The following is a 70433-nucleotide window of genomic DNA, read 5'->3' as shown; positions in this document are numbered from 1 at the left end:
GACGCCATTGTCGGAGGAGGGGCTAGGAAGCTGCGCACGCCGATTTAAGTAGCCGATCTCCGGCTAGACTAAGCCGAACTGGTCCCGACCAGGTTTGGTTGCGAGCATAAGTCACCATGGTGATACAGCGACGCTAAAAGAGATCGACTTTCGTGGTACAACTAACCCAGGCTTGGAGCTCAACATACCTCGCTAACCCTCTAAGCGAGCTTCGTGGTACAGGGCCCTGATCTAGACCAGAGCGGTCGTCTGTTGTTAGACTTCTGTGCGAGTCATGGATCGTCTTTAACAAACACCACGTTTCAACATAAGGATGCTTATTATGGGAGGCACTAGCTCAGGAGGTAGAGCGGGTTGGCTGGTAACCGCAAGGTTGCTAGTTCGATCCCCGGCTCCTCCTAGCGTGTGTCGAGGTGTCCCTGAGCAAGGCACCTAACCCTAACTGCTCCCGACGAGCTGGCTGTCGCCTTGCATGGCTGACTCCGCTGTCGGTGTATGAATGTGTGTATGAATGGGTGATTGTGTGGCAATATTGTAAAGCGCTTTGGGTGGCCACTGGTTACAGATAAAGCGCTATATAAATGCAGACCATTTACCATTTGCCATGCTCATAAGTGTACCTGGAACCAGAGTTCCCTAGGCCGAAGATCGATGATTGATTTCGTGATTGTGTCATCCGATCTGAGGACGCATGTTTTGGACACTCGGGTGAAGAGAGGGGCGGAACCGTCAACAGATCACAATCTGGTGGTGGGTTAGATCAGGGGTTGGGGGAAGACTCTGGATTGATTTTATCAATTTCCCAGGAAGGCCACTCCCTGCTCTGATACATATAAAACATGCAGAAGTCAACTGATAATCTTGCAGTGAATCAGACCGGTGGAGAAGCAGTAGGATCAGCAGTTTCCTGGGTATGTAAGGAAAAATTTGGCACAGGCAATAGAACTAGAAAAGATTGCAACTTCTTTAATTCTTCATCCATTTCTTTTTAGTAAACCCGCTCCAAAGAGGATTTCCAGATGGCACAAGGTCACAAAGTCAGGTTGATATACATTTTTAATTCCAATGCATTAAAGTATGTCACTGTTCGCCCTGTGTTTCTTTTTATTGAGTTACATGGCTTATTGTTTTAGACTTTTGAATCCATGTCATGTCTTTAGGATTAATAAAGTATATATTATCTTGCATCTGATCTAAAACAGGATCGGGCATTCGCTCAGTGAAGGGGAAAATATATACCGTTCTGGTAGAAAGCTTTCTGTTCAGAAATGGCTGGTGAAGAACAACATTCCTTGTTCTTTGGTGAGTGTGGTGCAGAACTGTCTTAAGTCTATACTGTCATGAGTGTAGTAACTCAGTGAGCCTGCTTTGTCCATGTAGAGTAAGGTACCCAACATCGCTATACTTGGCTCTGGAGGGGGAGAGCGAGCCATGGTAGGAATGCTGGGCTCCCTGTCCCAGATGGGGGAGCAGGGACTTCTGGACGCTGCCCTCTACATGAGTGGTGTCTCTGGATCAACATGGTAGGGCATGCCACCCGATACTACGGAAAACAAGGAGTTCTTCTTTTTTCTATTAACAGCAACAGCAAAAAATGGGGATTGGCTGATGAGGGAAAGAGGTTGAGGTTCTGGGGGGAAGATGGACAAGGAAGGTGTGGGGAATGAAGTGATTGCAGATAGCAGATGGAAGCAGGATCTGTATAGCAGGGGAAGAGTTTTGACCTCTGGTGGAGAATGGCAACTCAAGGACAGAGCCAGACTGTGACATTTCTGGGTAATGTACTTAATGCTGCACATTTTGAAAACGGCTTGTAATGGCTAATCACACTCACACCTGGTGGTATGATAGGTCCCCTTTAAACATGCTGTAGGCAAGCATGTTTATTATTATATTATTTTGGTAACTTGTCAGCTATAGTTAAATTCTCTGTGATTATATCTGTTCTGGTTAACTGCGCCTGCCTCTGTATGGGACCATTTCCATTTTGAGACTACTGCCGGCTCACTTGTGACCAATGAGGGCATCTCTTCTCTGGTATATTGCTCTCTTCATGTACTTCTCTGCTTTCTTTCTTTTACACTTTTGACTCTGACCTACAGCAGCTTTCAAATTAAGGTATTCTGCTTCCTAACAGGTGCATGGCTTCTCTTTATGAAAAGGCTAATTGGTCATCAGACATGAAGCAGATAAAGGTTGTTGTGGAGAGACTTGGGCACAGCAGTGTCAGCCTGAAGGACAGAGTTTGGAAACTGAAAAAATATCAACAAACAAATGACAATTTCTCACTGACAGATGTCTGGGCTGCACTGTTAGTGACTACGATTGTCAAGAAAGTAGGAAAACAATAATCAAAATATAATTCCAAAGTATATTTCTATAGCATACTTCTATCTTGGGAAATCCTTTATTTGGATCCATATTTCTCCTCAGATAGACGAATCGACCCTCTCCAACTACCAAACGTGCCATGACAAAGATCCATATCCCATCTATACAGTCATCGACCAGGATTGTAAATACGAACATCTGCTACGCGGTAACTATGAAATACCAGTGCGGTCAATACATTTCTATTTGGCAATTGGTTTTGAAAATATCCAGTAATGGAATTGAGACTATCACAAGGTTTCCAAATATCCGATACCAATACCCAATTATTAGTGTGGTTGCTACTGCAAGCACATCTACTGTTCTTCTTAAGTTTTCTTTATTCCGTTTGGATGTTATCTGTGCAGTTAACTGCTCCTGCATACTTTCAGCTACAGAAACCATTTAACTATCAAAACGTCCAGCTCTTTAACGACATGATGGCTATCTCAAGGCAACTCTTTCAACTTTTTAAACTGTTACCCTTTTTCGGCTTTTTTTCTTAAAATGTAAGTCAGTGGGTTGAAGTTGAAGGGCCCTATCTTGCATCCGGCGCAATTGACTTTCTGCAATGTGTCGCATGTGTCGTTGCTAGTTTGCAACTGGCGCAGAGCGTTCTTTCCCTCCACCGCCATGCGTCAGTAAATTAGGGAATAATCTTTCGCCCCAAGGGGCGGTTCGGCGAAAGGAGGAGGCGTTTTCTGGCGCAAACGTTCCCTGGTGCTATTTTGCAGTTTCAGAAAACAATTCTGCCACAAACCAGGAAATACCTGGTTTGAAGTCAGTGGCGCGTTGTTCAGATGCTATTTTAAGGGTGCATGCATAATGTTGCTTGTGCACCTCGCGCATACACTTTGCTTCTCTCATCTACCTAGCCACACATCCTTGGTAAATGATTTGGGAAAGAACAGCGGATACAGCGGTAATAAGTTGTACTTTTAAATCAATGCGTCTGCAAACACCATACAGCAAACACATATTTTCTTGACACAGACATCGTGTACAAGCCCATAACTTTTAGGATTGATGAGTATTTTATCGTTAGAAAACATTGTTTTACCGTGAGTGAGTGTTAAAAAGAATGAATGAATGCGGGCGCACGCGTGTGTATGTGTAAAATAATGAATGAATGCGGGTGCGCTTGTGTGTCTGTTTAAACACACGCAAACTAAACACACAACACATTATACAGTCCATGGCAATGTATATTAACAGGGGGACACATGCATATTAGGAACACAAGTCGATAACGATAATGCATACAATACTGATAAGAAACGATGTTTGTTAATGTATTGCGTATCATTAAATAGAATCACAGTTACCGCATATCATATGTGTGCTAAGTTTTCTTTGCCGAAATTGATTTGGGACGAAAAAAGAAAACGCTATTCCATGTGTGAATTAGGCCATATTATTTGGCCATAAACTGAGCCATTTGAAGTTTGAAATTCATGTGGTCATGCAGCCGTCTCATCGGAGACTGCAAACATGCCGTCAAAATATCAACTTGTCGCGACACAGACAGAGCGGCGAGAGCGCCAAGACGGCATGTTCATGCCCAAGGCAGCCCTTGCACACCTCATGGCCGTCATACGGCAAGATGTAACCCGTGTTACATGTCTTGTAGATGCGGATAGTCTTCGAGTCCATAATATCTATTTATTTACTTCAGTATGCTACAGGATCTTCTGCGGATGTGATTGAGGCCCACGCTGTTGGTGGGCGGGGATTACAATTGTTTCAGTGCTACGGCTCACGCCTAGGGAAAACCCAATATCGATAGCCTTAAAAGGCGAAGCCTGTACGACATAGAACCGCCCACAAAGCTACTTGCGTTTGGCGCTTCTCACAGCCTTCCGCCTTCTCTGACACTTCAACTATTTCAGACATCGTAATTAGGTCGATATTCAACGTTAACCTTCATTCAAACCATTTAACAAATCAACACGAATTTCGTGTTTTACTGTACAGAAACCTTCTTTGAGCTAACCCCCCATGAGGTGGGGTACACTCTAGCTGGAGCCTTTGTGGAAACCTCCAGTTTTGGAAGTATCTTCAACAAGGGCGTTCTGACAACGCCAAAACCTGAGATGGACATGACATATCTTCAAGGTATGTGAAGACAACAACTACAAACTGCCGTTGCTACCTTCAACTTCAGTGTCATTTTAACAGTCTGCCTTTTCCTAGGTCTTTGTGGAAGTGCTCTTGCTGACTCAGAGGTCATTCTGAAGACATTGAAGGAATGGCTTAAAGGTATGCCATAAAGTATATCACCTTATATCACCATAGCTAACATGCTGTTTTGTAACAAGCAATCAGTATGTACTAACATATGTTGTCCTTAGACATGACGACATTAAAGGACCACAATGGGGTTCAGCTTCTTTCTACTGTGGTAGACCTTCAGCTCTGCCAGTACAGCGGCTGTGACCCTGCTCCCCTGCTTCAGACCGCAAATGAACTGCTTGAAGGTGACATTTATATACAAATTAATAATAATTAACAATCATTGCTTCGCTGATATTGTTCATTTGAATTGGTTTTCTCACTGTTTCCTGTTGTACACAGGAAAGACGGGTTTGGATGGCTGTACGTTGAAACTCAACTTCAAAGGGAAGAACAGCATAGACCAAGACAAAGAGATTCACACAGTCACTTCAGCTTTATGCCACTCCTTTTTTGATTGGCACGAGGACTTGAAGGCTTCTGATTTCGAGGAAGTGGATGTCTTTGTGAAGACCCTTCACAAAGTAAATGAGAAGCTACCAGCTCACCCACTTGAAGGTAATCTATCCATTCATCAATCCATCCACCTATCTATCAATCCATCCATCCCTCCATCCATCAATTCATTTTTCTCTGTATGTGTCGCAGGTGCCAGCAATGCCTATAATGAAGAACTTTTGAAGAAGTTGAACGACAGTGTCAAAAGTAAGCATTAGCCTACTACTTTTTCTAATCCTAATTCTTTATCTATTGATTTATTCATTTGGTTATGATTTATTTATCAGGACCTATGCACCCGTATTAACTTCAGGCAAGTTTTCTTCTGTGTTCCCTGTGCAGAGATGCAAAATATACAAATTGGTCATGATGTACAAGCCCTATAGGCATTTAAAACTGGTATGATATGTGGAGTCTGATTTCTGTGTGGGATGAGTTCCACACACCTGACAAAATGATTATCTATCACCATTCCCAAATGTATTCTAGCTGTAAGCCTTCGCTGTCCTTACTCAGCCCTTTTGGGGGTGCTGAGGTTTTCCTAGTTCTCCACAGTATACAGTGCATCTGTTGATACCTATTGTTATTGAACGGTTTGGCTACTATCATTCCGTATTGATATCACCTACAGCCTATAAATAGCCTATAGACCGATAATGTTGTCAGGTTAGAATTTTCTGTACAGGGACATTTTATAATGAACTTTAAATTGTGCTAAAGAACATTGACGTAGGCATAATGGCCTCTAGGAGTAATGACTACACACTTGATTTGTTTTAATATGGCAGACCCTAGGATATGCGGTGCATAGGCTTGCAGTCCTAGTTATTCTTCTTCTCCCTCACTTTATCTAATTTATTTGTTTATATATTAATCAGGGACCATTCACAACACCACAGTTAGCTTCAGGCTAGATTTAGAGATCGGCAGAGATGCAAAAATATAAGTACAATACAAACACAATATGTCACGATATACAAGCTCTATAGTCGTGTTGGAGATGTGGAGTCTGATTTACGTGCTGGATAAATTCTATGTAGGGCTTTGATTGGAGTCCCTATAAAATGAGTCACCTCTCACTGACTCATGTCTCACTGATCAGACGCGTATTTAAGAGAGGATGGGCAATATCATTTTATCTTAAACATAGGAAATTAACAAATCATCAAAAATTAGCAGATTATATTTTTGTACAATACTGTGGTGATACTCTCCTCTTCTTATCAAGGGTTGTGTATTATAGTTTATGAAGGGTACACTTTAATATATATAATATTTGTATCATTAATACAATGTTGACCTTTCCCTAGGAGAGGAGCTGCAGAGCCATGATGGGCCAAGGTTAATTCTCCAGGCGTTAAAACTTTACAATAACATCATCAGAGAGGACGAGACTCATTTGGTGGATGATTTGAATGACCTTCTCAAAGGTACCTTCTGCAAGTGACTTCACCTTACAACTGACTCATATTTTTAAGTTCTTGACAATTACTGAACTAAGTACAATTAGTGAGCCACAGTGGTCTGAGTCTCACATTAGCATTTGGTCACAAGATCAATACATGTTTTAGTTGAATGATGAATAATAAATGAAAATCAAAAAATTTAATCATTTGTTGCATTATATGATTCTCATTATTTTATAAATACTGTAGGGAAGAAGATGGAGAGCGGTAGAGATTTGAGGATCAACAAAGATGAGTGGGTCAAAACAGATCTGAAGTCCAGGAAGCAATTGGCACTTGGACTCCAATTGGACATTTGCAAATCTTTCTTCAGCTGGTTTCCAGACTTGAAGAATGGTACAAATCTACTGTGTGCAGTATTTTTTGTTGTAAGCCTCATTCAAACAATTCCAATGAATTGTATTTAATAACCTCAATATTCAATTACTTTGATTTTCAAAGCTAGGTTTTACATCTCGGAATTTGTCGAATGGATGCTGAAGTCAATCTATGTTTGGGGAGCCAATTATAATTTCCTCCATCACATGAACGGTAGGCCTGTAGATTTTATGCTGTGGTCTCTGAAATCAATGCAGCGAACCGTATTTTCATTCCCTGTTGACAAAAGTTATTTCATGTATTTTAGACATGGCTTAACGTATTTCTTGATTTGACTTAAGCTTCAGATCTTGGCCAAAGGCTTCTGAAGAGGAAAACCACTCACTTTGAGGACGCCGGTTTGCTGGAGAATTCTCCCTACATGAGTGCACTGAGAGCTGAGCGAGAAATAGATCTGATCATCTCCTTTGACTTCAGTGCAGGAAATCCAATGGAGGTAAGAAGTCCATACCTGAGGAACATTCAAATCCCCGGTAAAGAAATAGCAGAGGAGATGGAGAAGATAAAACAAACTTGCTTGCTTAAATTCTCCACATGCAAAAAATTGTAACTGTGATTGCAACGTTTTGTAATATATAATCTGTGAACATCATAACATTAAGAACCGTCTGTTTTTTACCCGCTCAATGCAAGTAAATCAAACGGAGTGACCCACCAATTAGGCAATTCACTTTGACAGTGAGGAAGTGAAATATTTGTCTGTTCAAATATTAGTTGAACAGACAACCTCTTTATGTAAAGATAAGATCAGTGGATAACAAATATTTTGCTTGTAAGGTTTCAACCTAATGCATTTTTGGGGTTTTCTGTTGAAATATTAATGCAGAACATTGAAGAAGAAATAGTAACATATTAGTTTAATGCTGTAAAACATCCATATCAAAATCTTTGTTTCTTATAGATGAAATGGCTTGCTCTTATGTTAAGCTTTTTTTAAAAAAAAAAAATATTAATTGTCTATCTTTTAATTTCACAGACTTTGACGGAAACAGCTAAAGAGTGTAAGAAATTGGACATCTCCTTCCCAGCGATCAACTACACAAAAACGGACAAAGATTTTTACGTGTTCAAGGGGCTGAAGAAAGCCCCCACTGTGATCCACATACCCTTATTCAACGTTGCAAACTGTGGTAGGTTATAATACAGTAAACAGACACTAAACATATTGAACCCAGCGTGTACAATTCACCAAGTCAAATGTTGTGTGATGTGTTTAGGAAGCGAGTTGGAGGCTTACAGAGACAAGTATCACACATTCCAGGGAGCTTACAGCCCTGAGATGATTGAGGATCTGATGAAGAAGGCCGGTGAAAACGTATTAAACATCAAGGAGAAGCTGTTGAGAGAGATAGCGGGCATTGTCCAGCAGAAGTGACCAACTTCTGCATGAAAAAGCTCCAATGCTTTTGTTGTTTTCTCTAATTACTCAAATTGTTATTCTGGAAATTGAAATATTTTAAAATATGCCTTAACAATGTAATCAAGATAGCTACCTATTGAATAACGAAACAATCGTTATGTCTGTCTACAATCATAAACAATCGTAGAAAGACATTGAAAATTGAAATAAGAGAGTTGTGATGTGGTTTTCTTTGATCGGCCATTTTATATTCAGTACTTAAAATGTATTTTGTTTGTATCAATCACCAATAAAGACAATCTCAAACATTGATCACTATAACTGAATAAGAAAATATTGGGTTATTTTCATATTGTTTTTCATTGCCGTTTACTAACAGTAGTAACAATCATCTTCTTGGCATCAAGTATGAAACACTGAAACAAATGTTGTACCATAGTATGAACAAAATTGCCACATGTTCAACTTGCTCTTTAAATGATCATAAGCATAGCCATAGCCACATTTTCTTTGTACTGCACACAAATGTGTGTCCACCACTAAACCTCAAACCTCTACACCCCTGGCCCTCTAAAAGCTCTTGAAATAATGGAACATGGTATATAAATGTGCTGCTGTAGGTGGGTTAGATAGTGCCACTGCTATTACACAGAGGTTATCAGCCAAACATTATATTAACAAAGCAAATTGCATACGAGACGTGAACGTCGATAGCCCAATCGCAGGTCCGAACGCTCGCTGCAATACGTGATAAGTTGCATAAAGTTAACTTAAAGTGTAATTCCGGCGCAAATTGAACCCAGGATCTTTGTTTTGGCATGAAAACCCATCAAATAAGCCCTCCAGATACCTTTTTAATTGAAAATCGAGTATTATAGTTTGCCGGGCGCAATGTTTGGCGTCCATGTTGTTGGCTTGGGGCATTGAGTTTCACTTCTAAATCTGCATTTTTTAACCACTAATATTGTTAGAAAATAGCACCAAACCTCTACAGTAGCATGACTAGGGTCCCTACACATAAAACGTAGCACAAACAACTTCGTTTGCAAACCCAGAGTTTATTTAAAAAGACAGTTTAACAAGCATTACCGGTAGGTCCGTGTTTACAGTAAGTCCATACAAGTCGAATGCCGAATGCGCCAGAGTTCAGTTCAAGGAGGAAAGTTTTGGAATTTATAATTTATATAATTTATATTTATAAATAATGTCTGGTAGACCAGTGGCTTATTGTTCTGAATAAAGACATTGAGACGCCAATCAAGACGCTAATGCAGAAGGATTACCGTGTCTGCAGTGCTCATTTTGATAAGGATGACTTCATCATTCACAAAAAGAGCTGCTGACCCAAAGAACCCAAAAAGTGTTTCATTGAAGAGGAATGAAATCCCTCGAGTGCGGCAAGTGGCTACGGATAGACTTGAGGTAAAGTTCTTTGCTTATTTTTCGTGTTATATATGATTGTTAACAATTGGTGTGGGGGAGGATGCGTCACGAAACAAAGTTATAAGTCCTATAAGCCCTAACTTCATTTGAGGAAGTGAAAGATGATCTTGTGAGTTGTCCAGGTAGGCTAACCTCGATTTACTGTGTAAAAGGATTTGTGGTGGGAATTTCCGGACCACGTCAATCGTTATCTGTGTCAACCGGGTAGAATAAAGTCATCAGAACGTTTAACAATTGCGGTCATATAATTGTGAAAAAACAGTACGGTATTATAATTGTGAAAAAACGGTAAGACCATACAACAAACAATAAAACAAACGTTGCAAGGATAAGTCCATTATCAGCTACAACTGATAGATTACCATTTTATTAACCAAATGATAAGGAAGTATTAGGGGGCAATGCTGCCCTGGCAATATTCCTGGCTTTAGCCAATGCAATGGACTTCTCCTTGCAACGTTTGTTTTATTGTTTGTTGTATGGTTTTGTACCGTTTTTACACAAATATGACCGCAATTGTCGCTGTTAGTAACTTTTAATGTTGCATCGTCGAAGCAATCAGTAGAGAAATACAAAAATTCAAACGAAAACGCCTATTAATAAAAAATATACATTAATTAATTAATTAAAATATATATATCACTAGGGGGCACTATTTCAGTTTCACTCCATGTGAACTGAGTGACGTACCTCCATGTGGGCGGAGTGCCCGCCCCTCCATGTGGGCTCCGTCTGCGTGCTGCAGTCAGGGGTACTTGAGTGTGCCGTGGCCAAGGGGCTGTTCCGTGCTGGAATACGGATGCCGTGGTCACTCTAGCCAAACGTTCTAGACTATAGTATGCAAATGAGCTCGGGGACGGGGCCCCTGATTTAGCGATGCTCTTAGAACTCTACGAGTACCCCTGAAGCCCTCGTTAGCTACGAGTGTTTTCACGACGTTCGGTACGCAACAATGCTTTCGGGGAAACGGTGTGGAAACGGTCTGATGCACGTACAGCGCACTACCCGAACCACTTAGGCCTCGTTTCCACATGCGTATGTTTTTTCGTAGCCGTGCTTCCGTAAATTTACGGAAGGGGTCGCTAGTGTTTTACGTACGGACATGAATTTATTTACGCCAGCCAAAAAGATGGGGGAACGTATGATAATGGCCGTTTTTAGGAGACCGGTACTTTGGAACATGGGGATCGACATATACGGAGAAAAAAACAAAACCAACCAGGCTTGGAAAGAGATCGGCGAGGAGTTCGGCCTGCCATGTTTTGTGAAAAACATAAAAACTTTCATACGGTATCTCCGTAAAACGACGGCGAAAGTTATATTTTTGGAACGTATATTACGGACATACCGGACAGAAATTTTACGGAGGGGAGGAGTCTCGGAGGAAAAACGGACATTACGGAGAATCACATAGGAATGAATGGACTTTCGTTCGGAGACGGTTGGATCGCATACGATAATGTACGTATGTGGAAACGAGGCGTTAGGCTAACGATGCTTTCGGGAAACTGGGCCCAGGAGGACACAGATTCCCAGAGTCTCCAGCTCAGGGCCAGTCTAGTTTAGATACTCAATGCTCCTCTTGGATTGATTGAATTGTAGATACCGTTTAAGTTAGCTATAAATGCATCATGTATCACGATGATTTATATTCCTTATTTCTTACCAAAACTATGCCACTCATAACAATCATTTAATCCATACCCAATTAATTAATTAATTAATTATGCCTACGGTGCCGTGTTCCAATACCCGTATTGTCCGTACTTACTAGCCAAAATTTGAGTACGCAGTACATTCCAATTCAGATCCGGCGAAAATAAGTATACTTCAAGGACCCGGATGCCGTACTCAAAACGGGCTAATCGTGAAGTGTGGATCGAAGGGACTCTCTAAATCGACGCCACTTCGACCTGGGTGGGACTTTACGTCCTACGTCACTCGCTATGGGTGTGCATGTGTGCGCGTAGCCGTCACTCGCAATGGGTGTGCATGTGAGAAAGGTTTTGGCTTTTAGTGTCTATGGGTTGGTAATAACGGTTCTGATGATTTTTCTGATGGAAAAGTGGTCTTTTATTTCCATAATCTTTGTTCAGTGAACGCATAAACCCGTTTGTTAGTTAGCAGTTAAACAAAATGCGATCTCTTTGTTTACAGTTACCAACGACCAACGTTTAAAGACTGATGATTGGGGGTTCGATTCCCTAGTGATGCAAGGTTTTTTCTTTCATTTTGGACTGCACACACAACGCGAATGACGGATACTCGCACAATGTACACACATCACTGTCTTTACAATTTCTAGGCAACCGAAGTTTAAAGATTGTCAAGTGGTTAACTCTTGAATCGCATGTACTAAGACCTGATGGGTTAGTGGTCAGAGAACAACTAAGGCCTGTAGATTCCTTAATGAAGCTAGCTTTTTTCTTTCATATTGGACTGGATGTTTGTATGCCATTTAGCGTAACTTGTAGTTTATGATGAAGAAATGTTACTGGGGTTAAGGTTAGGGTAACGGTAAGGGTAAGACAAAGTGTTTTTGCAACACAATATTTCTTACAATAACAAAGTTCAAAGTTTTGATGACTCCAGTAGGAAACTTAAGATACCTAGAGAAATGCCTGAGTGCTCACAAAACGTCAACAAGTCAGCAGTGTGGTACAGGGTGATAAATTCTGATATACAGTACAAAAGCTGAAACTATTAGCCAGGAGTGGGAAAGATGCAGACGCAGACGTGGGAAGCAATAAGACACACCAACACACAGTTGCCTGTTACAAAGTGGTTCAGAGTTTAATATAAATAGTTAGGGTTATCTGGTATGGCGTTATCTGGTATGGCTATAGTCTAATGTTAGCTTAGTTCGTGTTGTTTCGTCATGTCATTTTTAGAAATATAGCCTATCACAGACTGTAGGAATGTCACCCACCCTCCATCGCGTACGACACTGACGCTCGTAGTCCTGTAGTGCAAGGGAGTTCGTGCACAGATCCCTGAGACAAACGGCTACGCGCACACATGCACACCCATAGCGAGTGACGTAGGACGTAAAGTCCCGCCCAGGTCGAAGTGGCGTCGATTTAGAGAGTCCTGTGGATCGAAGGACACTCCCCGTACTCAACGGCAGCCATCTTAGCTACGTAGCGGAAGAGGCGGAGCCAGGCTGAGCCAAAGTCGGCGCATTTTCCACATAGCCTGCATTAATAGACTCATTTTGTAGTTTTTATAGTTTCTATAGCTTTTTATAGCTGCTAGGCGTAAAGAGTTCACCGTTCAAAGCGGGATGTTTATTGCGGGGGAGGAGCCGCGGCGGCAGTCGTGATCGTAATTTCCGGTTAGTGCACCACGGAGTACTCGATTTGGAACCATAGACGCAGGGACGCGGGAAGTGGGGGTGCTTAGGGTGCTGCAGCACCCCCCTGGCGGTCCCTGGCGGTCCCTGGCTGTAACTGCAAGTGAGAACGTTTTCTGAACAAATCAATACTTCAAGCTTGTTACAAGTGCAATGTGTCACAGAAAATATGTATTTTCCGATTTTTTTTGGCACCAAAAGGCAAAACTTCGCGATCAAAACACCAGCCGGAAATCCAATTCCCTGCATTCCGTATGTGACCTGTCCATAGCTCAATATGGTAGGCCTACTATGCTGATTTTACATAAGCATGTTGGTGTTCAACATCTGTTGTAGTGCAAAACATTCTAAAACTGGTGTAAAATGTTGCTGGCCATATTAATAGACACGTTGAATGTTATCGTTTTGATTCTGGAATCCCGCACGTAAACTGGTTGGCAAAAAAAGAGCAAAGACGGACGGACGGTTCACTTGACGGAGAAATCGTCACCTTCCTCATATCAGACAACTCGTAAGTCTGGATGAAAATGAAGGCTTTCGTTTACTGTCACTTTCCTTTGTAAACCTTTAGAAATAACCTCCTGAATCCTTGTTATAACGCTGTGTATAATCCCGGACCGCAACAGCTTGTCGGCATGTTGTTAGTGTGTGCAATTCAGCACAGTATCAGCCGAGTTTACTCTAATTTCCACATTGTTTACTTGCTAACGTTTTCGAATAACAGTGGCTAGTTGGCAGAGTTAGTATTTTTACACAAAGTGTTTATCAGAGCGGAGCCCTAAATGTGACGTCACCCGTCATCTCGTCTCTGTAAACATTGGATGTTGCGCAGCATTTATTATGACGTCATTATATAGACTCTCTCTCAGCACCCCTCACTCGGACTGACTTCCCGCGTCCCTGCATAGACATCTTATATGATAGACGGAGCATCGAATGCTACCGCCTACTGCCGCTGACGAGACGCGGGGCCGCCATCTTGGAGTGGTCTTCCGCTCCACTCAGTGTAATCCGTTTGGCTGGAGCAATGAACTGTCAGCGCATTTAATCAATCATACCTCACTGAATACCACAGATTTTCATGCGGTTATTTGTCATACGTGTAGCTATGATAAAGGCCACATGGTTTGGCGTGTTTTATTATTCATTACCAATTATACCAATAGTACGGTAATGTTGAATCTTACTTGTGAAAAGTAATCCCCCCGATTCCTATTGTGGATGGTCCGCCGATTTGAGCAGGAACACGCTGAACAACAGCCCGGCATCCTGTTTCTGCTGCTGTTGCTGCTCCCGGTTGACCACTCCAAGATGGCGGCCGTATTTTTCGCGTCCCAGCAGCCAATGCTCCGTCTATGCTATAAGATGTCTATGTTTGGAACAGCACTCACATCTGAAAAATGAACGTAGTAGACAGTGCGGATAGTATACTTCCTTTAAGTATACTCATGGAAGTACGGATATTGGAACACGACATGCATATAATATGGAATGGAGCAGGCACGGAGCATGGGGGTGGCTTTCGTGAATGAAGCCCCGAATCTCACTTCAAAAGCCCCGGATCTTTTGTAAGGTTATAAATTGTCATTGCCATCTAGTGGAATGGACATGCCACAGCATGGATAATGCTTCGCTACAAAATCATGGGCCTATTGTTGGCTAAGCACAGTGGGCATACCGCTTAAAAAATATTAAAAAAAAATATATAACAGATAAATAAAGCCAACAAACAAATAAACAATCCATCTCTGCAATCCTACTTTGAATCTACTGAAAGTTAGCATTTTAGAAATTCAAAATCTTCTTACACCATCAAGAGCATATGCAGAGAACGCCTCCATCACCCTAACACAGTGCTGGAGGAGTGGGGGCGTGGCCTCCATCTCACCCACACGGTGCTGGAGGAGTGGGGGCGTGGCCTCCATCTCCCCAACATGGTGCTGGAGGAGTGGGGGCGTGGCCTCCATCACCCACACGGTGCTGGAGGAGTGGGGGCGTGGCCCATGGCCCTATTAAAGATTCTTTAATAGGCATTCTTTAATAGGGCCATGGCCTCCCTCCAGACGGAGGCTGTAGAAGCAGGACCAGGTGTTCCAGCTCGTCCCAACGGCTGCAGCATCAGAGTCCTTCACACGGGGGAGAAGGAAAAGACGACGAGTTCGAAAGAGCAACTTTTGCACTTCAGGTTCCCCTTATAAAAGGGTTTATTGGAAATAGTGTGATACTTCAAAACAGTGCTGTGTATGAAAATAACAAAATGAAGTAGTGCTGGGTGACTCCATCAAGACTTAATGATATAATTGTATATTATTTAATATACACTCACTCACTCACAATACCATTTTACTTTTACTCAACTTTACCAGGTCTTTTTAGTTTTTGTGAACATTTGGTCAGCAAGTTTTCCTATTATGTATCACCCCCTCCCCACGTAATGGGTAGACACAATCTAAGGAACACTTTTAGATATAATGTACGTCAGAGTGGGACGTTAACTTTCTACCAGTACCAGCCACCCAAATAAATGTTCAAATCCATCCTGCTCAATAATAAAATACTTTGAAATAATTTCCTTGAGATATTTGAAAAAAGAAAAACACGACCATCAAAAACCGCAATTTCCAAGTCGTCTCTCTGTTCCTGTCAGTGGCTCGAAAGTGGTTTATCAACCGGCGCGGCACCGCCCCCTAGTGTGCGGTCCTGGGATGGTAGCGGGCGCTGAGACAAAAACACTTGAATGGCCGTTAGTTAAAGTGTAATTCCGGCATAAAATTGAACCCAGGGTCTTTGTTTTGGCATGGAAACCAATCAAATAAGCCCTCCAGATACCTTTTTCGTTGAAAATCAGAGTTAGAGTTAGAGTTTGCCCGGCGCAATGTTTGGATTACATGTTATTGGCTTGGGGCAGTGAGTTTCGCTTCCAAATCGGCATTTTTGAACCCCTAATATTGCTAAAAATAGCACCAGGGTCCCTACACATAAAACGAGGCACCATCAACTTAGTTAAACCCGGAGCTTATTTAAAAATACTTTTTAAATAGAGCATTACCGGTAGGTCCGTGTTTACAGGAAATCCACACAAGACGATTAGGCTACTGAATGCGCCGGAGTTCAGTTCAAGGAGGAAGGTTTTGGAATTACTAATTTATATAATTTATTTTTATAAATAATATATAGCAAGTGTTCACACGGAAGGACTTGCATACGTAAGTTACAGTTAAAAATTATTTGGTCGCTACAATCAAGCATGGCTGTTTTTGACATGTTTTTGGCATTTTTGACAATGCGTTGAATTTGTCTGCTACGAAGATGCAAGCGCCACTTGGTATGCCATCATCCTTGTTGACGATGATGGGATCTTGATGTGATTATGACGAGTTCCGCCGGATCTTCTCAAGTCTCTATTTTATTACATAATTTCAACACAAAATTATCAGAAACAGTAATTATTAATCATAAAAACACATCGAAAAGCCAAATATTGTGCTATTGTCCCAAGCGACTTACCAAAAAGTGGGGCATAACAAAAACATAACCACATTTTGAGCATTCAGAGAGGGTGCGCTTTATAAACATGTGCTTTATAAATACATTTGACTTGATGAGCATTTTACACTGCTGTGTGTGTGCGTGTGTGTGTGTGTGTGTGTGTGTGTGTGTGTGTGTGTGTGTGTGTGTGTGTGTGTGTGTGTGTGTGTGTGTGTGTGTGTGTGTGCGTGTGTGTGCCCTGACCAGCGTTAGTGTGTCTTGAGTTCATATTTCTTATGATCTTCCTCCACTAGCGTCCTGATATCAGACACCAACACACACACGCACACACCCACACACACACACACACACACTCAACCACACATACATACACCACCTACGCACTCAACACACATTTAGCTGAACTGTATATCTAAACATTATATAGATGAAGATTAGATGTAACTAAACATTATGCTGAACATAATGTATAGGCTATCTGAACATTATATTTTTCTGAACATTATATATATGAAAATGATATCTTTCTGACCATTAATAAGTGAACATTATAATAATAATAATAATAATAATAATAATAATAATATAAATACAACAAATTTATATAGCACATTTCCAAATTCTGAAAGACGCTTCACAATAGCAGCTAAATCATACTAATACAAATAAAATAAAATCAACATCGACCCCCCCCCCCCCCAATTACCAATTGGGGGGGGGGGGTCTCAAATTTGGTAAAAAATAATCAAAAAATATATATATATTGTAACAAATGGTCACTTAAATGTTTTTAAGCTCCCCATGTCCAGTATTCACAATTAAAAACATTTATTCATAAATATGTTATTTTTTAATAAACGCACATCCGGTGTATCACTCACACACTTTGGGCTATCTTTGCAGTGACTGGATTGGATTGATTGAACTGGGACATAGGGTGCACTTTGCATAAGATAAGTGTGTGCGACTGTGCATGTCCTTTCCGGCTTCGGCATAGTGTGGTCATGAAGCCGTTGGTTGGCTGTGGTCCGACTGTGACTACATGTCGTTTCCGGCTTCGGCATACTGCATGGTTATGAAGCCGTTGTTGTTGGCTGTGGTCCGACTGTGTGCCTACTGCCTAGGCTTACATGTCGTTTCCGGCTTCGGCATACTGCATGGTTATGAAGGCGTTGTGGTTGGTTGTCAAGTCAAGTTTTTTTATATAGCACATTTAAAAACAACAATAGTTGACAAAAGTGCGGTAGAAAAATACAATGCAAAACAACAAATAGGCCTAAGATACACAACAGCAAAAACAACAACAACAAAGCAAAACAAAAAAAAGCTTAATTTGTGTTAAAGGCCAATGCAAAAAAGTGAGTCGCGTTTTAAACGGTCAATAGTGGGCAGTTCTCAGACGCATGGCCGGGAAGACTGTTCGCCACAGCAAAGGCTCTGTCCAGCAGCACCTGCCGAGCTGACCGTAATCCTCTTACTGGGCCCCGTTTCCCGATATCGATGGATCTTCGCTCGTAAGATGGTTCGAAAGGTGGATCTTTCGAACCATCGATAATTTCTTTGGAGCGTTTCCCGAAACTCCTCTTAACGTGAATGCACATTCGCTGCACTCACGACGATCGTAGGATTGTACCTGTCCACTGACCTGGTGCTGAAACGGGCTATGACGCAGGGGGAGACGCAGGAATGTCGGAGGAAAATGGGGTTAAAATATCTCCCCATCAAGGCCAACCGCAGAGTAGCCTACGAAAAGAATAGATTGCAATAATATGAATGCTAAAGATATTAAAACACAATTGATTAAGCCTAGGCCGACATATATATCAGTCCTAATCCTGAGCGCACGATCGGGAGGTGGAAGTTGCGATTTAGATGCCTTCACAAGTCCAGCGGAGGGCTCCAGTTTTCGCCGGCCAAGTCATGCGCTGTGATATATGTGACAGCTTGCACAAAATTGCAGCTAAGGCTGGGGTAGCTTTGGTTGAACCGGAGGACATTGAGGACGATGACGACGAGGAAGATCGGTGTGAGGACGGCCTCCCTCATAACTACGCGGCTGGTTTTCATGCACGTCGAAGAGTGATTGAGACTTTTTTTTAACCCCCTCCACCCTCCCACATGTCACTAAACATTCCCGTCAACGTGACCAATCCCCACCATATCCCAGCCTTTTGCCTGCTCCTTTGCTTGTTTTTTATAATTTTTTTTAATTTTTTATTCTTTATTTTTTTTAATTTTTAATTTGTAAAAAAAAAAATACATTATTTTATGCTACGTTTTATGAGTAGCCTATGTCAGTCTGCACAAACCCCCCCCCCCCCCACACTTTCTCTCACACATTTTAAGTGCCCTGCCTGCTCAAACATTTCCTGGACTGTCTCTCTCAAACTAAGAACATAATGGCCCACATTAGGCTCAGACGCACGTGATACACCATTACCAATGTGTTATAATAAAACGCATTCAATACTAGGAATGTCCGCTGGCTACGCCACTGAGGCTATAGTAGGCTAACGAGGCGTCCTACGAGTACCCTGGAGCACTCGTTAGCTACTCGTGACTCGTGAGCGTTTTTAAGAGGTTCGTTACCAAAGATGCTTTCGGGAAACGGTGTGAAAACTGTACGATGCTCGTACGACCCACTCTGCGATCCACTTAGGCTAAAGATGCTTTCGGGAAACGGGGCCCTGGAGCATGAATGATATTGAGGTGCCACCCCATGTACATTTTAATTTAATTTTGAACAGCCAGTGAAGAGAGGCCAGAACAGGGGTAATGTGATCATATCGCCTTTTCCCAGTAAGGAGACGTGCAGCAGCATTTTGTTCAGCTGCAGGCGACGGAGCAGACATTGGCCCACACCAAAATAGAGAGAATGGTTGTGGTCTTTAGTGACGTGCGTGCGAGAGAGAGAGAGAGAGCGTGCGCGCGAGAGAGCGCACCTGCCGTGGTTATGTTTGGCTTGTTGCGTAACATTTTGTCAGCATCCGCCGTGGTTGGACGAATGTACTTTGTGTGTATGTGTTCAATGACGTATATCTGATCGTATTCGCTGTAGAAGGATGGTTAAATAATGTCACACGATCGGTCATACTGCAGGCTTTCATTCGCAAGTGCACTGATTGCGAGCCAGTCTCCGATACTGGCATTTATTCAGTTGTATATTGCTCTTCTAAGTGCGCCATATTGGTGCCAATTATTCTTGTGTTTGCATTGTAATGCACAACTTTGCCTCTCCTTGTTATAAAACATCGTGCATCCAAACAACTTTAGCCAATGCAGCCTTTATGTCAGTAGGCCTACTGACATAAAGGCTGCATTGGCTAAAGTGTTGTGTTCGTAATTGTTTACGAATAGGCTAGCGTATCGGATCAACAATTGTTGTGTGCGTGTGTGTGGTGTCATGTAGGCTATAGATTGCTTGCATCCATGAAATATTGTAATGTTATAGGTCAACTGCATATTGAGATAATTTCGGTAGGCCTATTGCACAACAATCGGGGGATGGGGACCCCCCGAATATTGACGGGTTTTTGAGCCTTTCAGGAGGTCTCATTGGTAATTCGGACCCCCCAGTATTTCGCACCATTAAACTTTGTTATTTTATTTTATTTGTATTAGTATGATTTAGCTGCTATTGTGAAGTGTCTTTGAGCATTTGGAAAAGCGCTATATAAATTTGTTGTATTAATATTATTCTTATTATTATAATGTTCACTTATTAATAATGTTCAGAAAAATATAATGTTCAGATAGCCTATACATTATGTTCAGCATAATGTTTAGTTACATCTAATCTTCATCTAGGCTATATAATGTTTAGATATACAGTTCAGCTAAATGTGTGTTGAGTGTATGTGCGTAGATAGGTGGTGTAGGCCTATGTGTGGTTGAGTGTGCGTGTGCGTGTGTGTGTGTGTGTGTGTGTGTGTGTGTGTGTGTGTGTGTGTGTGTGTGTGTGTGTGTGTGTGCGTGTGTGTTGTGCGTGTGCGTGTGTGTGTGTGCGTGTGCGTTGGTCCAGAAGGGCCTCTTCCTCTCGCTGCGTCTCTTGTTTGCAGGCTTCCTGCTCAGTCCGTCTGATGCTGGAGTCGGAGTCAAATCTCTGTGGATGATCTCATCGAGCTGTTCTTCTGAATTCATCGATATGAAGGCGCTAATAGGGCTGCTGCTGTTGGTCTTTTGTCACGGTGTGTCCTCAGGTAAGACTGAGTAAAGTAGTTACTTTTCAAAACGATCTTTCCAAAAGATTCGTTCATGGTCCCTGAAGAGACAATGCTTAGATCTCCTAGTTAAATTGAAAAGCATTTGATTATCTTCTCTAATGAGTTCAATTAATCCACAACATGATTTTTCTTTTACTGCGAATATTTAAACTAATGTAAGAACATTTATTTTGGGTCAGTGGCGGTTCTACGTCCAGGGACTTCACTATAAGGGTGGGAAAGATAATAAACGATTCTCTCTAGAACGATTCCGTCTCGATGCAGATAAATAAATAATCGGAATTTTAATTAAAAAAAATAAAAATTTTCATCACTTCTTTAAAGTGGTTCTTTAATTCATAATTTATTACAGTATAGAGAGTACAGCAGAGCATCTATCAGGTCTTCTGGCTCACTCTCTTTTCTTTACCTGCCTTAAGAACTGCTGCTTCCCTCTCCTGAGTCTTCGGGATGTCCTCCTTTTTAAAAATATAAATAAGCTAAACAAACGTAAGAGTTGGTATGATTTAAGTCTACATATTGGGGTGAGTTCAAGGAAAATAGGTTAGAAAATGTATCCATAAATGCGCTCTCAGAAACAATTTTAATCCAAATTAAAGACAATTTCTAATTGTGTTAGTATTTATTTCAACTCATATTCTGGTTTATTATGTTAAGTGCAAGCATATTACGATTTCGCAAGATTTTTGTAGGGGGGGGGGCTTTGGAACATCTTCGGAGGGCTTAGCCCCCCCAAAATAGGCCTAACAGAAATAAGCCTAACCTGCCTGGTTCGCCTGTGCCCAGAACCGCCCCTGTTTTGGGTTCGAACTGTGAAAACGAAACCATCCCACTGGTTTGACGTTGTTCCTAAATGTACAATCTAGTATCAGAACCAAACATTAAACTTCAGTTTGGAGGGAATCCGATGTCTACTTTAAATCTACTTTTAATCCTAAGTATTATATTAACACTAAACATTCAGAGATATCTTATTAACTTCTTGGAGAATCATCACGCGCAAACACGCATATACACACGCAGACACACAATAATATTATTATTATCATTGCTATCAATATATTATTATGAAAAATAATAATTATATTGTTACATTATTAATTATTGTCATTCCAATAATGGCAATGTGAAAATAGTTAATATGCCGTCATTGAATACAGAAATTCCCCAATATACTTATAATAATAAAAACATTCTAATAGTACGTTCCTACACTACCTGGATGGCAAGGGGGCGGAGCCATTGGGACAGGGGGAGGGGCCATAGGACAGGTGGAAAGGCCATATCAATTGGGAAGGAGCCATATGCCATTCTGTCTGGAGGGATGAACAGTATTAACCTGTCTGTCTGTCTGCAGTGATGTGCTGTATTAACCTGTCCATCCGTCTGTCTACAGTGCTTCACACTCTGCACTATTTCTACACAGCGTCGTCTTGTCTCCCAACCTTCCCAGAGTTTGTTGCTGTTGGGATGGTGGATGGAGTTCAGATTGAATACTATGACAGCAACATCCAGAGAACCGTACTCAAACAGGACTGGGTGGAGTTGTCCTCTCCCGACTACCCGGAGAGGACAAATGTAAGCTTGCTGGTTGCCGAGGAGAGCTCCAAAGCCAACCTTGTGAATGCCAAGAAGAGCTTTAACCACAGAAGAGGTAAGTTTACATCTAATTTTTGACCTCTCACATGGAGATATCCATCATTTAATCCCAGGATAAAGTTTCACCATACTCCTAAATATACACACACACACAGACTCACACAAAAATGCACACACAAATGCACACACACACACACACACACACACACACACACACACACACACACACACACACACACACACACACACACACACACACACACACACACACACACACACACACAATAGCAGTACTCCGTAGGAGTAGGCTACGCAGTGTATTAGTACTCAGTTATGGTTCCATGTCGTTGCAACGCAATGAACACGCTGACGCTTCGACGCAATCATGAACCTGCTCTGGTTCTGCGTCGGGTTTTAGTGAGCGGACCAATCACAGCCCTTGCTGCTGCGTCACCTCGACCCAAGGTTCCAATTTTTGGGAGGCGCAAGTCCGGCCCTTGTGGTGGACGCACGGATGGTCCGCAAGGACATAATGGGTCCGTAAACCCCTTTGCGTTGCATCAACGGTGAACCATAAATAAGTCTTAAGTGTAGCAGTACTCAGTGTAGTATTGCTATAGTACTATTTGTATATAAATTGAAGAAGAGACCAAGACCTTTTCTTGAGTGTCCAGAATCCCGATATTAAATCAATATCATATAATCACAATATTAATAAATATTATTATTAACACCTCATAAATTAATGAAAATTATTGTAAAAGTTTGTATTCAACATACAATGTAACAAACAACAAAATGACCAACTGCAAAATACGTCGCCGGAAGTGATGATTCTGTTGACCAATCAACGGAGGGGGTGTGTGGCTAGAATTTCCCGGGACCCTTTCAGGCGTCTCGTCTCGTTTTCAGTACCCCAACGGAGGAGTCCTGAAAACGAGGCCAAAACGGGTACGGCTAAGTCCGGGTCACGCCCACTTTTGGCGGTGGAAACGCAACCCGTACCGCACCTTTGCGAACCGATCCGTTCCGCACCCTGCAGTGGAAACGCGCCATCTGTTCGAGCCTGCACGAGAGTTCAATGTTGTCATTGGCTGTTACGTCTTTCTGACCAATCGCAGTTCGAGGCCCACCTGGGCTGTACCACTTCGGGAGGGGCTGCTCAGTTACTCCCCTCTAGACAAAATCGATTTGGTTGCGACGTTCACAGTTTGTGAGTGTTGCGTCTGACGAGTGAGTGAGAGGTTGCGGGCGCACAGCTCAGGCTGCCGGACGGCGCTGCAAGGAACAATTATAAACACTATATTTTTATCCTGCAGTAATCAGCCCGACAGCCCCGAAACGTTAACGGCCCACCGGGAATTCTCCCGACTCTCCCGATTACCACTACTCCGTGTGTGTGTGTGTGTAGACGTTATTCGATAGCCTGGTAATGTGTATAGGCCTACGTACGGTAGGAATATTCATACTGGTTTAAATAAGAAATGTTATAGTATTTCCTATCTTTACTGAGCAAGAGTTTTGTTCGAAAGTTCAGTGATTGAAACAAGTAAAAGCCTGGGCTATTGAAGTTTTACGGTAGGCCTACCACTGTCATGCACCTACCCGAAGTCAACTCTAGGGGCCCTCTGCACTCTGGCTCAGCAGACTTGGTGAGCATGTTCATGGCTAGGGAGAATAGTGTCACAGAGATAGTGCACCCAACGTGATGTTATTGCTCCCGAAGAGACCCTCATCCTGAAATGACACAAGCATGCACACACATGCAATTCTCCTCTGTGTTCCAATGAATTCAAATAACCACTGTACAAATTAACATCTATTCAGTTTTACCAGTTAGACCATACCATTTACATGGGGCATTTCCCTCCTACTCTGGAGTCTCTGCAACAGGGTGGCGAGGAAAAGAAGAAGCTCTAACACCGGTTTACAGAGCCTCTAACACATAGTTATTGGTGGACAGACTCGGACGGTTCTTCATTGGTGGACAGACTCTGACAGTTCGTGATGGATGGACATACTGAGACAGTTCCCACCTTCTCAGTTTCCACGGGGAAGTCAGCCAAGCACTCCTTGAGTCGTCCAGGCAGTCCAGGCCAGGCTCTTCAGAAAGTCCATGGCTGTGCACTTGATCTGGTCCTGGAGAAGGAACCATCCCAGTAGATCACCTCTGGACAGCCTCTGTTCCATTCTGCGCCCGCTTCGACCTCCTCCTCGCTGTCAACCGATTCCTCGTCTCCCCAGGTCTCAGATGGCGTCAATATCCCACCACCGCCGCCAAATGTGTGTCACCCAAGGATTTGGGACACGGACTCACTGGATTGAAGAGTGTGGGCAAAAACGAGGGGCAATTCTGTTTGGAAAGAAAGTGAAGTGGGTTGAGGCTGGTGTAGGGAGTGTAGGAGGTATAGGGTGGTGTAGGGGGGCGACGGGTGGTGTAGGGGGTGTAGGGGGTGTAGGGGGTTGTAGGGTAACCCTAACCCTAACCTCTCTCTGGTCTTTAATCTATTTATTAATATTAGTTATTGTTATCATGATGTCATGTGGTTTGTGTTGTGATGTCTGTGTGCATTTCATTTTAATGAAGAATAAAATACATCTAATCTCACCCATTCTCTTTTCCCACCTTCCATCTGTCTCTGTTCTCCCTCTCCCTCTCCCTCTCCCTCTCCCTCTCCCCCTCTCTCTCTCTCTCTCTCTCTCTCTCTCTCTCTCTCAGGTATCCACGTATATCAGGAGATGTTTGGTTGTGAGTGGGATGATGAGGATGATTCTACAGATGGTTATGAGCAGCATGGTTATGATGGAGAGGACTTCATAGCGTTGGACCTGAAGACCCTGACCTGGGTCACTCCAGTACCTCAGGCTCTCCCCACCAAACAGAGATGGGATCAGGATAGAGCTGATTTACAAAATAAGAAGAACTACTACACCAAGGAGTGTGTTGATTGGCTGAAGAAGTTCCTGGCCTATGGGAAGAGCACTCTGCAGAGAATAGGTAGGGTCACATGACCTGCTGGGCGTTGAGTCCCTGTTCTCTCTCTCTCCCTCTCCTCCCCTCTCTCCCCTCCCCTCTCGATGACCACAATATATAAACAAAGTTGCAATGTCCTGAAATAAGCCGACGAGACTCGACCTTCAAGGGGGACGCAACTCAGCGCTTTTTCGAAGAATATGAAATATTGATTATGCCACATGACAAGAACACGCGATTACATTATAAAATTATCTTTCTCTCTCTCCCCCCTCTCTCTCTCCCTTTCCCCTCCCCTCTCTTCAACCTCTCTTTCTTTCTCTCCCCCCTCTCTCTCTCTCTCTGTCTCTCTCTCTCTCTCTCTCTCTCTCTCTCTCTTTCTCTCTCTTCCCTCATGTTATTATACTTGTTATTGATGCCACAACATCACTGTGGACACGACATTGGAGGAGGTTCATCCTGTCCCTCTCTCTCCCTTTCCCCTCCTCTCTCTCTCTCTTCAACCTTTCTTTTTCTCCCCCCCCCCTCTCTCTCTCTCTCTGTCTCTCTCTCCGTCTCTCTCCCCCCCTCTCTATATCTCTTTCTTAATCTCGCTCTCTCCCCCCTTCTTTCTCTCCCCTCTCTCCCCCCTTCTCTCTCCCCCCTCTCTCTCTATTTGTCTGTCTGTCTGTCTGTCTGTCTGTCTGTCTGTCTGTCTCCCCCCCCGCCCCTCTCTCTCCAGAGCGTCCGCGGGTGTCTCTGCTCCAGAGGAGCCCCTCCTCCCCAGTGGTGTGCCATGCTACAGGCTTCTACCCTGACAGGGTGGTGATGTTCTGGAGGAGAGACGGCCAGGAGCTCCATGAGCGGGTGGACCCCGGGGAGGTCCTCCCCAACCACGACGGGACCTTCCAGGTCAGCGTGGACCTCAACCTCACGGCCGTCCCACAGGAGGACTGGGGGAGGTACGAGTGTGTGGTCCAGCTGAAAGGCATCGAGGACATCTCCACCCCCCTGGACCCCGCCCTCATCAGGACCAACTCGGGTAAGACAGGTGTTGGAGGGGATGGAGGTGGGGGAACACATGTCTCACCACCTCCACCTGACCTCATCACAACCACTGCCAGGTCTACCTGGACAATGCTGAAGCTACTGGGTAAACACACAGCTCTCAGGAGCAGCTCACTTCAGCAGAACACGGTGGATTGTGGCTAAATGAGTTTTATGAATAGGGCTAGGCTCAGATCAGTCCCTGAGTGACCCTGAGCCCCAGAACAGATTCTAGCGGAATAGTTACACTGACGTTGTGTTAGTCGTGTGTGTAGCATCACGTGTCCAGAGACATGTGGTTCAGTGATGGAGGGATGGAGCGCGAGGGTCTCTGTCCAACATTTATCATTACACAGCTGATTTTGTTTCTTGATTTACCTTCAGGGGACAAGGGAGACATCCTTGTTTTCATCCTTCGAAGTGTTGCTTGTGTTGCTGTTGCTGCTGCTACTGCTGTTGTTGGAGTCTTTGCGTACAAGAAGAGGGACGGTGAGTCGATCAAACTCTCCAGAAGGACTGACACCATATCTCCACCTGCTTATACTTCCTGTCTCCTTCCTAGAATCTGATTGGTTGTCTTCATACACATGATTAATGCTACTGCCAACACAGACCTTGGTGACTTGCAAGTTCGCTGGACTATACAGCTCTGTAGATCTAGAAACATGGAGTTCACTGGACTATACAGCTCTGTAGACCTAGAAACGTGGAGTTCAGTGGAGTATACAGCTCTGTAGACCTAGAAACATTGAGTTCACTGGAGTATACAGCTCTGTAGATCTAGATACATCAAGCTCACTGGAGTATACAGCTCTATAGATCTAGAACCATCTAGCTCACTGGACTATACAGCTCTGTAGATCTAGAACCATCTAGCTCACTGGAGTATACAGCTCTGTAGATCTCGAACCCTCTAGCTCACTGGAGTATACAGCTCTATAGATCTAGAACCATCTAGCTCACTGGACTATACAGCTCTATAGATCTAGAACCATCTAGCTCACTGGACTATACAGCTCTGTAGATCTAGAAACATTGAGTTCACTGGACTATACAGTTCTGTAGATCTAGATACATCAAGCTCACTGGAGTATACAGCTCTATAGATCTAGAACCATCTAGCTCACTGGAGTATACAGCTCTGTAGATCTAGAACCATCTAGCTCACTGGACTATACAGCTCTATAGATCTAGAACCCTCTAGCTCACTGGACTATACAGCTCTGTAGATCTAGAACCCTCTAGCTCACTGGCGTATACAGCTCTGTAGATCTAGAAACAGAGTTCACTGGACTATACAGCTCTATAGATCTAGAACCATCAAGCTCATTGGACTATACAGCTCTATAGATCTAGAACCATCAAGCTCACTGGACTATACAGCTGTATAGATCTAGAACCATCTAGCTCACTGGAGTATACAGCTCTGTAGATCTAGAAACATTGAGTTCACTGGACTATACAGCTCTATAGATCTAGAACCATCAAGCTCATTGGACTATACAGCTCTATAGATCTAGAACCATCAAGCTCACTGGACTATACAGCTGTATAGATCTAGAACCATCTAGCTTACTGGAGTATACAGCTCTGTAGATCTAGAAACATTGAGTTCACTGGACTATACAGCTCTATAGATCTAGAACCATCTAGCTCACTGGAGTATACAGCTCTATAGATCTATATATATATAGTTCTTGACTTCACCTTCTCCCACTTCCCAGGTTCCGACACCAGCTCTGAGGGGCAGAGTCCGGCTCCTGAGGCCCAACCTCTGAACACAGTCAGTACTTTACCACTCTGCAATACTTATTCAGAGTAATATGTTTACAGTTATATCTATTAGCAGCCTACTTTATCACAGTTATAGTATTACTTTAAAAATAATCCATCACAGTAATAGATTAACAGTCAAATATTAAAAGTACTTCATCACAGTAATATATTAACAGTACATCATCACAGTGAGAATGTGTTTAATGTTTAATCCTGACTTGTGCTTCCTTGCTGTTTAGGGTCAAAGTTAAATCATGAAGAGGTTTCGCACGTTCAGCTTCTTAAACCAGGAGGGAGTGGATCGCTGTTCATTTATATTTCTTACAATCAGTTTTGGGCTATATTTGCTCAATTACAATAACATTCATACTTACTTACTTTTACCTTGATAGCAACCATCAATCCGTAAGAAAAGTGTCAATGAATTAAAACGCTGTATTTGTGTTTTATTTGATTAACTCACTGGCTTAAACATCCAATCTTTCACTGATGCTTGGAAACCATTTTGTTTTGGTTCCCGCCGCTTCATGTTATAACCTTTTAATTATGTTATATTGTTTAGTAATATTTAAGTTTCAATTAATCTTTAAAGATTCTGAATTAAGATTTTGGACAATGAGATTTGTCAAGTTTGAATGCAATATTCGTTAAATTTAATGTGTTTCCTTCAAATGTATTATTTTAGAGTTCTGCTAGCTAGAGAATTGCATTGCTACATTGGCTACCACACTCGGGCTAGGCTGCTTTAGCGTTAATGCTCTTTGTTGTATTTTATGTGTTCTTTTGGGAATTGGATCATATATACTTGGGTTATTCTGTCAATAAAAATGTTTTGTCAACATATATTTAATATACTTATCTTTAGGTTGGGTTTAGATACTTTGTTTAGAGGTTTATAATTAAAGGTTGTTAGGTAATAGGTTAATCCTTAGGATTAAATTGACAAATATAAACTCATATTTATTTAAATAATATGAAATTGAATAAAGGAATAAGGAAATTACTAATGCAAAATTACTAAAAAAAGTTTTTAAAAAAACTAAATAAAGTTATAAAAAACGTAGAAGCCATGTGTTGCATATACATTTACAAAAACATTTATTAACTGCATTTATGATTTTAGGTTATTTAGATAGGTATTTAGCCTTTAATTTATTCAGTATTTTATAATATCCTATGATATACAATATGAACACATGAATACTAAATGTAAATAGCTTTAACTTTATGAAAACAGCGACATAACACCTAAACTGCCATCACACAAAATGGCTTCCAGCGAAGTATGACCTGTAATGGTGGCGGGACATTCCAGAGATACGAGAGCCTCATCACCGCCCACGGTGTCCATGGTAACGCACAATCTTAACTTCTTAAATCGTCCCAGTGTGTGTGTGCGTGCGCGTGTGTGTGTGTTTGTTGTAATAACAAGCTGCTTGGAGAGCAGGAGAGCATATCAAGCCGCTCACCAGTTTAGGAGCGACAAAGGTGATGGGTGAAGAAGGTCCTGATCCAGCCAGCTCTCCTGAGCCTCCTTCATATTGAGGTGGATGGATAATATGATATCACTCTTGTACATTTGACTTGACCACTCTCTGTGGCCAGAGGTCAGAGGATGTCAGTGGGACATCCCTAAATGGACCTCCACAGTGTCCGAACCAGAGGAGGTCCGTCCGAACCAGAGGAGGTCTGTCTGAACCAGAGGGGGTCTGCTGAACCAGAGGAGGTCCGTCTGAACCAGAGGAGGTCCGCTGAACCAGAGGAGGTCCGTCTGAACCAAAGGAGGTCCGCTGAACCAGAGGAGGTCCGTCTGAACCAAAGGAGGTCTGCTGAACCAGAGGAGGTCCGTCCGAACCAGAGGAGGTCTGTCTGAACCAGAGGGGGTCTGCTGAACCAGAGGAGGTCCGTCTGAACCAGAGGGGGTCTGTCTGAACCAGAGGAGGTCCGTCTGAACCAGAGGAGGTCTGTCTGAACCAGAGGAGGTCCGTCTGAACCAAAGGAGGTCCGCTGAACCAGAGGGGGTCTGTCTGAACCAGAGGGGGTCTGCTGAACCAGAGGAGGTCCGCTGAACCAGAGGAGGTCTGCGGAGAGGGAGGGGAGCTCATCCAATAAATTCACGTCAAATGACTTTGTCCCCCGTGAGGAACTTGGTTTGCTCCGCGTACAGCCTAGACAAATACAACCACACGCCAATCATGACTGGGATCCACATGATGGGTAGGCATTGTACAGTACTAAAATAAACTCAATCAAATGCACGATAGGACGAAGAATCCTAAGCCCACTGCTGCTCCGGTGCGAGGGGGGCCGCGGCGGTGCAGTACGAGCAGTCAGTCGGTCCCCTGCAGGGGCCAGCTGGGTGGAGCAGAGGGTGGAGCTCCGTGTGCCGACGGACAACGGCCCCCACGGACAGGGACCTGCCGGCTGAGGGCCTGAGGATGTGAAGTGTGTGTTGTGTGATTGGCTCCTCTTCCTGTCCGTCATCATGCTGCCGGTCCTTACAACCTGTTGATGGGATTCAGGCGGGGAAAAAGGGCTTCAGAACCCGGGCCCCTCCTCCCTCCTAGTGGGGCCAGTATAGGATGACTGTCTCGTTTGATGTGGGACGCTTTCGGCTGTGTGTCTATACACACAGAGTCGCATAAACACACACACACACACACACACACACACACACACACACACACACACACACACACACACACACACACACACACACACACACACACACACACACACACACACACACACACACACACACACACACACACAGCACAGCAAGACAAATGACAGAGGCATGCAAGTTGAAAAAGTATTTCACTTTAATGTACAGATTATCCGGTTGCATTAGCTCTCTTAACACATGTGAGGGGTGAGGGTAGCCTTCCATAAAATCTCATCTAAAAATGTTAACAAAATAACATAACATTCAGTTGATTGCAGTATCCCTTCAATTTGTATATTTCCTTCATATTCTTAGCTTTTGAGGAACAGTTCAGTTTTAATCCATGCATACTAATGACTCCCATATCATTCCTTACTTGGATTGGTTAATCAAACCTTTTAGTCATTTAGAACTAGTTTTAAGTAAATATATTTAACTGAATTCTGAAGTATTTCATTCATCATCTATCAAAACTGAAATCTCTCCCGATCCTTGACGGTCGGCCTTCTGGTAAAGAACGCGTCTAATTATGTGTGTATACTTGAGGTGTTGGATCCCTAGTTCAAAGACACCTCAACATTCATCCAGACCTTATTCCTTCGACTCTGAGCCGCACTGTAGGGCAGTAAAAGAGGATAAAACTAGTGAAACATTGGCAACACAAATAAGACATGAGATGAACTCTGTAGCAAGGAACAGGTGTTTTCTAATCAACAAACAAAAAAACACCCCTGGTCGCTGATTGTAAACGGTGTACAACAGCTCTGTGGAGGTGTGAACCCTTCCAACAATCAACTACCAGAAGGAACGCTGATGCACATTCACATGAACCAGTTTCACAGTCTTTGTGTCCGGTTGTCCTTATACTAGAGGTTAGCAGAGAAGTGGTATATTAAAGAACGGGGTTCACCTATCTAAAGTCCAGGGGCACCTCTTCTTCGGCCTCGCCCCCTGCAATATAAGACCCTGTTTCCGAACTCGTTGTAGAGCTGGGTCACTTCTAATAGTGTGGGATATAAATAAATGAACCGACCAGAGACTACAAGGAAGAAAAGCAGAAGCTTCGACACAAGACCCGCTTCCCCATTCACACATAAATTCACATCCTCTTGAATCGGATAGACAGTTTTACTGTGTTCTACGCTGCAGTTGTCTCATCCCAGCTAATTCAGAGGTTATATTAGCCTAATCACACATTTCACTCGTAGTTTGACTAATCGTCCTCTTGACATGTCATCTGACTAGACGTCTTGACAAGTTGTCTTGACTAGTCATCCGACTATACATCTTGACTAGGAGTCTTTACTAGTCGGTCTGACCAGTCATCTGACTAGTTAGTCTGACTAGTTTGTCTTGATAAAAACAATACACCAGTGTGACCAGGCTGATCTAACCTGTGCGTTAGCTGGGCTCCACAGCCATGAGGTGAGGCGTGGCGTGGTTAGCGGGGGGCTGTGTTAGCACGGGGCTGATCAGTAACAGGGTAGGTATGGTCGGTCCCCCCCTCTTTCTAACAACTGACTCCAAACACTTCAGTAGTTTAACGAAGGGACTCTGGCTGGACTCTGGCTGAGTTTATCTTGTGATCTGGGAAGGCGTGCCTAATGTGCATAAATATATATATTATGTAGCTATCTCAAAATAGAGATTTGAGACCTTGACCTTGTCATAGTTGATATTGACTCCATCACACAGGAAAACACGGAAGGTAACAGATCGATACAGCCGTCGCTTGGCAACCGAAGACAAAGTGCATGGGCGGGAATGAAAACAGCCGAACAGAAATAAACACGGAAATGAAACAAAAAGAAAAAAATACAACGCGAAACACAACGTTAAAGCAAACCAATGGCAAAACGAAACGGTGGTCTTCATCGACGGCTCCAGCTTCATCGGGGTCTCAGGGAATGTGAGGAGACAGACCCTCGTTCACCTGGTCCCGGCCCCCCCCCTGCAGGGCTCTTCTGTGGGGTCGCAGTGGGGGAGAGGGGGGGGGTCCGCAGATGAGGGTCTGCAGTGAGGGCTCCACTCTGGCAGTCCAGTGATTAAAATCAACCAACAAACAAAAGGGAATAAATACAATTCCCATAATGCCTTGTGGTTGACGACGTTGACGATGAGTGAGACGTGGTGACGTCGTGTGACACAACGTCATGTGACACATGTGACACAGTGGTTTCGAGGTTCAAGTCGTTCCTATAGCACGGCCGGCCACCACAACGTGGTTGGGCCCGACACACTCAGGACCCCCATGCGGTCTGCGGTGTTCTCTATCAAAGTGAACCAAGAACACCAAACACTCGGTCGCACCACATGCACATTCATACAGTTTGGCGTTGGTTCGTGTGTAGCGAGGCGACATTTTGTGGCTCCCATTTTGGTTGTTTTTTTCGTTGCATTTTGTTTTTAAATCCCGTTTCTCCTTCACTCGACTGTATCGGCACCCCCACCGGTCGGTGGATTCGTCTGGGCAGTGTCTGGTAGCACCTACCCTTGGCCTGACGGTCAGCGTGCACGTGAAGCCACCAGATTGCGGGTGTGAGCGTGCACGTGAAGCCTCCGGAGTACGTGCGTGAGCGTGCACGTGAGTCCTCGAGAGTGCGGGCGTGAACGTGTCAAGTAGGCCCCTCCTCCTCTCTCCATTTTTTTTTTCCTCCCCAAAATACTTTCTCTAAAGAGCTCAGTTTCCCCGCTCTTTTCCCCCTGGCAGGAGAGGTGTCACTACATTCTCAGTGTCCTAATGATCTCCACGTCATTAATAATAGTTTATAAAGTCTCGGTTTCTCCCTGATCTGGTCAGGCGTGTTCCTCAGCACTGGCTCAGTGGTGCGAGGTGAAGCCTGGACACTAGGGGGCGCCCCGTCGACACAGTGGGAGGCCAGGAGGCTCAACATGGATCCAGCATGTTGCCGTTCCTCCCCCCCCCTCTCTCTCTCGCTCTCTCTCGCTCTATTTCCTCAATAAATACAGTCTCCACGTGGGCGAGGGAGGGCGGGTCTGTGTGTAGAAAACGAGAGAGAGAGAGAGAGAGAGAGAGAGAGAGAGGGGGAGAGGGGGGGAGAGGGAGAGAGAGAGAGAGAGAGGGGGAGACAAGGACTGGAAGGTTGAGAGTTGGAAGAACATGCTTTTGGAGAGAGAGCTGCGATCTCACGTGCGCTCTCACGTGCGCACCCCCCCCCCCCCCCTGGCCTGCTATAGCAGCTCGTCCCTCTGCGGCTTCTTGCCCCGTGCGGGCCCCAGGCCGTTCCGCACCGTCCCGTTCTGGGGCCACAGCAGTTGGCCCCGCTCCCGGTCGGCCCAGGCCACGCCCCCCTGGCCGTCGTCGCTGTCCAGGTCCGAGTCGGAGCGCATGAGGGCGGAGGAGGTGGGCGGCGGCACCGCCTTCAGACGAGCTGGGGGGGGGGGGGGGGGGGGGGGGGGTAACGGAGACGATGAGGTCAAAGGTCACAGAGTACGGAAGGCTCAGACGGCGGCGGAGCTCTGAGGTTCATCGGTCGACGCATCGATTGAGTCTGATCGAGGCACCGAACGATCGGATTAAGGTTTGCTGATCCGTGATCGTTTGACCCCCCCCCACACACGTGGGAGTGTCCACCTGGCACTCCCTGAAGGGCTAGGCTAGGCTTACCGACCGCTGACCAGCCTACCGGTCGGTGCGTTTCACTGGGCGGACTGATCCATCCGGCGTACGTCTAGGTGGACACGCCCACTTGTGATGTCACCAAGTCGTGGAGCAGGGTCGTTTTCGAAACGGCTGATCACAAAACGGAAAGCCCCGTCTACCAACCGCTAACCCAATCGGCGCAGCCCTCTGAGGTCTATTATAAGTACACTGAACACGCCCTGCTTAATGTATACCCGGTGAGTCAGCCGCTTCTGGGTCCAAATGGAGGTGATAAACGTGTGACTGATCATAATGGGCGCCATAACCCAATATGATTGGTTTATTAGTGTGTTAATGTACTGATTGGACATGGAGTCAAAGAGGGTCCTGAAACCGCTCTCCAGAATGACCTAACAAAAGGAGCTATCCTAACGAATGACGACTATTACATGTCTTTCTAAGTGTAACCCTATGTGTAACACGGTCGGACGTTTCGGCGGACGTTTGTTTCGCTCACTTGCTCGTCCGGGCTGCAGCTCCAGGCCGTCCCGCTCCTCCGCCTCCAGCATCTTGTAGCGACTCTTGCTCCGGCGGACTCTGCTCCGGCGCCTTGGAGGAGAAGCACAGAGCGTGAAGGGCCCACGTCGTGCATATTCTACCGTCGTTTAAAACCCAATCGCGATTACATATTTTAAATCGCTTGACAGCACTACTGCATCAAACTATAATTAATATTCCATCCAAATGAGGCACGATTAAAAAGGTCACCTCTAAACTATACCACCATAATACATATATCAAACGGACGGATTCAGAACACACTAAAAGGTATATCATGGCGTAGCATCACAAAGTGTTGAATGTAACGGTCGGTCAGGGCGGCTGTGCCACGACGCTCACCTGCGGCAGCAGCACACCAGGCCCCATGTGATGGTTGCTATAGCAACCACGATCATGAAGGAGGCTATGGTGACGTAGAGCACGCTCCACTCTGGGGAGGAGAACGCGCCCGTTAGGTCGGACACACACACACACACACACACACTGGTACACACGGCGCACGATTTCATCATAATCATAATTAAAATACAAAGTTGGACGACAGGCGTATTCTCTGTACGTATATAGAAATGGGAGTGTCTTGGAAGTTTTTAATAATACTTCCTGGTTGTAGAGAATGAGTGGAAAGGTTACTCTTTGGTTTCGACCAATGGGATCTCTGTGGGCGGGGCCTCTACGTGGTGACTGGACTATTTAAACGTGTGAAGTGGGCGGGGCAAAGCCTCTTGTCCCATTATGACGAATAGAAGCCATATATTCTTATAATATATATGAAAGTCACTCATGGATACGAGGAACATTATGCATCACCTTAATACATTATTAATACTATAATAAATAGTAATACAATACTGTCTCTCATTGAAAAACAACAGCCTAAATGTGACATCACACCCATGTGACGTGGCATCCAATCAGGCCAAGCCTGATTGGACGTGATGTCACATGGGTGCGACGTCGCAAGCCAATCAGGCGTGGCCTGGATGGGTGTGAGCCCGCCTCACCACAGTTGCTCTCGCCGTCCCCCAGCTGGGTGCGCACAAAGTTCTCCATCCAGAAGGGCTGACACACACAGCTCCTCGTGAAGGCATCGCACGCCCCGTGACCCGAGCAGTTCAGCTGGCAGACTGAGGGAGGAGGAGGAGGAGGAGGAGGAGGAGGAGGAGGAGGAGGAGGAGGAGGAGGAGGAGAGGAGGAGGAGGAGAGAAGAAGAAGAAGAAGAGAAGAAGAAGAAGAAGAAGAAGAAGAAGAAGAAGAAGAAGAAGAAGAAGAAGAAGAAGAAGAAGAAGAAGAAGAAGAAGGAGGAGGTAAATAAAAGTCACGATGAAAAAAATATATACATACGTTTTTAATATTTACTCTAACCATCTATTTATTTTGCAGGATATGCATACACGTGAATACGCAATGTTTGGTTACAGAAGTAGGTTACGTCACATGTCATAGGGCGGACGCTGAGGGGACACAGCGTCTTGCCCCTGGTGGCCCAGCATTGAGGATGGAATCGAACCCACAACCTTTCGGCGGGGAGTCCCCTAGCCGAGCGACACTACCGATGTGGTGGGTTTAGGTTTCGTTTTAGTTTAGAGACTGGGTTAGGCCTGTGGCTCCTACTATGACTCAGGGCTCTATCTCGGGCTGAGGGGTTTTCTGCTTTGACCACCATCAACAGATAAGGAATGACCTCACCGTTTATGAGCGGTGAGCAGACGCCATTGAGAACCTCAGCTCTGTCACCCGACACACCGAGCTCCAGGAGGCCCCGGGTGAAGCCTGGGGCTGTGTTAGAAAGGACGGCCCAGCGTGGGCACCGGCGGACGGGTACTCACTGACGGTGTCCACCCGGTGGGCCTTGAAGATGAGGAACTCGGTCTTCTGCTTGCGGAGCTTGTTGCGCAACCCGTGGCCACGCTGTGTCCCGACAGCGGGGGGCGCCCCGGGCCCCCAGAGACCAGGAACACCAGGCGGGTGCTGGAGGGGGGAGGGGGGGGGGGGGGGGGGAAGACACATGGTCCGTCGTCATGGATACTCAAGAAAGAGTTTTCGCTGGATCTGGCCTTCTGTACTTTGGATCCATTTCGGCCGTTTCATAATTTAGAACTTTTTTCGAAACAAAGTAACTGATGTTCTGTCTGCCAAACGAAGCTTAGTCCAAGAATAAGAAGCATTTTATTTACTGAGTCACCACGGCATTCAATGAAACATCACAGATAAAAGAACACGCACACACACACACACACACAGAGAAAATCACACACACACACATTACAAGGTCAAAGTCTACAGTCACCAGTGCCTTGCTCAAAGGACAACCCTCATCCCGGGATCCGAACCACCAACCCCCCCCCCCCCCCCCCCCCCCCCCCCAAACCCACCTGCGCTCGTTGAAGGCGCAACGTCGCGCACGACGATGTCGCTGTCGAGCACGCCCAGCAGGACGCCCACCTGGCGGAGCAGCATGTCGCGCTGCCGCTGGGTCACCTGGGAGACGGCCACCTCCAGCACCAGCTCCACCTCCTCACGCGCCCACACGTCTGGACCAGGGGGGGCGGGGACGGACGTAGGTGGAGTGGAGGGCGAGAGAGAGAGAGAGAGAGAGAGAGAGAGAGAGAGAGAGAGAGAGAGAGAGAGAGAGAGAGAGAGAGAGAGAGAGAGAGAGAGAGAGACAGAGAGAGAGAGAGAGAGAGAGAGAGAGAGGAGAGAGAGAGAGAGAGAGAGAGAGAGAGAGAGAAAATGGGAGAATCAGAAGGAGAGAATGAGGGAGAGAGAGAGTGAGGTAATGAGGAAGGTAGCACGAGTGTCACAGGAGAGAGGAACACAAGGGGAGACGAGGAAAAAGAGCGAGATAATTATTTGGGCGGAGAGACTAAGAGTCAGGTGGTGAGAGGGAGAGAGGAGATAATGAATGCAGTTCTCCAGCGACCGTGTGAACCCAAGGTAAACAGGGTCACGTCCGGCCACGAGCCACGATAAGGAGCTTAAAGCTGGAGTGTTCCCACTGTGTGTTAACCATTAGCCAGGGGGTAAGCGTGCGAGTGTGTGTTTGACAGACACCATGTGAATGGGAGCTTGGGGGTGAAGGAGGTCGTACCTGGCTTGACCTCCAGGACCCCTCGGTCGGCGCTGGTCTGGCCCTTGCTGTCGGTCACCGTCAGAGTGAAGGTGTACTTCCCCTCCACCAGGTTGCCTAGGAACAGCACGGGCTGGTGGTCCGACCCGTTCAACACGTGCTGCAGGAAGAACAGACGACCCTCTGTTATAGACACTCCTGGGGGGGGGGGGGGGGGAGAGAGGTAGGTAGAGAGAGAGACAGAGTGCCTGAGAGACAGAGACCAAGAGATGTAGAAAGACAGACAGATATGTAGAGAAGAGTTAGAGGGAGAGAGAGGGAGAGAGAGAGAGAGAGAGAGTCAGGGACAGAGAGAGTCAGGCAGGTAGAGAGAGAGAGAGGTAGAGAGGTAGAGAGGTAGAGAGAGAGAGAGAGAGAGAGTCAGGGAGGTAGAGAGCGGTCGCGGGCCTCACCCCGGCCGCGGGGCTGCTCTCGGCGCGGCTCCACAGGTAGCTGACCCCCCCCTTGTCGTCGGTGGAGCGCGAGCCGTCCAGCACGGCCGTGCGCACCGGCAGCGCCACCGGGGGGCAGGGCAGGACGTGGGCCACCGGGGGCAGGTCCTGCTCTGATTGGTCAACGACCGGGGGGAGGGAGGAGAGGGGAGGGGGGTACGGGAGGGGCAGGAAGAACATCAAACTGTAACCACTAGCGGAGGGGTACACAGGATAAGCGGCGCCTGATTACTGTACTACACAAACGCGCACACACACACACACACACACACACACACACACACACACACACACACACACACACACACACACACACACACACACACACACACACACACACACACACACACACACACACACACACACACACACACACACACACACCTTCTCGGACGATGACGGACACGGTGTCGCTGCTCTGCAGGTCCCGGTCGTCCGTCACCGTCAGGGTGAACTCGTACTTGCCCACCTGGAGGCCCGTCACCGTGGCAACGGCCCCCTCCGCGTTCTCTATCTTCACCCCGTCGGACCGCTGAGGGAGAGGAGGATGGGGAGGAAGAGCAAGATTTGAAACAAGCATAAAGGATAGAATTGAATATTTTATCGCATTATATATACAAACACACAATCAATAAATAACCAATATTGAATGATCGCGCGCACACACACACACACACGCACACACACACACACAAACTAAACAAAAATCAATAAATGAGAAAAATTGAATGATTCCAATCAATAAACATTAGAGTTATTCCAATGTGCATCCATTTAATTTGGGATCACACACACACACACACACACACACCTGCTCTGCTTCCAGTGGAAGGTGGTGATCTTCTGGTCGTCGGAGCTCTTGCTGCCGTCCAGGACGGTGCGGTCCACGGGCAGCGTCAGCTCCTTCTCGGGGCCCGCCGCCGCCACCGGGGCCTTGTTGTTCTCTGGACGGACAGAGGGGGGCGCCAGTGAGACCCTGATTCAGCAGAAACTTTAATCCCAAGAGATTTACAGGGAGTTAAAGCACATGTCGTTAAGCAGCAACCCGGAGGGCTGTGTGTGTGTGTGTGTGTGTGTGTGTGTGTGTGTGTGTGTGTGTGTGTGTGTGTGTGTGTGTGTGTGTGTGTGTGTGTGTGTGTGTGTGTGTACGGCGGCTGGTTTAAGCAGCCTGACAAAGGCCTAGAGTGGGACACACACACACACACACACACACACACACACACACACACACACACACACACACACACACACACACACACACACACACACACACACACACACACACACACACACACACCTCGAAGCAGTCAGTATTCGACACACATTCAAACCTCGACAATAAACCGGATCCCCACAACATCTCCCCGTGTCCTGGGGCAGAGTTCCAGGACACAGGTAGAAGTTGTGTCCTGGAGCAGGTCGGCGTGTGGCAGCCACCTGGGCGGCGTGCGGCAGGCGGCTAACCGGTTGACCGCCTGCCACCTGCGGGGACGGTATCCTTGTGTGGCCTCGCTCACTGAGGTGAGCGTCGACAATGCACCCGGACCGGTCCATCCCCTGGTTCCCCTTAGCTCACAGTGTCGTTCAGTCAATATTGATACAACAGTGTTTACCCGGACGCAGGTCTGCCCGTGAGGAGACAGGTTGACCTACTTTTTTTTGAGTCACCATGAGTCACCGGTCGAAAAGAAAAGAAAAGTGAGATCCAGGAAGGAACGCAGCGTGAGGCGTAGAGTTCACCCTGGAGCCCTTTCTGGAAGCCTCCATGTGGCAGCACGCAGGTACGCCAACAAGGTTAAATAAACAGTCACTCGGATGCTAATGGTTTGCTTGTCGGCGCCATTGAGGGAGGCGATACACATCCTATATACACAGTGCACGTACATACGAGCGGGAGGTCACTAGATAAGGGGAGGGTAGGGTGGTTAGTGACCTAGTGACCTCCTGGGTCCCGGGTTCGAAACCCCAGCGGGGGGGGGGGGGGGGGGGGGGCGAGGGAAAGTCACTAAATTAAGAGATCCCCTTTCGTCTGATCATACTCGTGCAAGGACGAATGCAGAATCCTGCTGTTTGGGTTATACCGGTCCGACAGGAAGCTCGTTCACAAGCCTCCCTCCGTCGCCGCGGAAACCGTGGAAGAGAACACGCGGAAGTGGCGTTGAGCACGCCAGAGGCGCAGTAAAAAGACACTCGTCTGCCAAACGGCCGGGGGGGGGGGGGGGGGTAAAACAGCGAAACATTGTGTAGCTACGGGGTGTGAAACAACACACCCGCGAAGAAAACACAACCCACGGGCCATGTTCCCACGGCAACGTGGCTCACACCGGCGGGTTACCAGACGTACATAACATAACGCGCCGTTAGCTCGTAGCGCAGGGGGGCAAGCGATGTATATAGGAGCGTTGAGGTCTGGTCGGGGGGGGGGGGGGGGTGGGCTTAGGGTTTTCTCCTCAACGTCGACCCCACCCCTGTTCCCTTGTTGTGGTGTTTTCGGTTGGTGCCGTGTTGATTACTCTGGCCTGGCTGCGTGTGTGTGTGAGTGTGTGTCGCAGCTTCCTGACACCCAGACACGTTCACTCGTTCGTCCTCACACGGCGACCACTACAGACTCCTCTCCACACACGCACCCCATCGACGTTGTGGCGATGGTCGAGTCATTTACTTCTTGGAAACTTCTGGATTGTTTTCATGTTGAAATGCTTTTCGTCCATTACACTTGTTTTAGTTTAAGGCCCAATCCCATTTCTACCCCTTACCCCTTCCCTTACCCCTACCCTTGTTTTGAAGGGGTAAGGGGAAGGGGTAAGGGGTAGAAATGGGATTGGGCCTAATTCTACAGTATTTGGGTTCCATTCTGTTTGATTTGTTTCTATTCCTTTCGGAACAAATTCCATTTTGTTCCATCCTGTGTAAACACAGGGTCTGTTCCGTATGGATTCTATTCACCCAGGTCCTGTTCTATACGGGTTCCGTTCGGCCATGTTCTGTTATATAGGGGTTCCACTCTATTCAGGCCCAGGTGTCCGGTTGTCTTTTGGTTGGTCGACTGGTTGCCCCGGGTTACCTACCTGGCTGGACGATGACGGTGACCAGGGCGACGTCCTGCTGCCCGGACGAGTCGGACACCTTCAGCTTGAAGGTGTAGTCCCCCTCCTGCATGGCGGACAGCTGCAGGGTGTCCGTGCGCACACCCTGCACACAGAGAGAACCAGTCGGCCTCGGTATTCAGTCCCGGGTCAAAGGTCAAAGGTCAGCATTCAATTTATAACGTTGTAAGAGAAAAAAAGGAAAGACGAGGAAAATTTATTTTTTTTCCATCCGAGATTAAATAAGTGAATCTCATCTCAAAGCTAGAAACTGATTTCATTTGTATATTCTTGTGTTTATATACTACATACATATATCTGGGGTTACGTGGACTTGCTCCTTGTCATTTCTTAGTGGACTCGAGCACGATCCTTAGAGCTCGTCGCCTTAACTTTACTGCGTTAATAAACCTTCTAATGTTGACCACAGAGTCCTGACCTCCACCTCCACCCCCTCCACCTCCACCTCCACCTCGCTCTGAGTCCTCGCTCTGAGTCCTCGCTCTGAGTGCTCACCTGCATCTCCACCACCTTGGCCTTGCTCAGGGGGCTGAGGGACCACTCGTAGTTCAGGGGCTCGTGGTCGTCGGTGCTCTCGTTGCCGTACAGGGTGACGGAGTTACGGGGCAGCGTGATTACCTGCACACGCCGCCGCCAGAACACACACACAGGTTAGTTCGAATCCTGCAGTCAACCACAACACACACACACACACACACACACACTCACACACACAGGTTAGTTTGAATCCTGCAGTCAACACACACACACACACACACTCACAGGTTCAGTTAATCCTGCTGTTCACCACAACCAACACACACCCAGGTTCAGTTCATTCTGCAGTCAACCACCGTGCGCGCACACACACACACACACACTCACACACACAGGTTCAGTTAATCCTGCTGTTCACCACAACCAACACACACCCAGGTTCAGTTCATTCTGCAGTCAACCACCGTGCGCACACACACACACACACACACACACACACACACACACACACACACACACACACACACACACACACACACACACACACACACACACACACACACACACACACACACACACACACACACACACTCTGATTCTGAATCAGTTTGTACATTTGCATTTATGTCTCCATTTAGCATAAGCTTTTATCTGAAGCGGGCTCAGACGGCCAGCGTTACACTACAGGTTAGAGGCTGTGGATCTTGGGGATCGAACCGAGGACCTTCCTGGCCAGGAGACGCACTAGTGACTACGAAGCAATCCTTCCCCCAACACAGACATCAACAGTTAATTTAACATAATGAAGAGAGTTAAAATATCTTGAAATATGGACTTTTTGTCCATATAGTGTTTAGTGTTTCCAGCATTGCCTTGAAGCATTAATATCCGTCATACGTGTGTGCTTCTCTGAAAGCAGTCCCCCCTCCCCACGGCAGAGGAAGGGTTCCGGTGTGAGTGGTTCCTACCTGGTTGGGCCCTGCGTTGGCCACTGGTTTGTAGTCCGTGGCCTTGTTCACCAGCAGGGTGGCCTGGGTGGAGTTCTGAACTCCGTCCGAGTCGGTCACCGTCAAGCTGTGGACGTTGAGGAGAGAGTTCCCCTGTTGATGTTAGACTGAATACTAGGACAGGACTGCATGGACCGCTCACATCCTGACCCACATCCTGAACCACATCCTGAACCACATCCTGAACCACATCCTGACCCGTTAGATTCACCATACGACTTGCAAGACTTGCCTTCGAAGCTTTCATTCTTTAACAGTTGAAATGTTGTTTTTCCTAATCAACAAAATATTAGTGTAGAGACTGTGAGAGAACATTTCCCCCCTAATGTAGTTCTGATGCTGTACTTTGACTTCACAGTGACTGTGAGAGAACTACAATTCCCACTTGTCCAGTTCTGATGCTGTACAGTGACAGTGTTAAAGAACTACATTTCACTGGTGCAATTCATCCTTGATGCTGTAAATTGAATGCAAGAAAACTACATTTCCCATGTACATTGGCACGGGTCACAGGGCCGTCCTCACATGAAGGTGTAGCTCCCGGGCACCAGTCGGCTGAGGGTGAGGATGGGCGTGTTTCCGGTCACCTTCTCGTCCCTCAGGGGACCTTTGACCTCCTCCCAGCGCCACGCCACCAGTTTGTCGTCATCAGAGCTCTCTGAGACGGGGAGGGGGAGGGAGAGGGAGAGGGAGAGGGAGAGGGAGAGAGAGAAGAAGGTGAAGGACAGAGAGAACACACATAGACATAACGTATGGATCGAGATAGTGCAGGGAGAGAGAGACGGTATGGAGACGGAGAATGGGAGAAAACACAAGGAGAGGGAGACCAAGAGAATATAGGGAGAGAGATTGAGGTCAGGCAGATAATGAGAGAAAAAGAGAGTTAATGAGAGCAGAGAGAGTAAGAGTAAGGGGGCGAGAGAGAGAGAGAGAGAGACTAATGAATGGCTACGACACAATCCTTTGTATTGCTGCTCATGTTTGCATTTCTGCTTAGTTATTTATTTAGTTCTTTATGGTCATATTCAACCAAAAGAACGTTGAAGAGGTAACTCAGTTTCAAGTTTAAACACATCAGCAGAAGGTGAACATTAACATTAAAGATGAACAACACATGATGGCCGATGTCGCTGAAACGACTTCCAATGCTTCTTTCTCCCTGGGGGGGGGGGGGGGGGGTGCTAATAGGGGTCTCTCGGTGTAGGCTCGTCAGACTCACGGCTGCCATCGATCACCGTTGAGCTGGTCGGCAAGGTGATCTCCTGGAAGGTGGGGGAAACCACAGCGACGGGAGGCTTGTTGACGCGGGGCTCTGTAGGGTGTGAGACACAGAGGGTATTGATTTATTATTTATTATTGATGGTTTATTTGATAGGGACAGATACAGTGTACATGGGCAAGCTGAGAACAGCCGTCCAATGCAAGTGTCATAGGGCTTATAGCGGATGCTGATATGCAACACCCGTCACTAGAAGGGCTTTTGTAAAAAAAAGAAAAAAAAGATACACTTCTCTTAACCTCATTCTTTTAAACTGATTACAGCGAGACACAATGAAGCACAAGGTAAAAAGAAGATAAGAGGTTAAAACCGTGTGCTAATAATAAGGTAAACAGAGCACAGCGAGATACAACAAAGCACTAGGTAAAGATCAAATAAAAGAGGTTAAAACAGTGAGCTAAAAATAAGGTAAACTGAGTACAGCGAGACACAATAAGGCACAAGGTAGAAAGAAGATAAGAGGTTAAAACAGTGAGCTAAAAATAAGACAAACAGAGTAGAGCGAGATGCAACAAAGCAGAAGGTAAAAAGAAGATCAACTAAGTACAACAAGGCCTTGTTAAAACAGGCCGCATGTCCCGGTCCCACCAAAGCAAACAAGGACGCACGCTCCGTGATTCAGGCTGAGCACTGAGCACACAGCAGCTGGGCATGCTCACAGGATGTGTTGGCATTCATCAGGAGTTTGACTGAATGTAAACACATGTTGTTGACAGAAAGATAAGCGACCGGACATCTCACGCTCTGGGATTCCTTCAGGTACGGCGGTGGATATTTGGGGGGGGTCGCAACGCAAACCCGGGACCTTTTCAGGCCAAGAGTCCAGAACCATACCCACTACTAGACCAACCTTTCTCTCTACTCCACCAGGGGGTTCACCTCACACGCTATAGCTCTGTGATGCAGGGGCCAATCTATACGCAATCTATGCGGCCTCTCCATCTGGCCTTTGGGGTGTTCAGATGGAACAGGCCCCTCTACGGTGGTGTGTGGGGGTGTAGTGTTGGTGTTTGTGTTGACAGGCGACGGAGCTCACCTGGTTTGACCGTGACGTTGACGTAGCCCTCGCCGCGGGCGCCGTCTCCGTCCACGATCACCTCAAACTCGTACAGGCCGACCGTCAGCTGGGGAGGGGACAGGGGGGGGGGGGGGGGGGAGAGGGAGACACACAGAGGGAGACAGAGCGACACAGACACACACAGAGGGAGACAGAGAGACACAGACACACACAGAGGGAGACAGAGAGACACGGGGGGAGAGAGAGGGAGACAGAGACACACACAGAGGGAGACAGAGAGACACAGGGGGGAGAGAGAGGGAGACAGAGAGACACAGACACACAGAGAGGGAGACAGGGGGAGATAGAGAGACACGGGGGGAGAGAGAGGGAGACAGAGAGACACAGTCACACAGAGAGGGAGACAGAGAGACACAGACACACAGAGAGGGAGACAGAGGGAGATAGAGAGACACGGGGGGAGAGAGAGGGAGACAGAGGGACACAGACACAGAGAGGGAGACAGAGAGACACAGACACACAGAGAGGGAGACAGAGGGAGATAGAGAGACACGGGGGGAGAGAGAGGGAGACAGAGAGACACAGACAGGGAGACAGAGAGACACAGGGGGGAGAGAGAGGGAGATAGAGAGACAGAGACACACAGAGAGGGAGACGCAGACACACAGAGGGAGACAGAGGGAGATAGAGAGACACAGGGGGAGAGAGAGGGAGACAGAGAGACACAGACACACAGAGAGGGAGACAGAGAGACACAGACACACAGAGAGGGAGACAGAGAGACACAGACACACAGAGAGGGAGACACAGACACACAGAGAGGGAGACAGAGGGAGATAGAGAGACACGGGGGGGGGAGAGAGACAGAGACACAGAGAGAGAGAGAGAGGGAGATAAAGAGCGAGAGCGAGAGAGAGAGAGACAGACAGATCGGGGGAAGGACAAAGACGAAGAGAGTGAGACCGGAACCGACCCATTCTGAGAACACATCTGATGAAATAAACGTCCCAGAACAGTGATTGTGCGGGTCACTTTGATAGGGTGCTCGACAGGGTGTGTGCTGCGTCTCACCCTGCTCAGCTTCAGCGTCTTGTTGAACTTCCCCTCCATCTCTCCGCTGGAGTCCTTTGGGTGCGTGATGAGATGCCAGTCAAACGAATACTTGGACCCTGGAAAACAAGTAAAACAAGCGTATCAACCTTCACCATCAATCAGACGAACCGTGCCAAACGGAGACAGTGTGTCCATGTGCATTCATTTCCATCTCACTCCAGATTCAATGCATCTCAGTCGAGTGTGGCTTGACGAGGCTGGCTGCTAGCGCCAGCTTCAGGGGCTGTGGCAGCTCGTACCTGCGAGCTTGCTACCGAACGTTTTGCGTTGAGGTGATATTCAAGGGTTGATGAACTCGGGTGATGGGAAAATTCCTAACTACAGTGATTGCAGATAACGGTGTTCCTATCTACAGCTCCCTCTGGGAGTTGTTCAAACTTGAATTGTCCGTTCACGGGGCCGAGCAGCGTCTTCTCGTCTGCCTCTATTGTGTTTCAACGCAAATGAAGCACCGGGTCAAAGGGCACTATAGAAGCGGGATTAATCTGAGTTAATTTTTTTAGCGCGTTATTTTTTTCTGTGATTAATTAATCGAAATTAACTCGTTAATTTGACATCCCTAATTTGTTTGTATTATATACAGTTGAGTGCCAATAACATCATGGGATGGGGAGAAGGGTTAACCCTAACAATAACAGTATTTTGTGGTGTGTGTGTATATGTGTGTATGTGTACGTGAGTGCTTGTGGATGTCGGTATGTGTGTGCGTGCAAGTCAGTGTATGTGTGCGTGCATGTCAGTGTATCTGAGTGAGCAGGTGAGTGAGTGAGTGAGTGAGTGAGTGAGTGAGTGAGTGAGTGAGTGGGTTAGTGAGTGAGTGAGTGAGTGAGTGAGTGAGTGAGTGAGTGAGTGGGTTAGTGAGTGAGTGAGTGAGTGAGTGAGTGAGTGAGTGAGTGAGTGAGTGAGTGAGTGAGTGAGTGGGTTAGTGAGTGAGTGAGTGAGTGAGTGAGTGAGTGAGTGAGTGAGTGAGTGAGCGGGTGAGTGGGCGAGTGAGTGAGCGAGCGAGCCAGTGAGTGAGCGCGTGCGTGCGTGTGTGTCGGTATGTGCGTTTGTGTGCGTGTGTGTGTCTGTACCGGTCTTGGCGGCCGGGACCACGAAGGCGTTGAGCTCCACTTCGTTGTTGGGCAGGATGACCTCCACGCTCTGCCCCGCCGACACCGCCAGCTCCCTCACTGCCATGGCAACCGCAGCGTCGCCACGGAGACGGGTCGGGACAGGACCGGGCAGGACAGGACAGGACAGGACGGGACGGGACGGGGGAGTCGGTTAACGGCGATTGATTGATGGTTTAATCATTCAGGAGATCGCCATGGCAACAAGCATCCACGTCTCCGTCGCCGCCTTACCTGCCGCCGTCGGGTTGGTCAGCGCCGCCGTAACCGTGGCAACGTCCTCCTCCGCGCCCTCCGTGGCGTTGGAGGCCGCGACGACCTCGGCGGGCGGCCCCATCGACGCCGGCGGGGCCTGGGTGCGGACGGGCGGCGGTGCGGCTTCTGTGCTCCCATTGGCCGACGGGCCGAGGCTGCTGCTGCTGCTGCTGCTGCTGCTGCTGCTCTTGGGGGTGGTGGGAGGGAGAGCGACGGCGGGGGGCTCCGGCGCGGCCAGCTTGGTGCTCCTCTGCAGGGGGGGAGGGAGAGGGAGAGGGACGGTGAAGGGAGGCGTCGGGTCTGGGATACGCTCTCGACGCGGTTAGCGTGTGATAGCTAACCTGCTAGTGTCTAGGAGCATATACTACTGTCATATCAAGGGGCTGAAGGAAGGATGGAAGGAAGGAAGGAAGGAAGGAAGGGAGGGAAGGGAGAGAGGAAGGAAGGAAGGAAGGAAGGAAGGAAGGAAGGAAGGAAGGAAGGAAGGAAGGAAAGAAGGTAGGGAGGGAGGGAGAGAGGACGGGAGGAAGGGAGGGAAGGAGGGAGAGGGAGGTAGGAAGGAAGGAAGGAAGGAAGGAAGGAAGGAAGGAAGGAAGGAAGGAAGGGAGAGAGGAAGGGAGGGAGGGAAGGAGAGAGGGAGGAAGGGTGGGAGAAAGGGAGGGAGAAAGAAAGGAATGAAGGAAGGAAGGGTGGGACATAGGGAGGAAGGGAGCGAGGAGTAAAGGAAGGAACAGAGGAAGAAAGGAAGGAAGGGAGGGAGGAAGGAAGGACTGTTTCCCGAAACACCTTACCCTACCTGAATGAACATGGCCAACAGTGCACCTACAGTCTAAAGTACAGCTTGTGTGTAATGAGTGTGTGGGCCCTCCTACCGTGTTGACATGGGGATGAGTTCTGTGTGCTCGGCGCTGCCTCACGGATCGCTTCTGGATCACCGGGCCCTGGGAGAACAGGTCAGACACAGGTCAGATACACAGCGGAGAAACGTCAGGAATACATCATTCAGACTTGTATGGCCTTTTTTTGGTGGCTCATTCATTGTTCATAGTGGGGTCATAATAATCAGTCCCAACAGTGTAATGACTAGATTTGTCATTTAGCCAAAGATTTTAACAAAGGATGAAGCAGTCAAAAGGATCCAATAACTCATAATTCCACATTCCAGCAGCTAGCTGTGAATCTAATGTTCTCAGGAAATGGGCCATCTGACTGTGAAGTAGGCTGCCAGAAGTTCATCCCGCTTGCCAAAACGAACAGGGCTAGCCGGTAGTTTTACAACGAACAATCAGGAAATGTCTCCTTAAAGTCATCTCCAGATTGCCTGCATTTCTCTGCCTGTCTACCAACTGAGCTGATCTGTGAGTGTTCGATTGGGCATCGTTTCTTGGGTATGGCTAAGGGCAAGGGACATTTTTATTAAGTTCGATATTTTCCTCGTTACAGGAACTTCCTGTAAATCTTGCTTATTGCTCCTTTAAACCTAAACTCACCCGCCATTGAAGCAGGAATTGCAAAGCTATTTGTTATTATGAAAGAGTTCAGATTCACATTAAAAAAAAAAAAAAAATCACTGAAAACCTTGAGCAACGTGTTCCGGGCTTTGTATAAACCGAACCAAAGGGGCATCAATGGGCGAACTTCTCCTCGGGATCAGAGCTCATTTGATTCCAACGCACGCACAAAAAAGTACTCCCTTACATCCGAAGAAGTACTCCCCTACATCCGAATAAGTACTCCCTTACATCCGAAGAAGTACTCCCTTACATCCAAAGAAGTCCTCCCCTACATCCGAAGAAGTCCTCCCCTACATCCGAAGAAGTACTCCCCTACATCCGAATAAGTACTCCCCTACATCCGAAGAAGTACTCCCCTACATCTGAATAAGTACTCTCTTCCATCCGAAGAAGTACTCCCCTACATCCGAAGAAGTACTCCCTTACATCCGAAGAAGTACTCCCCTACATCCGAAGAAGTACTCCCCTACATCCGAATAAGTACTCCCTTACATCCGAAGAAGTACTCCCTTACATCCGAAGAAGTACTCCCTTACATCCGAAGAAGTACTCCCCTACATCCGAAGAAGTACTCCCCTACATCCGAAGAAGTACTCCCCTACATCCGAATAAGTACTCCCCTACATCCGAAGAAGTACTCCCCTACATCCGAAGAAGTACTCCGTTACATCCGAAGAAGTACTCCCCTACATCTGAATAAGTACTCTCTTCCATCCGAAGAAGTACTCCCCTACATCCGAAGAAGTACTCCCCTACATCCGAAGAAGTACTCCCCTACATCCGAAGAAGTACTCCCCTACATCCGAATAAGTACTCCCCTACATCCGAAGAAGTACTCCCCTACATCCGAATAAGTACTCCCTTACATCCGAATAAGTCCTCCCTTACATCCGAAGATGACCTAACCCTGGCTAACGCCTGATGGGGGACCCGATCCAGAGGGCTCCCCATGGACCCCGGGGGGATCCAGGGGGAGCCCTACCTTGTCCAGCATCTGCAGCAGGCCCAGGGACTCCTGGTGGGGCTGGGGCAGGGAGACGATGGCGCAGCCCCGGTCCCTGGAGCAGCTGAGCTGGACGCAGTGGCCCCCCAGGCTCCACACCGCGCCGCAGCTGGGCGACAGGCAGCAGGACTGCCAGCAGGTGGCGCCAGCGTTCCCCCGGGCCAGGGGCCTCCAGCCCAGGCCCAGGACGCTGCTCCAGTGCATGCCCAGGACGCCTCCCGTCACCCTGCAGAGGTTAGCCGAGACTTCTGCCGGGACGGGGGGGGGAGGGGGGAGGGAGAGGGGGGGGGGGGGGGGGGGGAGAGGGGGGAGGGAGAGAGAACAAGTCAATGAATACTAATAAAACAGGAAAGGCTAAAGCAACAGTTGAAAGGGTCTGTTATCTGGGAACACATGTTGGACCGCGGCCAACAATGTGGGACTCATTTCGGAACAACAGAAATGCCTAATGAATAATATTAGGTCTGGAGGACATTTATTGACACAGCCTGGCCGAAGACACGAGCCAGAGCCCAACCGACTGAGATCAGAACAGAATGTACAGAGTTCTAAACCAATGTAGTGTTGAAAATTAGTTTTAAAAACGACCACAGAGTACTAAACAAGCAGGCTGAAGAGTTCTGAACAGACCATAGCGTTCTAAACAGACCATAATCCTAAATAAACTGACCATAGAGATCCAAACAGATGGAATAGTCCTAGAGTGGCCTTTCTACAACTGTGACCGTAGATAATCCAACCATTGAGTTCTAAACAGACCATAAAGTTGTAAGCTGAATGTAATTCTAAAGTCTCTTTAGAATAGTTCTAATTCGGATGGGGGGCCAAACTGGGACAGTTCCCTGATCCACGGCCCTTCTGTCACGACGGGGCATATTATGGGATGCAGGTGAATTAATGCAACTTCGGACTTGAAGCCAAACAGAGAATGCACTGTGGGCTTTTGTCAGCAAACACACACAGGATCTTTTGTCCTACTTTAGACTGTAGCAAACTGTGAGTCCGGTGTAACACACACACACACACACACACACACACACACACACACACACACACACACACACACACACACACACACACACACACACACACACACACACACACACACACACACACACACACACACACACACACACACACGAGGGACAGAGCCAGAAGGAGACAGAGGGAGACCGAGGGAGACCGAGGGAGACAGAGGATAGCTGGCACACAAACTGTGTTAAGCCACCGCACCCACAAACCAACAAACAGGGCCACCTGAAGCACCCGAAACGATCACTGTGAGATGGCAGAGAAAACCTGAGCCGCCCTAGGTAACCAAAGGCCTGTTTGGCGGGAACGGAGATTATCTCTGAATTTTGGTTGAACCTTTATGCACACAAAGCAGCCTCATTGAAGTTAATCACCTCTTTATAAAGGGTGACCTGGTGTGTGTGACGATGCGTGTGTCGTTCTGACGAGCTTGATAGTGTCTCCTCATCGACAACACCTGGCATGAACGAGGAGAATCGACACTGCAGAGAAACCCGCCCCCTCGAGGTCAACAGTCTAAGGTTGGGTGGCCAGAGGCTTCCTATTGGCTAGTCGTACCTGTGGGCGGGTGTAGGGCCCAGAGGAAGAGCAGTGATAGGACGTGGTGAGGTAGGTAGCGTGGAGACATGGTCCTGGAAAGCAGAGGACCTGGTGGGAGACATGGAGGGAGTTAGACATCGGACCACCAGGGGAAATAAAGGGTGAATCCCATTGCAAACCCAGGACTTTAAGCATCAACATTTTAATAAAATATAGTTTAAATAAACTTTAAAGACATAATATTCAACTATGACTCGATGTAAAATGTACAGAAAAACAAGGGAGGGAACCACTTGAAATGACCTTTAGACCACATGCAACAGAAAACGTCATCGAAATCAGACGTCAACATGTGACACTTCTCGAGTCACCCTCTCCTTACAATCATTAATCAACGATAGCACACTGAGCAACAATACGTTTGGACTACAATATGTCTGGAGGAGGACTACAGCTCAGGCGGAGCTCACCTCTTCTGTAGGTCCCGAAGAGGAGGAGGAGGAGGAGCCGTGCCTCCCACCAGGAGGCTCCGGGTGGGGGAAGTTAGGTGGGCAGGGAGGTGACGCGAGGTGAGGGGTGAAGACAGGACGACAGCGGTGGCGTTCGAAGCGGCAGTGTCAACATGGCTGCTCTCTGGTCCTCCACGACACGATCCGCTCAGACACGACCGCTCTGCAGACAGAAGAGGAGGAGGAGGAGGAAGAGGAACCGATGAAATAGGGCGAAGACTCACGCGGAAGCGAAACATGAGCAAGGCCAATTTTTTCTCTCCTTAACTTAACTCTCATTTCTTCTTCTGCCCTTCCCTCACCTCTTCTCTTCTATCTTGTTTTCACCTCCTCACTCTTCCCTGCTCCCTCCCTCATTCCCCACTCCTCTCTCCTTCTCCCTTCCCTTCCCCTCTCCTCTCCCCACTCCTCAGAGCCCAGGCTACTCTCTCCATAGTCTCTTTGTTTCCCTCCTCTCTGTGTATTTCGGTGTCACTCCTTGAAGGCCTCCGATATCTTCCTCCGATATCTTCCTCCGATATCTTCCTCCGATATCTTCCTCCGATATCTTCCTCCGATATACTCCTTGATTCGATCGTAGCCCCCGGATAACTTTTGCTTGATTAAAGCGTTGAATGAATTATTAACCAGGATATTTTATCACACACACACACACACACACACACACACACACACACACACACACACACACACACACACACACACACACACACACACACACACACACACACACACACACACACACACACACACACACACACACACATATATATATATATATATATAAAAACAATGTTTGTTCTGCTAAATAATAGCTCTATATGGCTCCAGCTCTCACAGGGTGCTGCAAAAATACATATTAAAAGATCATTTAAATGATGATGATGACATTTAAATTAATTCAAAATGGTATACCCAAATGAGCAACACGTGGATAAAGTTCTGGAACACCCTAGCCACCGTCTCTGCCTTTGTGGACAATAAAGTTCAGACATTATTTGTTTCGGGTCAACTGCTTTACAGTGTGTTTGCACAGCTCAATCAGACTGGCCACTTGTTTGTGAACGTGTGGTTCCCTCGGCTGAGAAGGGCTATACAGCCTGTTTACATTACAGATCCATTCAGTGTAAGTGGCGTGTTACACTTCAGGTGGCCCTGGTCATTGCCTGGTGGAAACCCTCTCGACTTCACATTTAAACTCTATATAGTGGACACACACAAGCTCTTTAAAAATGGCAATTTACCTACTAATTGTAAAAAAATAAATATGAAAAAAATATCGTTGTTATAATAAACTAGATATGACTTCTATTCATGTTTGGAGAATAGGATGTCAGTCATGACACTTCACAATATGATGACACATTTGTTTATAATAAACGTCACACTAATGGCGTGTGACTGAGGGACAGTGTGACGTGAACGTTGAGAGGCATGCAATGGCAGGCTGAGGAACGCTAGGAAACATGTGATGGACAGTCGACTGTGTCATGTCACAACTTAAGAGGTAAACGTGTATCCTCGTTACTATTACATATTTGTTTATTAAACGTGTCTCCTGTGACTTCTAATGTCTCATTACAGGCTTTTGCTGCTGCATGAAGAACAGGAAAACACTAAGGCATGGCACCTATCCAGATCATAGGATACATACAGATCTAAGACAGCTGGGGGGTAACACTACAGCACGATCCTGCATCCTACCAGACGGCCATACGGTTGTGTTATGAGTGTACCAATAAAGAGGATTTACAACTGTTATGTCTGGTAGACTGATAAGGTAACTCGTTTGCCAGCATCTTAAATCAGACCTTGCAGTACAGATAATTAAACTCCAACGCTGTTATGGGTAGGAGTTCTTATCACTCCTGACTCAAGAAGAAGAAATTTCCCAGTTTCCCTCTTCCTTCCTAATCAACAGTCTGCTTCCTTTTGGGAAAACAATTGGATTGGCTACAGCCGGGACACATATCGTCTGTCGCCCCATAGTTTTAATACGTTATCTTCTTTACAAGGCCCATGTTTCCAAGGGTAGCCCAACAAAATACGAGGCACACGTACCTTATCGAACCTTTGCCCCACATTACTGCCCAGTGAACGTCCCGCGCATAGCCCACTGTCTATAGCGGTCTCTATGTATGGCCGTCCGCCAATCTCTAGGACCGTCCCCCCGTCTCTAGGGCCGACCCCCGTTCTCTAGGACCGTCCCCCCGTCTCTATGGCTCTCCCCCGGTCACTAGGATCCTCCCCCGGTCCGTCGGACCGTCCCTCGGTCTCCACATCCGTCCCCCGGTCGTTACGGCAAGCGTAGCTGCGCAGAGATGCTCACTCAGGCGACACAGTCACCTGCCGTGATGACAGCTCTGCCAGTTGGCTCAGTGTGGGACTACTGGGTGGTAAACAGATCGACGCAAGATATAAGGTCATAAACAACGCAGTCTCTTACTACTGACCCGGAAATTTGCTTTTTTTTCTCCCTCTCGTTTGCATTTGAGTCAACTTCAATTTTCCAAAACGGGAGGGAGGGGAATTATGAAACACACACACACACACACACACACACACACACACACACACACACACACACATGCACACGTTTCTGACTGCTGCAACGTCGACTGGAAAGTCCTCTTGAAATGAATGGATGCCACCCGATCGTCCGGTATTACCCGATGTCCCGATTAGCCAACCTTAAATATAATACTATTTGGACTGTATACTAGAGTAAGGCAATGGGGCACATCCTTCAAAATGGTGGACTCATTCATTATGGAGCTTTACATGTTTCAAACCACACACATATATACGTCTATGGTGTCTAGGGGACACGTCCAGCTGGTTCACATATCTAGCCTCTCTCTGCTGAATAATAAGCTTTCGTTTTTAATAACAAGATTACGCAATACAACTCATGGTGGCTACTACTATGCATTTAATCGTTTCTAAATACCTTGAACCATCACCACGACTGTGATGATAATCCACGGCTGCACGCGAGATATCCCCGGGTAATGTACATAATGTACACCATGAACACATAGGAGCATCGGGGCGCTTTTAAGCTAACAGCTGTGGGTAGATCGTCAACCCTTACCGATATTTTCAATACAAACACAAGACGAACGGAAAGCGCTTACACATGTCGAGGTGTGCAGGTATATCCTCTGGGTCTGCCGTTGGTTGTCGTCGCGTTGCTCACTGTACACTATCGAGGTCAGCTCGGTTGTTTTCTCCTGGTTTCCCTCACTGGAGCTGACGGCGCTCACACACGGATGATGCTGCTGCGCCGAACTCTCCTCTAGTGGCCCCTACCGGCGACCGTGAGCACTGCGCCTTAGTTTGCTCTGGCGATTCCTACCGTCGACAGTGAAGTGAACGCTGCACCTTACCATTCAATTTAATACAATTCAAGGAAGTTTTATTGGCATGAGAAACAAACATTGACATTGCCAAAGCGGTTAAAAAATAAAGAAGTCAAAATATAAAACGTTGAATACAAAATATATATGCACACATATCAGATATTCCACTGTACTTAATATCTAAAAAGTAAAATGTTGGATATTATTTTAAAAGTAGCGACCCCTATCGTCGACTGTGAAAACTGTACCTTAGTTTTCTCTAGCGCCTCCTATTGTCCACAATGCGAACCTTGGGATTTAATGTGATACATCCACATTGGATGATTCGCTTTGTTTATTTTTATTCTATCACCGTATCTATTCGGGTGATATTTGACACGGGGGGAACGTTACTATCTTTAATTGTAGTCCACATCACGTCTTGCTGACGTTTAAAACAGGCACCAAAATGGCTTCCCGCTACGGCGCAGTGAAACACGCCGTGATTGGCTGGTAGGTACATTCGGAGCGATGTGATTGGTTGGGCGCAGCTTTGTTTTGACAGCTCTCTTCCTGAAAATGCTCACGTTGTTGTAGTGTGGGACTGATGCATCGAGGTAGTTTTATTTTGTACATCTTTACTTTATTGAGCTCTCGCAAGTTGTTCTTATAATATAACATTTTAGTTGGTTAGAGTTAAGGTGTGTAAATAGGTTTTCGTCTTATAGCCTAGCATAGTGAAATGAGCTTTGGTGCTTTAACCAGACGTGATCACATGCGTTGTTTCGGATGATGTTGGTTTCTATTCGTTGTTCCCGTTTCTTCATTCATGTTGTTCTTTTTAGGACCTCAGTAACGTTGGATCCTACGTCAAGATGACCCAAGTTACCGAAGTTGCTGTTCTGAGCACGGTGGATGAACCTAACGCCCATGATCCTGCCCTAGCTGAGGATGAGGAGGATGGAGGAGAAAGAGTAGAGCCGATCACGGAAGCAGGGGAAGGCCTGACTCCTTCCCAGAGAGAAGTGTTGGAGAGATGTCTCCACGCTCTTACGCATGCTAAGAACGACAGCCACACGCTGGCGGCGCTGCTCCTGGTAGGGACCCTGAAAATAACGGGTTGTTTATACAAGTGTCACTGACGCATTCTTATTCACATGTATCCTTATCTCCCGTTGTCTGATGCAACAGTGCAATTTACTCAAGTGTCATGACCGTTTTTCTCAGATCACGCGCATATGCCCCGCCAGTCAGCTCGACAAACCCACCCTGAGACGCATCTTCGAGGCGGTCGGTCTGAACCTACCGCACCGGCTTCTCGTCACGGCGGTCCGGGGGAGCGACTCCGCCACGGCCAGCCTGCCCCCCGAGGAGCTCCTCTCCCTGGGCACGGCCCTGCTCGCCGCGCTGAGCACGGACCCCGACATGGCCTCGCACCCCCACCTGCTGTCCACCGTCCCGCTCCTGCTGGGGCTGCTGGCAGACGGACCCTCACAGACCCATGGGACCCCCGGGCAGAACCTCACAGCAGAACCACACTCTGGTCCTGATGGTGGTGGTGGTGGCGGCGGCGGTAGTGATGATGTTGGCCGCGGTGGGGAAAATGCCCAAGAGGCCCCAGGCTCCGCTCCCAGACTGGACCAGGCCATGGCTGCGGACTGCTACCAGATCCTGGAGGCGGTGTGCTCGTTGGAGACGGGCCCCGAGCAGCTGTTGAGCCGGGGGGCTGTACCCAACCTGTGCAGAGCCATCGAGCACAACCAGGTAGACCTCCAGGCTAAATACACGACCGTCGGGAATTGTATCTGGAAATGTTCCATCTTTTTGGTTAAATATTTCAGTTCAAACATAGCGGAATTAGTGGCAAACCGTTTTACTAACTTAGTAATTGTGTACCTGCACTGTCTGACATTTGTTCATATTCATTAACCCTTCTTACCTTTTATGTCTGTGTTTTTATCGACTCAATTTAAATGCCTTTTAGGAGATTCAATGAGAAAATGTGACTCCTGCCCATGTCCAGCCCTGTGAATTGCCTTTGTGTTTGGTTCTGTAAGCTTAACCGTAAGCCCTCCACCCACCCCCTCTGTGACCAGGTGCTGAGCCAGGAGAAGGGGCTTCCCCTGCTGGGCTGCCTGCTGTCCGGCCGGTCCCGGGAGAAGGCGTGGCGGAAACACCCGGAGCTGCTCCTCTCCCTGCTGGCCCGCGTCTCGGCCCACTTCCGCCAGGCCGAGGGCCAGGCCCGGCTGGACCAGTGCCCCCGGCTGATGCAGTTCCTGCCTCCGCCGGGGGTGGCGACGGAGAGCGCGGCGGCGCTGAAGGAGGTGGTGTCGGCGCTGTGGGAGGAGCTGAGGCCCATGACGCAGGCCAGGCTCACGCCCGCGCAGATCGGCCCCCTCCTGGTGCTCGGCGCCTGTCTGCTGGACCTGGGCGGCTGGGAGCCGGCGGGGCCGCCCAAGTTCTGCTGCCTGCTGGTGAACCGGGCCTGTGTGGAGGTGAGGATGGGCCTGGAGGAGCCGCCCGGGACGGAGATCAGCGCCGAGCTGCAGCACACGCTCACAGGTGGGTCGGGCGGTTAATGATACGGGTTGTGTTGGTTAGGTAGTAATCATAGAACTTATAGAAGGCAGTACTCACCGACTGAATACTTGTACTGGTACTTGGGAGTGTTACTACTAGTATGTATAAAGTATTGCTACAGTGTTTAATGTAGTGGGATTGATTCGTAGTAGTTAAAGCACTTATAAAAGTCAGTACTCGGTGACTCACCGACTGAATACTTGTACTGGTACTTGTGAGTGTTACTAGTATAAAGTATTGTTACAGCTGTGTGTTATGTAGTGTTACAGTCGGGATTGATTCGTAGTAGTTAAAGCCCTTCTAAAGGAGAGGGCTTAGTGTTACTGGTATGTATAGTCTAGTGTTACAGTTGTTTATAGTATTATAGGTTTGTATGCACAGCTTTGTATACAGTACACTGGGTCTCGTATAAATATACAAGATTGCGCGCTACGTTACTTTAAACACTCACAATAAATACAGAAAAATGTATCCAATCCTTTTTTTTTTGCACAATTTGAGGTTTTGGAACAGTCCTAACTGAACATGCTCCTAGGCTGCTACCGCATCATGGAGGCCGCCATGGAGCAGGCCTGCAGCCAGGCACTCGCCCAGAGCGAGGCCCCGGCCCGGCCTGCCATCACTGGGATCAGCCTGCAGCAGAGCCGGCAGGTCCTGCTGGTGCTCCAGGAGGCCTTCGCTGCTCTGATATACCACCTGTCACAGGTACAGGGAAAACTGTGCAAGTGAATGAGTTAGTTTGTGTTGGTACCGGCCGGCCCCAAATGGTCTGTTTAGACTTTTGGCACGAGATATGCGGGAAATGTTTTAAATTCTGTGCGTCTCTAAACTGTAGAGCTACTTGCTACTCTCTAGTAATTGAACCGAGGCTTGTGTCCCAAGCGACTTGCAGTATATATAGCTTTGGTTGTGTGTGGTTTAGGTACTGGTAGGGTTAGGCATCTGGCTCTAGGATGTGTACACGTACCCCGGGCATCAACATCAATGGAGCTCATCAACACTACGGCGACTTACAAGAATAACATTTGTCAGAAGACGGTGAAACAACAATAAACCTTTGACGGTATAGTAAGGATGATCACAGAACCAAGTTTCAAGGATTAGCGATTGTTCGGCTAACCCATTCCCCGTACACAACAGAGATGGCGAGGATAAGATGCTGCACAACTAGTTCGTTCTTCAGTCCCACTCCTCAACTCTCCCCCCTCCCCCTCCCTCCAAGGTGGACCCCAGTCGCTATGGCGACCCGTTTGTGTTCGCCACGTTCCGCTCGCTGTGCGCCTGGCTGGCCGAGGAGACGGCCTGTCTGAAGGAGGAGGTGACCGCCCTCCTGCCGTTCCTGATTGGCTACGCCAGGGCCCATCTGATGGGGGAGGGCCCCGACCAGAGCCTCTCCCATTGGATGTCTGAGATGTCCGTCGGGGAAGAGGGCGGGGCCTGGTCGGGCAGTCAAGCGCTGAGGTAAGAGAGGGACGAGGCCGATGGAAGTACTTGGTCCACAGCGGTACTGGGGTGTAATGGAAAAATGCATAGATTGATCAACGCAACTTCACAAATGTGCTCGCCCCGCAAAAAAGAAAATGATGACTGCACGCCTTGACTTTTGATCAATGTGTGGCAAATCTTAGACTTGTGCCAGTGAGAGAACAGAGTGTGTGTGGGGGGGGTGGAACGGGACGGGACGGGACGAGACGAGACGAACCAATCAGAAGATGAAGCACTCCTTCGCGTACTCTCATCAAGGCTACAAGCTCTCGCATTTCGCAACGTATTAACCTTCACACTTGTCCTCCTCTCCCTCCCTCCTCTCCTCTCCTCTCCTCTCCTCCCTCCCTCCTCTCCTACGTCCCCCCCCCAGGTACCTCCTGCCGGCTCTGTGCCACCTCTCGGCGGAGGACGGGCCCCGGAAGGTTCTCCTCTCCCTGGAGGCCCCGGCCCTGCTGGTGGAGTTCGTGTCGCGGGGGTGGGCCCGTCTGAAGGGGAGGGCGGGGGTCGCGACCCCCCGGGACCCCGGCCTGGAGACGGCCTGCTCCGCCCTGCTCAACTTCACCGTCACGGAGCCCGACAGCGTCAGGTTAGCACCACCTTAACAGACCACCGAACCCCCAACCTCCGTCAGGTTAGCCACCACCTTAACCGCTGAAGCGCCACCACTACTGGACAGAGTAGCAGCCTAGCGTAGCTCGATTAGCAGCACACAGTGTGGAGACGGACCCGTCGCTTAACATGTACACATGCACGTCTGCAGTGCCGGGTTGATATTCATCTTTATTTGCCTTCTTACACTTTTATTCTCCATTTCTTCTAAATTATTTATTTTATTGAATATCTTTTTTGTAAAGCTTTCACAATTTGATTCCTGCCAGTGTCTTAACACGTTGAACGGCCGTGGTGTTTGAACTGTCTCATAAAACATCATCCACAAACCAATCCGGCATTCACATAGAGATTACCAGGACCGTTATCAGGAGTACACGATGTCCTATTCGTGTTACAGGGAAGAAAACAGATAATAATCATACAACGGTGTTTATATGACCAGTTCCTATTCGAGCGAGCCAATAACAGTATTATAATTGAACCAGCTCTCTTACAGTTGAGTGACACAGACACTAATTCGTTTTTTTTCCCTTGTTTGTTTAGGAATGACCCCTGCTTTAGGACCCTGGAGACTCTCCTCAGCGAAGCCCTTCCTGTCCTGGTCCACAAGCCCGCCCTCCTCGTCCTTGCTGCCAACCTCTGCACTCTGGGCCTCATGATTGGCCGGCTGATGCCAGCGACGTCAGGTGACTTACCCAGTGTTTCCTGAATGTCAGGACTTCCTGACATTCGGTCAAATAGATACGCAAAGCCACCGTTATTCTGGTAATATTTACGGTTGAGTTATTTTTAGTACATTTATGTGAACGACATTAAAACAAGATTCAGGATGTTCAGAAACTGTTAGGAGTGAGGCTCCTTGCTTAAGGCCTACAGGTCGGCTGGGGACGTTGTGGAATCGAACCCACGACCTTTCAGCTAGTTGACCCACCCTTAAGTTAACATGCGATTTCTTTCATCATAAGAAGCTTCTTAAAGGCTGTTCACTGTTACAGTATCAAAGTAATCTGTGCTTTTAGGGGGCACATTTAGATCCATAACCATCCATCTCCATGATGATCCTAATTTGTATTACTTGCTTTTGGGGGGCCAGATTATGATCCATAACCACCCGTCTATCTCCATGACGATCCTCACTCCTCCTCCTCTCCCCCCCCCATCCGTCTCCATGACGATCCCAACTCCTCCTCCTCTCCCCCCCATCCGTCTCCATGACGATCCTAACTTGTAGTTCTTGCTTTTGGGGGGCCAGATTATGATCCATAACCACCTGTCTATCTCCATGACGATCCTCCTCCTCCTCCATCCCCCCATCCGTCTCCATGACGATCCTAACTCCTCCTGCCCCCCCCCTTCTGTCTCCATGACGATCCTAACTCCTCCTGCCCCCCCCCTTCCGTCTCCATGACGATCCTAACTCCTCCTCTCCCCCCCCAGGTCCGGCCGAGTCGGGCCCGCGACGGTTCTTCTCGGCGGCGCTGCGCTTCCTCAGCGGGGCCCTGGAGGGGCCCGGCCCCCGGCCCGGCCCCGTGGCGGTGAGCTCCGCCTGGGAGGCGTGGTGGGGCGAAGCCCAGGAGCTGTGGAGGCTGGGGCTGCAGGCCCTGGGCGGCTGCGTGCGGGCCCAGCCCTGGCTCTCGGCCCTGGTGCGGGAGGAGGGCTGGCTGGCCGGCACCCTGGCCCTCCTGGAGACGGGGGCCCGGCTGCCCGACCAGCGGACCCAGGAGGCCCTGGAGGAGGCCCTGTGCGCGCTGGCCGAGGGCTGCCCCGCCTGCCGGCAGGAGATCGGGGGCCGCATGAGGGCGGGGCGGGCCGAGGGGGCCCTGGGGGGCATGGGGGCCCTCAGGAAGACGGTGGGGGTCAAGTGAGACGCTGGGGGGGGCGGGGGTCAGGTGAGGCAGTGTGGGGGTCAGGTGGGATGGTGGGGGGGTCAAGGGAGACAGTGGGGGTCCAGTGAGACAGTGGGGGTTTGATGGAGGGTCAGAAGAGAAGGCGTGGCCTGATGGTGGGGGGGGGGGGGGGGGGGGCATATAGAAAGAAAGGCGTGGCCTGACGGAGAACGTTTTAACTCGCAACTTGTAGCAGAAGTATATTCCCTCCCGTAGCTAAGGCTCTTATTGTATGATAGAATGAAGAAGGTCAAGCACTCTCGCAGATGGAGCCCAAGGGTTACACGTTGGTCTACTATATAGACTAATAAAGTGATAATAAAGCATGTATAAGTCACTACAACGGTCGTCGTGCTCGGAATGCAATCAGGCAGGAGAACACTGATGTGTTTTTTTGTTGTACGCTATGGAAATGTTCAAAGATATGTTTAATAAAGAGCTATTTTGGTAATAAAATTCTGTTTCGTTTTGTTTCATTAAAATTGAACATTCGGGGAGGACTGAGGATGAATGGTCCGCTTTGGTACTACTATACTGTGAGTGACCACAAGATGGCGTGCCGGCTTCTATATCGAGATGCGTCGCTATGTAAGGAGACGGGTCGTCAGGATGGTCCCGATGGAACAGAAATGTGCCATTTCCTAGCGTCGTCTTATTCTAATAAAAAAACGTTAATTTGATCGATTTTGGAGCTATGTCTCTTAATTATTGGCAAAACAATAAGGAAACTTCTGATAAATGCTAATACGGCTAAGTGGCCGCCAGTAGCATACATCAGGACTATTTCAAGAAATAACGCGAAAAAGTGCGCTTTTATTCAGATAATTAAGAGGTGCGATTTAAGTCAGCATTGACAGTAATTAACACGGTGTATGTGATCCATAACTTGACATACTAATAATAACCTAGGCCTACACGCAATATAAAACACCCCACTGTCTCCGTTTTAATCCCGTGTCTAAACCGTGAAAATTAGCGGACAATGCGGCCGGGTGCCGTGGTATTGTTTCGTCCCAAAGTTTGCACCCTCTCTCTCTCTCCCCCCTCTCGACTCCTTCACCACCCAGCCTCTCCTCCCCCCCTCCCTCCCTCCCTCCCTCCCTTTCTCTTTGTGACTCATCCATACAACTCCAGAGTCTCTTCTCCAACTAACTCACTCCGCTCTCCACCTTCTACCGCCTCCCATCCCTCTTGAGCTCCCCAGCCGCAGCAGCAGGACTCCCCGCAGACCCGCGCGAAGCACACCGACGGCCTCGCGATGCTCTGGAAGTCTCGCTCCAAGAACGAGCTGTATGGAGCTCAGGTAAGCGACATGCAACCGTATTAACGTGTTTTTGCTCCGTTGCTGACTGTAGTGAGTAAGACTGGGTTCAATGTATATGGTCAAACTGGAAAACCGTTTTTTGCTGGCTGTTTTTGGATGCGTAAAGCCTGGTAACGTTTTATACTAGCCTAAACCTTTTGGATAAAGACTTTTGCGCTGACTGTATTAATTGTAATGCGGAATGCTGAGACCGGAATTATAATCCAGCAGTTTATTATTTATCATGTGTTTCGACGCACGAGGAATGGAAGAAAGAATTAATTGAAATGAATCGCAGTAGGCCTGCGTTTGGCGGAGTGAATAAGTGGATAAGTGTGTATTAAGGTTTCATGAAAGACAAGTATCTCTTTAAGCGGAGTGGGACCCCCCTCGACCCCTCCCCCCCCCTCCCTCCCTCCCCCCCTCCCTCCCTCCCCCCCACCCCCCGTGCGCCTCAGCGCGTGCGACGCCTATAAGTAGAGCGCTCGTTGAGACGGCCAGGGACACCATTCACACGCTCATTCAGAAAAATACAAAACTCGGCAGAGAGACAATTTATCCCGCGGAAGAAAAGCTACCGTTTATTCTTTTTATTTTCCTGGATCTTCACCTCAGACGTTAATAAATCGCCTGGATTATAATTTGGCGGTGAATGTGTTGTCATCCCTCCGACGTCGTCAGCAGCCTCGCGCGCTCTTGATTTTCTATTTTATTTTGAGGGGAGGGGGGGTCTCCAGAATCTGACCAGATGTTAGTTCACACCTATTCGGCCATGGTGAGTTCCCTGACCTATCTGTTATTTACTGTTGTTCAAACGAAGGCCCATATTAAGTCTTTCATCTGCTGTTCATTAGAAGCCGACTGAGTGCTCTGAGTTCGCGGCGCGCGCGGGCTGTCGCCTGTCCGGTAGATCACAAGAGAATACGAAACAAATGTCAAAGCAAGAGCGCGAGGCTGGCCGTCAAAGTGTCGTCGGGAATAGTTCTCAAGCGCGGAGAGAAGCGTTTGAAGTATTGTGACGTTTTATCAGGGATGATTACACGGCGCACCATGCATCAACTAAAGCCAGTTTCCCTCGGAGCTGAGGCTGTCACACCATGTCCAAACTATCGCAACATTTTTTTATTAAATAGTTTTGCGCAATCATCTGTGTTGTTTTCTTAAAAAAGAAAAAGTACATTCTTACATTGTATTTTATACATTTATTCTGAATCTGCGACGAGGTGTGAACTAGATTTAGAATGGACATCGTCGCTCACTACCACTGCCATCGATCTGGGTGACCCATATCAGAAAAATCGAAATTCGTTGAGCACATAAAAGAAATGTAGGCCAGTAGGTTATATATTTTCTGATGTTTTTAAATTAAATTAAAAGACATTACCAACTTGGTATTTCCTATTAATTTACACTGCGTCTGCATGCATGACATCTCGTTAACTCACTTATTAATATACTGATATTGTGTTTAATATACATTGTGGTTAATAAGGCGGTAATTTCTCTTGATTGATTGTTTTGACTGCCTTTCTGGAGCGCCCGACGCATCATTCAGAGTTGTGTATTCTCGTCCCGGGGCTATCGCAAGGTTTCGCGTTGTGCAGGAGAGTAGTACCTGTTCACGTGCTGGTGACCTTCGTGACACCGTGCGGTGCCAGAGGCGCTCCGTGCCCGCGCGCATCATTCCAGCCCCCCGTGGAGGCTGTCTCTCTCTCCGCGAGAAGAGGCTGGATGTGATGAATGGGATCTGAAACCATGGGAATCAGAAGAAGAATAGGAATTATAACGAATAGATCCAGTCCTCCCATGGCTAAAGTAGTACCCTTGTAGACCCGATCTGAATGTTTTTAGTTTATATTTTAGTTTACATTCGTTGTTGAATTTTACGCACGAATTTCACGTTGTTGAATTTTACGTACTTAATCGGACAGTCTTAAAGAGTGTCACTTATTAAAAAACAGTGGTCTATTGAAAGGTCATCTTTCATTTATTATTAGTCAGTGACCTAACTCCCACTCTCTCCTTGACCCCCCAGGACCGCGCGGACGGCCTGACCGGCTCCTCGCCCAGCGGCCGCCTCTCGCAGCTCTCCTCGCTCAACCAGGCGGCCTACGCCTCGGCCCCGCCGCTCTGCCACACCCCGGCCTCCGACTTCCAGCCACCCTACTTCCCCCCTCCGTACCCGCAGTCCTCCCTCTCCTACGCGTCCCAGGGCCAGGAGTCGGCCTACTCGCACCTATCCGACCCCTACCCATCCATCAACTCCATCCACCAACACCAGCAGGCCGCATGGCACTCGCAGCGGTCCCGCTCCGAGGAGGGGGCTCTCCTGTCGCAGTCCCACCGGGCGCTGAGCCTCGATCCCCGCAGGGATTACCCGGGAGTACCGAGGCTCTTGCACGGCCTCGGGGAAGGGGCCGCGGCGCTCGGTGAGGGCCCCCTCGGGATGCACATAGGACACCACAGCATAGAAGACATCCAGGTGGGCTTGTGGGTAGGGACCGCTTTTTAAAACGTTGTTTCACACTTTGTGTCGTGTCGTTGTGGTTTGTTATGTTTTGAAGAGTTATGGGTTGACGTAAATGTGTGTAAAATGCAGGCCTGCAAGGAGAGAGACCTTTCTTAGAAATCCCTGCCGTGGTTTGGTTGTTCACGCTGCCACTGTTTGCTTCTGAAAGGCTCAGATCGATGATTGAGTAGATTTCGTTCTTCCGTTACGGTGGATAATTAAATCAAGGCCTCATTTTAATGTTGGGAAAAAAACCAAGCGCGGGGTTAAACCATCTGATAATCAAATCGGACAATTCCATACAAAGAAAACCTGCATTTGCATTTGGAAAAGTTGACCTAATAGCCTGCATTTGTGTCCACATAATAGCCTAACGAAAACAACGAAATTACAAATGGGTTCTCAAGTTCAACCCGGCCTCCTTATCCCATAAGGTCTGATTCCCATCCCTCCTCCTCTCCATCTCTGCGGTGTGTTTATTCTTAATGCGGTCGCCCCACGCGCGCACCGTTTATCCGCTCTAACCCCATTGACGCCGCGAGACAATGCGCTTTACTCGCATGTCACTGGGGGCTTTTATTTTGTAGCCACCGCACATTGGGTTGAAAAGAAAAAGTCTTAGCGTGTGTGTGTCTTATTGAGCGGTCTCATTGAACGGCAGGTGCAGACTGCAGACCGCAGACGCCTGTTTGTTTGTTTGCGGCATCCTGCGCCGCTGCGCCGCGCTGCGCTGCAGCAAATCCTCCGCGTCCAATTGATTGCTGCGGTCATTAAGCGGAAGAAAGCGGCAGGCAGGAGTCAGCACGCGGGGCCGTGTGTCTGCTAAACGCTCTCTGCTGACACGGCCTTTGGTTTGATTAACGGGTTAAATCGGCCTGTTTGAAGCGGCGTATGAATAGTAAACAATAGCGAAGAGGAGAGAGACACAGACATAGAGACAGTTTTGTCCAATTCAACAGTGTTGGCACAATAAAAAAACAACAACATGACGGATACTTTAATATGCATGCTTTTGACGGAATTAATTTGTTACTTTGACCGGGATTTCGTTAATAAATAAATAGTAATGAAATAAGGCCCCACATATAGTGATAAAAGATAAAGATAATCGAGATAAATATCAATGAAGGTTGAGTTATAACATGGGAACTTAAAAAGATGGTGGCAAAGAAAAGTTTGCAATGTTGAGTTGTTGTTGGTTTAAGGTTGAGGATCAGGCCTTTATTGGTGGAATCTTGATATCTGTTGGAACAATTTTATATGCCAGCCTAGGTCACGGATTGTGCCTTTAGCTTAACACAATACAATTCGTCAAAATAATTTACGATTTTACAACAATAAAACCTTGAACTTAAGGGAAGTTCATCCCTACATTTAATTTTGAATAGAAAATTAAACTTTTCCCAGCATACAGATTTTAAACTGTTTTATTAGCCACTCTTTCATGACAGACATTTATTCTACATATTTGTTAAATCATTATTTAGCATAAATTAGAATCATGATTTATAATTTAATAGAAATATGCTCAATTAGAGCCTACCGCTTGGGCCAATCAATTAGGTCTATCTCCACTTAACGACTTAATTAATGATAGAATCCACATGAGCATCGAATTTGAGAGGAAAATATGATATTTCGCCTAACCCGCCTTGTTTAACGAATTGTTGCACACATTGTATGAATACATATACACATTACAAATACTAAATAAATAGTCCAATAAAGATATCAAATAGTCAGAATGGATATCTGAAATAATACAATTAGGAGATATCAAGCAACAGCAAAAAATAAACTGCAACACTAATGGGCATTTGTTCTATATTCGTTTTCTCTCATCTCAGTTCTAAATAAAGCCCCCTTCATCGTATCGCTGTATACAATGTGTACTTTCACTGTAAGGGCAGGCTGAATATGGCTGACCAGTGTGCCTCTGTCTGCCTGTATGTCTGCCTGTCTTTCTGTCTGCCTGTCCCCCTGTCGGTCCCTCTGTCTGTCTGTCTGTCTGTCTGTCTGTCTGTCTGTCTGTCTGTCTGTCTGTCTGTCTGTCTGTCTGTCTGTCTGCCTGCCTTTATGTCTGTCTGTCTGCCTGTCTGACCGTCTGCCTGTCTGCCTGCCTGTCTGTCTGTCTGTCTGTCTGTCTGTCTGTCTGTCTGTCTGTCTGTCTGTCTGTCTGTCTGTCTGTCTGTCTGTCTGTCTGTCTGTCTGTCTGTCTGTCTGTCTGTCTGTCTGTCTGTCTGTCTGTCTGTCTGTCTGTCTGTCTGTCTCTCTGTCTGTCTCTCTGTCTGCCTTTATGTCTGTCTGTCTGCCTGTCTGACCGTCTGCCTGTCTGTCTGTTACAGGGGATGGAGGAAGCGTCTGCCCTCGGCATCCTCGACCACTCCGTCATTAAAAAAGGTAAGGCAGTCACGTGTTCAGCAGGCCTACCTGGGAGAGAGCACACACACACAATCACGCGCGCACACGCGCGCGCACACACAAAAAAGCACGCGTGCGTACACTCAAACACGCACATTCACACACACGCGCGCACGCACACTATAAATAATTCTGTTTTGCTATTTCATTTGAAGTCAGAAAGTCTTCTAATACCCGGCTTCAGACTTTACCCTAAAGGCACACATTTTAATGAACTGTTCACGGTCATATGAGAGAGAGGGAGAGGGGGGGGAGAGAGAGATTGCGAGAGAGAGAGAGAGAGAGAGAGAGAGAGAGAGAGAGAGAGAGAGAGAGAGAGAGAGAGAGAGAGAGAGAGAGAGAGAGAGAGAGAGAGAGAGAGAACCTGATAAAGGGTGGTATATTGGCCGTGAATTTAGCAGAATATGATCACTGTAATATTGGCCGATCTAATGTGTTTCTGTTATGACTCGCTGGTTAACTGAGAGGCCTTTACTGTGAAGGCCTCGTTTAACCGAATCCAACGCTTCCTCGTTGATCTATGGGCACATAGTTATCTTTCTATAATTATTACAATAATTCAAATCAAATAATATTAGCCTACATATTAAACCTACATATTAAATATTATATAGTTGATAAATGTCAGGATCTTTGCCATCTCCGTGTAAATTAGACCTATAGGCCATGAATGTGTGTGTGTGTGTGTGTGTGTGTGTGTGTGTGTGTGTGTGTGTGTGTGTGTGTGTGTGTGTGTGTGTGTGTGTGTGTGTGTGTGTGTGTGTGTGTGCGCGTGTGTGTGCGCGTGTGTGAGAGAGAGAGAGAGAGAGAGAGAGAGAGAGAGAGAGAGAGAGAGAGAGAGAGAGAGAGAGAGAGAGAGAGAGAGAGAGAGAGAGAGAGAGAGAGAGAGAGAGAGAGAATAAAGGGCCAAGAAGTTCAGAGTTAATACAAAGCACAATTGCCAACAAAAAAAAGAAATCGAAACAAAAGGGACTTGATCCCTTTTCAGCCAAAACCGATTCAGATGCAGATCTCAGTGTTGTGGTGTTGCAGTGTGTGTGACGCGTGGTTCACCCGCTCAGTGGGCGCCGAGCCCATAAAACACAACGCCTCGCTCCTCTGTCAGGCTGACAGGAGATCGATGCCCGATTCAACGCACCGTCACACATCCTATTCACTGTTTCTCAGAGTGGAGACAGGTGTTGCTGTCCACGTTTGATATTATGTTACGTATTTAAGTCTGTTTCATACGTTTTACCGTACACAAACCTAACAGAAGAGATCTGAACTCAAACCGTAAATTAAGTGATTTCGAAGAAACGCAACATTATCCAAATCAGTCAGCGCAGACGAGCGGAGATAAGCGAGTGTGAATTGAATTCATCATAGGTGTGAGGAATAAACGTACATGTAAAAAAAAAAAATCTGTGAAAAACCAAAGCGAAACCAGCTGCTCTTTAAAGATCATGATCAACAAGCCTGCATTTGTTCATGCTCACCAACTCAGGTTAAACAACAGCGAATGGGCCGATGGATTAAAAAGTCAAACACGTAGCGCCTCGTTTAGACTCTTTATAGTAATTATAAACAATTAGGTCAAATTATACATTTGATCTGGCCTCAGACTTTGTGGCCATGAAGTTTGAAAAGTTATTTTAAAACTGCTCTTTTCTCCCCCCTCTCCCTCCCTCTCCCTCCCCTTCCTCCCTTCCCTCCCTTCCCTCCCTCCCTTACCCCCCTCCCTCTCCCTCTCTTCCCTCCCTACTCTCCC

The 70433-nt window shown here is 47.2% G+C and overlaps 5 protein-coding genes across 12 annotated transcripts in view; 4 read left to right on the top strand and 1 right to left on the bottom strand.

Moving 5' to 3' along the window:
- Positions 1-869: 869 nt before the first annotated feature.
- On the top strand, positions 870-8570 carry LOC132451284 (cytosolic phospholipase A2 gamma-like). 4 transcript variants are annotated; one of them, XM_060043654.1, is made up of 15 exons: positions 870-1302; positions 1381-1523; positions 2138-2336; positions 2434-2539; positions 4345-4485; positions 4564-4629; positions 4722-4847; positions 4945-5160; positions 5251-5307; positions 6411-6530; positions 6756-6902; positions 7008-7097; positions 7232-7380; positions 7921-8074; positions 8162-8564. In XM_060043654.1, the coding sequence occupies exons 2-15, from the start codon at positions 1432-1434 to the stop codon at positions 8317-8319; spliced, it is 1821 nt and encodes a 606-aa protein (XP_059899637.1). In that variant the 5' UTR covers positions 870-1302; positions 1381-1431; the 3' UTR covers positions 8320-8564. The 4 variants fall into 4 exon arrangements, with proteins under 4 accessions (XP_059899637.1, XP_059899635.1, XP_059899636.1 ...); XM_060043652.1 differs by having other exon boundaries at positions 7226-7380; positions 8162-8563; XM_060043653.1 differs by lacking the exon at positions 870-1302 and having other exon boundaries at positions 1309-1523; positions 7226-7380.
- Positions 8571-20651: 12081 nt separating this feature from the next.
- LOC132451097 (major histocompatibility complex class I-related gene protein-like) lies at positions 20652-29014 on the top strand. The gene is made up of 7 exons (XM_060043389.1): positions 20652-20787; positions 22208-22465; positions 25130-25408; positions 26106-26405; positions 26795-26899; positions 28135-28193; positions 28426-29014. Exons 1-7 carry the CDS (start codon positions 20697-20699, stop codon positions 28435-28437), a joined length of 1104 nt encoding a protein of 367 aa, XP_059899372.1. The 5' UTR covers positions 20652-20696; the 3' UTR covers positions 28438-29014.
- A 1976-nt stretch (positions 29015-30990) lies between these two features.
- On the bottom strand, positions 30991-55908 carry LOC132451209 (dyslexia-associated protein KIAA0319-like protein). The gene is given in 26 exon segments (XM_060043570.1): positions 30991-34243; positions 34973-35064; positions 35356-35446; positions 36021-36143; positions 36846-36917; positions 36920-36987; positions 37392-37410; positions 37413-37550; positions 38108-38246; positions 38539-38690; positions 38962-39109; positions 39385-39521; positions 41646-41769; positions 42180-42302; positions 43130-43235; positions 43694-43826; positions 44388-44480; positions 45484-45571; positions 46537-46634; positions 47652-47750; positions 47925-48195; positions 48818-48886; positions 50442-50710; positions 52053-52142; positions 52505-52706; positions 55681-55908. Coding segments are annotated over 24 exon segments (2922 nt in total). The 5' UTR covers positions 52123-52142; positions 52505-52706; positions 55681-55908; the 3' UTR covers positions 30991-34043.
- Positions 55909-56389: 481 nt separating this feature from the next.
- Positions 56390-62453, top strand: ncdn (neurochondrin). 2 transcript variants are annotated; one of them, XM_060043527.1, is made up of 9 exons: positions 56390-56501; positions 56730-56981; positions 57112-57648; positions 57981-58446; positions 59000-59169; positions 59687-59925; positions 60323-60538; positions 61108-61250; positions 62002-62453. In XM_060043527.1, exons 2-9 carry the CDS (start codon positions 56760-56762, stop codon positions 62427-62429), a joined length of 2421 nt encoding a protein of 806 aa, XP_059899510.1. In that variant the 5' UTR covers positions 56390-56501; positions 56730-56759; the 3' UTR covers positions 62430-62453. The 2 variants fall into 2 exon arrangements, with proteins under 2 accessions (XP_059899510.1, XP_059899511.1); XM_060043528.1 differs by having other exon boundaries at positions 56465-56585; positions 62002-62447.
- Positions 62454-63608: 1155 nt separating this feature from the next.
- Positions 63609-70433, top strand: part of tfap2e (transcription factor AP-2 epsilon) — an 11381-nt gene continuing 4556 nt past the window's right edge. The window contains exons 1-3 of one of the 4 annotated variants that reach the window (XM_060043542.1): positions 63609-63753; positions 65789-66235; positions 68608-68662. In XM_060043542.1, the coding sequence (XP_059899525.1) occupies positions 63709-63753; positions 65789-66235; positions 68608-68662 (547 nt within the window). In that variant the 5' untranslated portion in view covers positions 63609-63708. Of the gene's footprint in view, positions 63754-64234; positions 64529-65788; positions 66248-68607; positions 68663-70433 lie in introns of those variants that run through there. The other 3 variants (XM_060043541.1, XM_060043544.1, XM_060043543.1) reach the window with 3 other exon arrangements.

The sequence above is a fragment of the Gadus macrocephalus genome, chromosome 22 (assembly GCF_031168955.1).
Source record: "Gadus macrocephalus chromosome 22, ASM3116895v1".
NCBI classification, from domain to species: Eukaryota; Metazoa; Chordata; class Actinopteri; order Gadiformes; family Gadidae; genus Gadus; species Gadus macrocephalus.
Note: the sequence above shows the minus strand (reverse complement) of the source record. Positions and strands in the feature narration are given on the sequence as shown.

What these genes read in the sequence shown, in the direction of transcription:
- LOC132451284 (XM_060043653.1), top strand. Translation starts at nt 1,432, where the DNA reads ATGGTAGGAATGCTGGGCTCCCTGTCCCAGATGGGGGAGCAGGGACTT. An exon ending in TTTGAATGACCTTCTCAAAG is followed by an intron (nt 6,531 to 6,755) that starts GTACCTTCTGCA and finishes TAAATACTGTAG; the next exon opens with GGAAGAAGATGGAGAGCGGT. An exon ending in GTGCAGGAAATCCAATGGAG is followed by an intron (nt 7,381 to 7,920) that starts GTAAGAAGTCCA and finishes TTAATTTCACAG; the next exon opens with ACTTTGACGGAAACAGCTAA.
- LOC132451097 (XM_060043389.1), top strand. Translation starts at nt 20,697, where the DNA reads ATGATCTCATCGAGCTGTTCTTCTGAATTCATCGATATGAAGGCGCTA. An exon ending in TTGTCACGGTGTGTCCTCAG is followed by an intron (nt 20,788 to 22,207) that starts GTAAGACTGAGT and finishes GTCTGTCTACAG; the next exon opens with TGCTTCACACTCTGCACTAT. An exon ending in TGCGTACAAGAAGAGGGACG is followed by an intron (nt 26,900 to 28,134) that starts GTGAGTCGATCA and finishes CCCACTTCCCAG; the next exon opens with GTTCCGACACCAGCTCTGAG.
- ncdn (XM_060043527.1), top strand. Translation starts at nt 56,760, where the DNA reads ATGACCCAAGTTACCGAAGTTGCTGTTCTGAGCACGGTGGATGAACCT. An exon ending in GAGCCATCGAGCACAACCAG is followed by an intron (nt 57,649 to 57,980) that starts GTAGACCTCCAG and finishes CTCTGTGACCAG; the next exon opens with GTGCTGAGCCAGGAGAAGGG. An exon ending in GCTGATGCCAGCGACGTCAG is followed by an intron (nt 61,251 to 62,001) that starts GTGACTTACCCA and finishes CTCCCCCCCCAG; the next exon opens with GTCCGGCCGAGTCGGGCCCG.